The sequence below is a fragment of the Seriola dumerili genome, unplaced genomic scaffold, assembly GCF_002260705.1.
Source record: "Seriola dumerili isolate Sdu_G_001 unplaced genomic scaffold, Sdu_1.0 BDQW01000116.1, whole genome shotgun sequence".
Taxonomy (NCBI): Eukaryota; Metazoa; Chordata; class Actinopteri; order Carangiformes; family Carangidae; genus Seriola; species Seriola dumerili.
This window is the reverse complement of record NW_019174371.1, coordinates 1148170-1220258: the sequence shown is the minus strand read 5'-3', so window position 1 is coordinate 1220258 and position 72089 is coordinate 1148170. Positions and strand designations below refer to the sequence as shown.

Genomic DNA, 72089 nt, shown 5'->3' with positions numbered 1-72089 from the left:
CTTTATACCAACTCGTTAGGAGTTATGAGCTTGTTGTGTCATGTCTATGAACATTACACAGCGAAGGTTTGATTTGTCACTTGTTTTGTATTTGTTATCATCATGGGAGGAGATACCAACAGCTGTGTGATATAAACTCAGCGTCATATAGACGTGGCACAATAATCATCTCTATAGAAATTTATGAGGAAGGAGCAAGAAGAAAAATGGACAAATCAACAAAGATGTAGAGAAATAAAGACAACGAGCCTGAGAGATAAAGACAAGGGAAGTCCTGCAACGAATTAAAGTAGACTTGATCTTCAAAGCACACAAACACACACACACACACACACACACACTCCTAGGAGGATCCATGACGCCCCTGGCAGATATTACTTGCAGTGATGCCGACAAAAAGAGGAAGTCCAGGATCATTATTATCGTTGACTGTTATTGATACTGAAATCACATGAGTCTCTTAATTAATACTTTCTGAATTTAACCACAGGCCTTTAATGTTTCAGTGTGCCTTCACTGTTCAAAACAACATTAATTATTAACTGATCATGTCTCTGTAACAACCAGAGGAAATGCTAATTAAGGCAGCATATGTTCAATTTAAAATCATTTAGCATCATCATTTCATTCATCAGTCTTTACGTGTCTAAACAAGCTGTTACGTTTATTAATAGGTGACTTATTTCGGTTGCTATGACGACAACAGTCTGAAGGAAACGTGACCAGTTGTTTCTCAAACTGCAAAATAAAATTGAGGAGTAGTTCCTGATTCTGATCACATGATGTCAGGTAGACAGGTAGCTAGCAGTTAGCTCAGTAGCCGTTGAGCGTAAATGACCAACAGAAGGTGGAACAGTAGTTCATCCTGTCAGTCAGAGGCTAACAGAGGCTAACAGAAGCTAACAGAGGCTAACAGAAGCTAACAGAGGCTAACAGAGGCTACAGAAGCTAACAGAGGCTGCAGGTCAGATATCAGAACTTTTAAAGCTTGTTACATTTTCATATTTGACAACAAGGGGGAAACTGTAAAAACTAGAATGAAAAATCTCATATTTTTAACAGAAAACATGATTTCTAAGAGCGAACGTTGTGGACGTTAGTAAGACTGGCTGGTTTGTCAATAAGAACTCCTGACAGGAAGTTGACAACGAGCAGCAGCATCATTTTATTCTTTTAAAGAAACAAGTCAGACTTATTAGCTTGTTTAAAATATCGTTCACCTTCTCAGTACGAGTAAAAAAAAAAACTATTTTCAGGCAAAAGAAATTAGACTTTTGGAACCAAACACAAAGTTTATGGGAAATGTGAAGAAACACTGTGTGTATAAACTGAGTCATCTTCAAAACACTTACACTTGATTTGAGTAATTTTGTTTTGGCTTCCTGTAGCACGTTTTTCATTTGCAGCATGTTGTATCCGTTTCGTATTTTCGAATGTGTTTTTGAATCTGCAGCTCGTTTCCCTAATTGGAAGTGTTTTGGACCGCTGCAGCGCGTTGGCCCTTGTTGGCCACCGTTTATTTTGGAAAATGGATGCAGCCTCCTCTCGTCAGACGGAGTAAAACTGCAGCGACCGCCCTCTCACACAAAGACAGAAAAAACTCTTTCTTGATCATGTCTGATTATTGCAGGCACTGGTTTCACACCGACACTACAGCTGACTTCCTCCTTCGTTCTGCCACACTCAACTCTGCGCCTGACCCCGTTCACTGGACTGAACATTTGGCAGCTGCATTCAGAAACTTGAGGGACAGATTCGACTTTCTTTCGGGACGGTTCGGCCATGAGACCGATTTTTCTACACGCCCGGAAGCCCTCTCAACTCTGACCTCCTCCTCCAGAGAAGAGAGCTTCCCTGCAGGGATCAACATCACATTCAAGAAACCATCACTCTGTATTCACGTCTCTGCAAAGACGCTCGTGGGGACGTACCGCTCTTGGTGTCCTTTCCATCCAGCAAGGGTCGATAGTCGCTCTTGGAGACCGTCTCTCCCACCTTGTCATCATAGCTCTCTTTCTCCAATGAGGATATTAAGTCCTTCTTCAGCAGGGCCTCAGCAGGGGCCCCACCTGGGACTCCACCTCCGCCTCCACCCAGAGCATCTCTCAGGCTCAGGTCCATAGTCCTGTTACTGCAGAGAGAAAGGAGAGACGGTGTGAGTACATTCATTATTCTTTGCTAGTTGCTGTTTTCTTCCTCTGCTTCACAGGCTCCCTGACATTTTCTCCAACATAAAACTGTACCTTCTTCCCTCCAGTGAACACAACATTCACGTGCGTGTGACTGACCACTTCACACCTTTTACAAGCCTGTCGGTTCAGGTGAGCAGTGGTGTGACATCCCATCTCACGCAAATTTTCAGACCACTTGAAGGTGCGGCCCGGTAATAAGTTATACTGTGTAATATGTTTTCTGCCCTCTGTATCTCTGTGTTCAATGTCTCACTCTTTCCCTTCAGTTCAGTGAGACATCCCAATACTTACAGCAATAATACTGACGTAAACACAAGTGCTTGTACTGTATTTTCTGTGATGATATAATATTATATATGATATTATATTATATAATGATAAAAAGTCATTTACATAATCATATTGGGTTTACAATTTACATTTGTTAAACGTTGTACTGTCAATGTAACTTAAAGAAATTGTTTAACTTTTCTGGCAACACATTTTATTTATTTATTTTCTTCACCACAGTTGGATGAGAAGATTGACATCACTCCCATGTCTGTGTGTTGCTGTAATCTGGAGGCGATTAGCCTAGCTTAGCATAAAGACTGGAAGCTCTCACCAAATGCCTCCGATGCCTGTTAGCTAAAGCAAGTGCAGCTTCAGTGCAAACACAATGTTCCATATGTTGTTCGGCAAAGACATAAGCATTTATTTTTCTTTTCTTATAGCAACACCCGTCAACACAACAGAAGGATGAGATAGCATCACGCCCCTTCAATGCTACCAGCTTCCTAAAAGCAATGATAGGTCGGCCTATCACAAGTGCTAATGGCAGCAAATCAACAGTCTCCATGGAAACAGGAGAATTTGGCCACTGTTAAATCTCTATCATTGCTGTAAATTTCTTTTTTTTTTTCTTTAACTAAGGAAACATTTTAAGAGATTCTGCACAATACCCTTAAGTAACTCCCTCAGCTAAGGAGAAATGAAACCTTAGTGTCATAGTTAAGTATGAGGAGTAGGTGTTTTGTGCAACCAGCCGCAGATATTTATCATGGGGCTGCTCTATAAACCTTATTTTACTAAGAAGAAAATCTATGTTCTTTTTCAAATGCTGCATGATGAACTGCAGATATAGATGAGATTTAAAAAAGCCATCAAATATCAATCAAAAAACCTGGATCCATTAGATTTGTAGTTTTTTTGTTTTAGTTTTTTTTATTTTTGCATTTCCTTAGTTGTTACTGTTGTTGTTTTTTTCATTATTTTGGTAGCAAAGACCAGGACATTTTATAATGTAAAATGGTGGACAAACAGTGTAATGGTGACATGGTGGCATTTCTGCAATGCCATGTCTTGTTATTTATTGACCAACATATATGTATTATATATAATATCTGCAATAATCTAAGATATATCTGCCTGGCCTATTAATCGGTAGCCTATAGTATAACAAAGCATTTGTTGTTGTAAGCATGCAGGAGCTAGCACACAGAATGTGATGCATTTTGCATTTAACCAGAGGAAGAACTGAGCACAGAAATCAAAGCCACAAAGCTCTGATACGAGAGAGAGTCGCACCAAATAAATCTGCTTCATCTTGACAGATTTTTAATCAGTTTGTGTTCAACTTGTAAAGTGCTTCAGTCACAGTTACACTTGATTACTCCCGCTGAAAGCCATGAACATACAGCATAGACGGTGTCCCCAACACGAAGACAGAATGACCCCTGAACAAACTTTTCTTTCTTTCTGTCCTCGGTTTCTGTTTATCCCTCCATCCACCCTCCCAGCAAACAAGCTGTCATTGTCTTGCCACTGTACCAAACACACACACACACACACGCACACACACACAAAGACAGACACACACACGTACACACAAAGACAGACATACACACACACGCACACACACACATACAATGCACTCAATAATTTAATCTTTTCAATAAAAAATGAACCAATCCTGAACAGGAGCTTCCTAACCTCCATTACCCTCTTAGCCTATTATTCTGAATATTTATCGCTCCACTGGAGAGGTTTCATAAGCTGCAGTGTTCAGCAGCCTGGACCTGCTGCTGTTTGTTTTCTCTCTCCCATTCTGCCAGCAATTACTCACTATAACATCTTCTTTGCCGTTTTCATTTCCAGTGTATATTATCTGTGCATCCTTGGCAAGTGATTTCTATTTTTACCTGTTGCTGAAAATTGTATGACCTTGAATTTAGATATTTGTGTATTCTGGCTTGATTTTAGCCCATTATTAAGTTAGTGCATTGTATTATCTAAAAGCTGCACTAATAATTTTGTTTCATATTTAACGATGTTTAAAATCTAAAAGCCATAACAACTCAATATGGTGATCACATGTCCGTTAATGCAGCCTTAAAGCAGATATGACGAAGTTCTCAAACACAGCTTCTATCAATATGTGAAACTTTAAGTCTGAACTTCAATTATAAATAAATAAACCCACACCGTCACATTGTTTGTTAAAACTGTGGGAATCTGTCTATATTTCTGACTTCACGTGGACTCAGTTTCCCACAATCCTCCACTTATCAACTTCCTGCTTTAACTCGCTCTCTCAAGATATGCTCTCATACACAGCTGCTTCTTTCTCTCTCTCTCACACACACACAAATTGGCAGATTAATCCATAATGAAAATAATCAAAATGTAATTGAAGTTGAAGTGCAATATCCAAATCGCAGGAGTTGCAATTTTTTTTTAATGAAGGTAAAATGTGTCACATTGTTGTGCATTGTTAGCACCATAAGACGCCCCGGCCTACAGATGTGAGGGAACATGTTTGTTTGGTGCGAGACCAACAAAAATCACATTGTCATCATTTTTGAAAGTTTTCAGTGAAAGTAAAACAATCTTTCCAACTGAAATCGAGCTGCTGCAAGAAGAACTGGTGCAGCGCTTTCACACAGAACACAACGTTAACATGATAAGTTTATAATGTCAATGACGCACAGAAACATTATGATGTAAATGGTGGTTAGTAAAAGGCTGTGTGTCTATCTGTGTGTGTGTGTGTGTGTGTGTGTGTGTGTGTGTGTGTGTGTGTGTCAGAGAGAGAGAGATGACGATGATGAAGATGAGGGGTTGTTGGGCACGACAGCTGTTGCACTGAGGGATTAAAAACTATCTCTGTACCCACAATCCCCTGCTCCAACATCCACCACCTCTCCCTCTCTGAAACCAACCGTCTGCTACGTAATCGTCTCACCCTCCAAAACACAGAGCTCTCACGCAACCACACACACACACACACACACACACACACACACACACACACACACACACACACACACACACACACACACACACTGCTTTTTTTTGTGCAACTTTACTACACCATTAAAGTCTGTAGAAATAATGCTTGTAATACAATTAAGCTGATATTTGGAGCTATCAATTTTTTTATTTGTACCTGTAATAAAATGAGCAGAAAACTTCACATTTTTTTTAAATTAAAAAAACAAAAACAAACTTAACACAGTCCATATCCTCCCACCACACAACAGAAAACTCCACAGTATGATGCACGTTAGCTCTACAGCCGCAGGTCAGTGCAGTTCAGTGATGAGTCACAGCAAAATATCTGCTGTATGTCTGTGCTAATGATGCTACAGCAGTGATTGGAGAGGTCAGTGACCCCGGGAACCTGCTCCCTCCTGCATTCATCTCGGTTCAAAACCATAAATCTCTGCTTGGTTCCCACAACATATATAAAACTGGTTTCTAGCTTATTTTGTCAAATAATCATAAAACATCTTGCTTTATATTGTGACACTTTATATGTTCGTGTCAGACAGATTTTAGGAGGGCTGTATTATGTAAAGTGGCTGTGACTCTTTTTCAGCTCAGTATAATCATGATAAATTAATGTGCGAGCAGCCTGGTGGCCTGACAGACAGAGAAGCACATCACTACTTCAGTTTCTCAGCAGTTCTGACTTCACATGAAGAACGGAGAGTGGCTAACACTGCAGCTTTCAGTTACACTGTCCAGCCCAGGGAAGGGTTCACACACAGTTCAAGAACTAGACAGACACCAAGACAAGACAACAGAGAAACTCTTGTCATCCTGCAGAAATCACTGAAAACCAAAGAAAAAGGAGACAATCACAGTGTATCTCATGTGGTAATAAATTTGGCTTGAGTGACCAGTCATGCTATCGTGAATGAAAGATGGTCGACATGCAGCAAGAGATAATAATTTGGCACTAAATCAGGTGTATTTCCAGAAGCATAAGACTTAAACTGAAGCTCCATTTGGCCAATGAAAACCAGTTTAAAGGAGCTATTTGTAAGTTTTGCTATTGCCACGTAGCTAATGTTAGCATTAACACCTGTTTACTTACGAGTTTAGAAGATATGTTGCGAGTTCAGCATCAAATTTCATTCCTTTAGACGCTGAGCGCTGTTTCCAGCTACGCCAATATTAGCTCTTGTTTTGTTGTCTTGTTCTTTTCTTCTACTGAAGTTAGCATGCTAACCAGCGAGCTCCGACCCAGTCGGCCTGTCCAGTCACTTTCCGATAGCCTACGAGTCACTGTAGGGTCCAGTCCACCCCGAAGACGTAGTGCCACTCAGAGAGCAAATCATAACCTCTTGTAAATGCAATGATGACTGAAGCTCTTGGAAAGACTGGTAAGTAAACAGCTGTTAATGCTAACGTAGCAAAACTTACAAATGGCAGGTTTTGCTTGACAATGTTGTGACAGAGTAAGTCCAAACTTTATGTTTCCATATAGGCCAAATATTTAATAGTATTTAATAGACAAGAGGTTATACTACGCCCTCTAAGCAGTGCTTCGTCTTCAGGGTGGACTGGAGGCTAAAGTTAGTCGCTATGGGAAAGTGACCAGATCGGCTGCGGCTAGCTAGTTAGTGTGCTAACTTCAGTTGAAGAAAAGACTTGACAGAGACAAGCGTTAACATTGGTGTTTGTTTCCACCTCTGGAGACAGCTGTTGGTGATTAAAGGAATGAAGTTTGATGCTAAACTCACAACGTTTCTTCTAGACTGGTAAGCAAACAGCTGTTAATGCTAACGTTAGCTATTTAGCAATAGCAAAACTTACAAATAGCTTCTTTAAAAGGCAAGCAATGAGACAGTTACAGACAAAGGCTGTAAACCAGAAAGTAGGTCTATAAACTGTGATGGATGTTTACAACAGATAATTTGGGTAATATCTTTCAATATTGTTTTTTTATTTCCTCTTTTAAATAAGATCATCTGACTTCTCATGTTTCTCAACCCATTAGCTTGTTGATAACTTCACTGTTATCATAACAAATAGAATCAATGCTTACTCCAGCTCTAAAGGAACACGTCACCATTTTTGGAAACCATTCTTCTTGGCTGTCTTACCCTCACTCAGATGGGAAGATCAATATTAATTTCATCATTATGTTTGGATAGAAGACTATTGCTGAGTTACTCGAAACTTCCCAAAACGACAGACTGTCCTGACAACGTGTTAGTGGACATCTAAGGCCGGCAGATGCAGAGGATAAATGAGTAGCCTAATTTAGTTAGGAACTAACAATCTAGACAGAGGAAATGTGTCTGCTAGTCCATTAGCGAGTTCAGAGATGTTGACTGTGAAAGTGATCGTCAAATCTGTTTCAATTATACGAGTTCCCTCTTTGTTTTCATGTTAATAAACACTCTCTATACAACAAAGACATGATTCTGACGGCAGGGATTCAGCGCGATGAGACGATGTGAGTGGTTTATATGATGGTGGTGACATGAGAAAACAATCCTCCTCATGTGTTGAAACACTGAAGGGGAAACACACAGCACAGGCCGGAGCCATGTTTTCCATTTTTCACATTTATTGCATCTAACGTGTTAACAAAATCCTGTCATGGCTGCCCGGCCAGTTGTCATGGTGACTCAGCAGTTCCTTGCGCCGACACACACACACACACACACACACACACACACACACACGCACAGTGTCTCTGATGAGCAGCAGTTTAGATTACTGCTGACAGCTCATACAGCACACACATACATGCACATACACACTTACACATAGCATCAAACCAGAGACGCACCGATCTGGTTTCGTCTCTCCCGATACAGATTGCGATACTTAAAGCCGGGCAGACACTGTATGGATTAGGCCACATTTTAGCCCCAAATTATTTGTGCCCACTAATTTTAGAACGGGGCTCAACCTCTGCCAGATTAGTTCCTGTTTAAAAGGGGGTCATGACGCATTAATTGCGCCTGATTGATTGCCTGAAAGATCAGCGACCTGGCAGTCTGACGATCAGATGGATTTCTGGTGGCATGTCAGAAATTCTAGTCGGCTGTCTGCAGCCTGATTTCCCTCATGGCTGCAGTCAAAAGATCTGGTATAAACTGCAGAGAGCTGGCCTTGATATTACTGGGTTTTACATGTTGTGGTTAAAACCGTAGGCTTGACTGTGCTGTCATATAAAAATGAACTTCAGACCATCTTCGGCCATATTTTACCACATTTTCTTTCTTTTTCCTTTTGTCAGTGTTGTTGAGGATGTGATCGTCTGGGTTGAATTAACTTTATTGTCAACAGAAAAAACCAACCAGGGGTCCATGGTCAGTGTAACGCTCATGAGTTTGATTTTCCATATAAAAAAAAATATTTAAAAAAATACAGATTTGGAGAATTGAATTGAATTTTATAAAATATGAATATTTTATAAATTTATTTATTTATCAGCTCTATATATGGTTAAAATCTTGTTTGTTTGTTTTTTTTACAGTTTTCGTCTCTCTTTTTCCCCCCTATATGTTTCCTGTGTTGCTCCTTGCAAATCTATATGTTTTGTGATCCTGCAGCCTGGCTGTGCAGCTGTCCCCCGCAGATCCTCTTATCTGAGCTCAGGACATCAGCACTCCTCTGCAACAAACACTCAGTGCTACATCTGTCTTTATAAGTACGTTTCAATAAAGGTTTGTCCATCAGCTCCTCTCACTGTGTTTCAGGATGTTGTATACAGTGACAAACAGTGAGTCAGTTTGTAGAGACTTACAGGAAAATGACATCAGCGTGTTGTCCCTGGTTTGTATGAATGTAACTGTGTCAAGTGACTTGTATAGAGTTGCATTGAGAGGAGGTAAGGATGGATGGATGGGCCAACAAAATACAGCACTTTCGGACGGGAGATCGCTATTTGTTTCCTGTGTAAAACCGCAAATCCCTCCAATCGTCTTATCCAAGACCCTCCACTCTCTCTAGTCCTCAGCTCTCCTAGTACTGTATGTTTTAATGTGACATGTAGAAATGAGTGATTATCTCAACTGGATAGATTAGGAGTTTAATCTAATTTAATTAGAGTTTAATTCTAAAAAAAAAAATCACTGAAGATTGATCATTTAGCCCACAGTTGAAGACTTTTCTCTGCATTTTTTCTCTCTATCTGCTCCATTAATGTTAAGTATTTATAAAAAATGTGCATGTACATCTTTCTATCTACCCTTCTTATTTCAGGGATAGTGACTGAAATATCAGAAATCTACTACATCAAGTAGATCCTCTCCTCTTGTTTCTGTGCCCCTAGTGGCAGTATCAAGAAAGACAATGTGGCAGCAATGCGTGCAATAAAAGGCCATAAAACAATATTTAAAATGCATTAAAGAAAGTTGACAGAATGGGATAATTTGTACTCCCGCCCCCCTCACACTACTGTAATGTCTGATGTCAGGTCAGATCTGAAACTCAGCCTCTGCGATCAGCAGGACAGAAGAGACCTTTGCGTGTCTCAAACCACAAACACACACTGATGGAAGCTCTCAGCACAAGGACGATGAAGATGAGGAAGACACGCGGCCATCCTCCCGCGCTCTACTGTACCATATGATGTCAGCTTTCATCTGAATCTCAGCCTCAGCAGCACTCTCAGCAGGGGGGAGTGACTTTTGGTGTCCACTCAATGCATCTCCACTATACAGCCCGGTCGACCAAGAGGTTGATTTTAATGTAATTGTTGGTATTTGTTGGTTAAACTGCTTCTTATAAGAGAACGGCTTGTTCTCCAGTGGGTTGTGAGAATCAAAGAGTAAAGACTGTGATTTTGGTTTTCTGTACACTTCCAAGTTGAGGCTCGGACTACTTCCTCTGAAATTCTCCCAAGTGAACTTCAAGTAAATCGTCTTTGTTTAGCACTTGGACACGTGATTGGCTGGCACAGTGGCGCAGTGGTCGGCACCGTCGCCTCACAGCAACAATGTTCAGGGTTTGTCAGCCAGAGCCTTTGTGTGGAGTTTGGCGTGAATGGTTGTTAGTCTCTATATGTTATAAACTTGTACCTTTAACCCAGCCTCACACAATGTCAGCTGGGATCGGCTTCCGCCCCCTGCCACCCTAAAAAAGGATAAGTGGTAGGGCTAATTAATGAATGAATTAATTTATGAATGGATGAATGAATACTCGTAACACTGACTATGCATGACGACCTCATACAACCCCACGTCAAATAACCCAAACTATCCCTGTAAGCACCTGGGAACACCAACCACTCATGTCCCAGATGGTTCACTCAAAGTGTGTTTCTGGGTAATGTGCCTATTTGCCTATTCATTATTGGTAAAGCCCAAATCTGAAACACTGCGGCCGTACAGACAGCTTATTATGTTTAAATTCAGTCAGGGAGGAGGTTCTTGTTACTGCCAGGGTCTGTCTTACAAAGCAATACGAGAGCCTTAATGGCCACCATGGCAAAGCTGGTGAAACAGCTACAGGAGGAACAGGTTGAAGTCCGACTGGTGTAACATCCTCATCAATTTGCTGGTTACTTATATGAACAAAAATACTGAAAACAAATGTATTTAGGAAGTGATATAGATAATAGCTGGGTATAATAGTTCATAGAATGATGTTGTTTCAGGATAATGCCCCTTTGAATATGCAGAATAATTTTTTCAGTGACGATTTATTTTATCAGACATAATGAATGTTTGATTTCAGGCCCTTAAATCCCACTGTGGCAATAAAATTGGCTTCTAAAAAGCATCTCATATCTTACATAATTCTCTAAGGTCATCAATAATGAATCAAAATATTACTATTGCACATTAAGTGCACTGATAGTCTTTTGAAGAGAGTTCTCGAGAGTCACTGGTGCAACAGCTTCGATCCCTATACTCTCATCAGCACAGTGTGAAGCCGACGTCACAGCCTTCACACACTTAAAAGACAATATTGAATCAATGGAACGTTTAATCCTCCGCTGTGTCTTCACGACCAGGGGTGAGACTATTACCTCGGTAATAGTTTGCCTCTTGTTTTTGTCTCCAGCGTCTGAAGCATCATTGCTTATTTCCAACGCTCACATGCTGAAATTTTCAAATCAAAATACAGGAAGTGGCAGCTGAATCCCACATCATCCAATGGAGTTAGATCTTGTTGTTTGAGGTAAAAAGACACTCGTGCTCCACGTCTGAGAAAAACATTTGATGTGTAAGTTATCAAAATGGATCCATGTATCTTAAAATGTTAAAGTTTTTAAAGATTTTTAAAGATACGTTAAATAAAGCAGAACAAGCTGAAAACACAGCGTGGCTTTTACGCATCCAGCACACACACAGAGCAACATTTGTGTTTCCTGTGACCTGATGAATTTAAGTCCAACATTCATCTTTTTTAGATCTGTTTTGGTCTCCACCAACTCCAACATCTGGCTCTATACTCCACCTTAGTTAGATCTTTGAAAGGATGGTGTGGTGTTAAGCCAAAGTCATGCAATTCCAACGTTGAATACCCAAAAGTTAAAATATAGTACACACACACACCAGAAAATTAGATGCATATCAGTGCTTCCAGTTCCCTCGTCCTGAAGTCTCTGGGATTTTTGACTGAGTTTTTGGTTAAGATGGCTGAATTTTCACGTTTAATTCTACGACATAAAATACGTCAGTAAATACCCCAGTCGCAATTTCTTTAAGCTTTTACGTCTGTCAAATAAAGGCTGGTTGCTAACAAGCGTCTAAATGATACTGGAGGTTGCCAGGGACATTAAACATCAAACATGAAAACCAACATACTCTCCAGTCCACCTTTACAGCCTCGTTGTGTTTATACAAACTGTTACTAACTTTGTGGGAGGAGAAGTCGGAAGTTTAGTGGTGGTGACGTTGAAGTCATGTGACTATGGTGTAGTTGGTTTATTGCCTAATATTAGCTTTTTACTTCTGCTAATTGTATTTAGACTTCAAAAAATCATACAGCAAGAGCCAATGTTTATTTAAAATGGTTTGGGTGGTTGCTGTTACAGTGGATGAGGGTATTGCACATGAGAATTCAAGTAGCGCTTTTCTAAAATTCACTATGGAAGCATTTCCTCCATGCTCTGATGAAGGCCACGGGGCCAAAATGTTACCATGGCCGCAATAAAGTGGTAAAATTGAGATTAGTCACCTTTATCCTGAAGCTCTGTGTGTGTGTGCTACCTTTTTACCTTTGGGTATTAAACGTTGGAAATACCCCACGATGTTTGCTAACTTTTGTCCGTCGATGTTTGGTGCAGGGCAGGTAGCATGTAGTGGGTCCACCAGGGTTGTGGTTTTTTGCAGCGGCTTGAGATGAGGTTGCCATAAACCATGAGACAGAACAGTAACAGTAGATCGCTGGACGGGGAAACCAAAACAATAAGCTAAAACAGGCTAAAAGTCTCTGCAGAGGCGAAGGAACTGCAGAGTTGGGTGATAATTCTCTGTGGCTTCATCACCACAAGCGGCCATTTACACATTACTCATAGACATTTGATTAAATATCTGTTCCACTCAAGGGGAAATTTATTCTACTTTATCAAACATTAGAAAGGGAATGCAAACATTTGACATACTACCTCAAATGAGGAGTCTGCGATGTGTGTTGAACTTACTACGTGATTACAGCATCTTTTCATTTATTCTTTTATTTCAGTATTAATCATTTCTATTCATAATAAGTTTTTGTCTGTAGGAAAATGAGCCACTTTCTGTGAAAACTGAAGCAGTCTAAAAGCTGCTTTCCTCCCATTCAGGTCAGATGTAAGATGTTTTCAAATACTACACACAGGGTTTTCATCATCACTCTTAGGCGTGACATCTTAATTCACTACCTCAGTTCAAACGGTGCCAATCATACAATTAGCACATTCACTTTACTTCGCATTTCCCGTAGAAGTACCTGATCATCACCGACATTGTTGTGCTTAGTGAATGTCTGGCCAGCCGGGTGACTACCTTGACCGTCTCATTGGTTGCCTGGGTAGATAACTGCCTCTGAATGGCTCACTGCCCGGCAGAGCGACTGAAAACGTTAACCATATCTGGTTGGATGACTGCTAGCCTGACTTCCTGCCTACTTGGCTGGTAATCTGGGAGGGATTGCATGTAATCCCACCAATCCCTATAAAGCAGAAATGATGTCGGCATCATCATCATCATCACAACGAGCATGCTTTAGAACATCTCTCATAATCCATATAGCTCCCTGCTTGTAGTCCTTGGCATCACACAGTCTGTCTCTTTTTCTATGTGATCACACCATCTCTGGTTCCTAATGCCTTGTGATATGGATATTCTAGTGTATCTGCTCCCACTGTCCAGGCCATTGGCCATCTCAGTCCATTTCATACTCGGTTTGCTTGACACAGCTCTACAATAGCAGCCTTTGCTCAATTCACATTTTGTCGGTTTACACGGCACTTTAGGAAACATTAGCATGCTAACTTTTTCAAATGTTAGCATGCAAATTTTCCATTCCAGAGATATCGCATATGGTTTTGATGATTCCAGTCTAATAAATCTGAAGTTTATCATTTGGTGCACATTATAATATTTACACAAAAACTTGAAGTGTGTAGTTGTAGTGTGTGTTGGTTGTAAAATTAAGTCTATTCTACTTTTGCATTTTCAAGTCTCTCTGCATATGAAAAGCTGCTAAATGCACTTATGTAAATTCTTTGTTCCCAAGTGTCTCTTCATTCATTTATTACTGCATCACTCTCTTTCTTGGTATATCTTCTTCTTTTATTTTCCTTTTTCTTTCTTTCTTTCCCTCTCTATATATTATATTTTATTACTGGCTGCCTGTGTCTCTGACAAGCCTGTCCATCACTCATCTGTCACTACACAAAAACATTTCATTTAAAATACATGCTGCTAGAGAGAGAAGGCTGCTGTAGTTTACAGCTAACACAAAAGGTTGTAATTAGACACTGGGAACTGTTAATTACCGGGCCATTATTATCATGTGGTTTCATAAACGATTCAAAAAATAACTCAGACAGTTAACAGAAAACTGCATTAACCAAGCATTTTCTTCACTTTTCTTTATCATCTAAAGATATCAGAGGATTCAGAGATGTCAGAAGTCGTGTTCATTTTGTTAACGAAAGGACAAAAGATATTTTATCACCCTCTTTTCTCATGACAAAGACAAAGACGCTGACGACACAAAACTGACGTCTGACCTGTGACTAAACTTCCATACAATATCGTTGATGAGAAAAGAGGGAACTATAAATCTGAAATAAAAAATTATAACAAAATCTCTCTATATTGTCACTGACGAAAAAATAAAAGACAAAACTACAGTGTTTTTTTTCAAACAAAGACATAATTCAAATGTTAGTAGCCAAGGATTTGAACCAACAACCCTACAGTTAATAGCTAATCTGCTGTTCAAGCTGCTAACGCCTCCCAGAAAAATAACAACATACTAACCTATGATATATAACACTTACATGTGTAGTATTAAATAATTAATATTAATTAATATTTTGAAGTAATAAAACTATCTATCACCAAATATGTCATGTGAAATTTTAATTTCCAACCATCACATACTGATTACGCCTCGTTTTTGCCTTCTCGTTATATCAAAAGATAAATACTTCAAACCCAAGAGGATCTTTTGATTTTACACGATGTGACATATGAGTGACAGTGAAAAAGCAGCAGGTAGGCAGAGCCGGAACGGCAGCAAATGTCAAACAACCACGAAAAAAACACAAACATAGAGTGTCAGAGAAGATGACCGTGACCTCTTCAACCCTGCAGGATGCAACAGTGCCCACCGACTCAAAACATCGCAACATTATGTTATATATTCTCCTCGAGACGCCCCGAACTTTCCCAATATACTGAACCCATCAGGTTTAATTTTAAAGAAATATGTATTCGATGTAGCACAAAGAGAATGTGTCCACTTTATGTAATGGTGCGGCCATGTGTCTTGGCTGAAAATCTCTCTGTGTTGCATCATGCAGCGTCGGTCAGGTGTTTGGGACGAGCAGATACGACAATGTTTACTCAAAGTTTAGCGCTAGTTCTACTTTAAGGGAAATTTAAAGGGGGAAATTAAAATGTCCGTCCTCCGATAGTATTCCTACAGCATGTCTGTCGATTCATTGATGAATCTACAGCTCATTAATTACCCTCGAACACTACACACATCCAATTTCACATGTGAAATAGACTGAAGACTGGAACTGCCAGAGAGAGAAAGACATGAGCATTGATAGAACAATGTGTACTAATCCACAGAGACAGAGGATGCAGTGTGTGTGTGTGTGTGTGTGGCTGTGTGTATATGTGTGTGTAGAGTGGACTGGTAGGGGGGTGGGGTATTATTGTATAATGGTATACTTAGTTCCTATAGAAGATAACAGACTCTTCGTAAAACTGGTGTATAGGCTCTTTAACATGAGGGAAAAAACCTTTATATAACAAGGCCTTAGCTGTGGAGCTGCACCTGTCTGCCTTCAATATAATATACTCCTATTGTACAGTACACAGGCCTGCTACAGAGACATCACTAAAAATCATAGGTCACTGTAGTCTCATATAGGAATATGAAGCTTAAAGATGCTAAGTTTAAAAGGCCATTGGATGCAACGAGGAGCACGGTGAGTTCATGCAGGAATATTATAGGGATATTTGTGGGATACTGGAGCCTGGTGATTCCTCAGCAGGAGAGGTGTAGCCTACCATCCCGACTGCGGCACCACCATAACAAAGAGACACGAATCCACGGACCTCTGCATGAGACAAGAGAGATCCCAGCTCACACGCCCACCACTACCCTCTATCCCTGTGATGGGAAACACCGTGCACAACAACGCCTCAACTGCCCGTCCACCATCATGGAAGGAGCTAAATACAAGGCCCGTATCCATGCAGCACTGGAGCTAATATAATTCAATCAATATAACATGAATTTCATCATTCATTTATAAGCGCCAGGAGATGATGGCGCAGCGCGAGGATACAGTAAACAACGATAATCACGCGATGACACGTCATAAATCAGATATAAATTGTAAAATGAGACACTCTACTCACCGTTTCGACGTGTCCCGTTTCTCTCGCTGAGTGTGTATACCTATATATATATATAGGTGTGTGTGTGTGGTGTGTGTGTGTGTGATAGTCAAGAGTGTGTGATGCTGAAAATTTCTCCACCTTTCCTTGCTTGCAAAGCAGACTGATGCCAGCACTCAGACACAAGGTCCCGCCCCCTTAAGAAGCGGCTCAGCCAATCAGAGGCCGGAGTAAAAAAAAAAGATTCTGAATCTGCAGGCAGGCAGCTGGACTGGTGATGCCTTCAAGTGCTGCCGTAAACCTGAACGTTGCACTTGATTTACTTTTGGATTTGTAAAACCCATTTTAAAAAAATCCAAGGATTAACAAGGTAAAATCAGGACGTGTATCTCCAACATGGACCCAAGATTTAACAAGAAATGGTGTACAAAAATAAAAATAACAAAGTTTGAAACCCAAATGACTTCAATGCAAGCTAACACAAAACTAAATATCAAAATGACAAAACAAACATGATTAAATTTTCATTGATAACCTACCACCCTGCACCATAGATAACTATTTCAGCATCAAACTTCATTCCTTTACTCACCAAGAGCTGTCTACAGCTGTGGAAACCAAAGCCAATGTTATCTCCCGTCTCTTGTATGTATTTGTATTTGCACAATGTGTACAATGACCGCATTTATAGTTACCATGAATTTCCTGACAGACTAAACTGGTTTTCTTAATGTGTTCTGTGTAATTAGACTTAAGTAATAACTTGTCAATACCTGTATTTTGCCAATTTTATAGCAAAAATTATTGGCTCTTACATTTTCATATCATTATATTTTCAGTTTCCTATATTTTTATTTATTTATGGGTGATATGGGTTGTATTCTTACTTACTATGTATATCAATTTCAATTGTACATACTAAATTATATGTACATTATAAATTTAGAAATGTAAATGTCTGTGTCTGTAATTGACCACAGGCTATTGAGAGCCACAATAATCTTTAAAAGTATAGAGCTGTCGCTGATCATGTGATGACCAAGCCATAGGAAGATGCCGGGCGAAATGTGCAGTTCGTTTTTCATATTTGTAATCATGTATGACATCTTAGACACCGCTTGTATGTGCTGGAATTTCTACTGTATGAATCTTTCTGCTCCAGATCAGCAGCCTGGCAGATGAACAACCATACAGCTGTGCACGGGATTATCATCATGTTCATGAACTAGGTTAGATTCAACTTAATTGTCGTGGCACACAGAAAGAATCAGTGCAATGAAATGCAGTTTAGCATCTAACCAGATAATGCAAAGAGTACCAAGGTGCATATCCAATAGTTTTTATACAGTATAAAGACAAATTAATGAACAGAATGACCACTTTTTTAAAAGCACCAAACAAAAACACAAACAACATGATACAATCAAAGTACCATAAATTCTGGGATACAGGACCTTAAATCACCATTTTGTTCTAACAAGTTTCCCTCAGTTCACCTGCCTTGTTGACTTTTTGGTTATTGACTGCGCATGCGTGGCGTTTTGTACGCCACCTAGCCAGAAGCTCTATCGCGACTTGACAGTTTTTTAGTTTTAAGTTATATATTTTTTTTTTCTTTACACTTTTTGTGGTCTGGTCTTTTTACACACGAGTAAAACTTTTTAGCCATGAAAAGTCTGGATTTTTTATTTTTTTAGTCGACCCTTGTCAGGTGCTAGCTTAATTTGTTTTTAGCCTGTAACTTCCGGCTACACCGATTCCTTCACTGCGGATTTTAACAAAGACTAATCCTCTTTTTCTGTGGGACTTAAAACAATATCCAACTTTCCTTAACTGTGGATTTTTAAGCGTTTTTTTGACCCATAACTGACACTGCGACTGCCACAGACTATCCTTAGCCTGGTAGCCTGAGTGTTGACCTGACAAACTGTGGCTATGTGTGGGAGTTGTCTGCCTACTCACGGTTATCCGATGATATTCGCCGGTTAAGGTGAGGAGATGAGGAAGAAGGAAGAGCTCTAATTGCATCCCCTTGTCTTCCATCCCCACCGCTAAGGATAAGGACATGTCATGCTCCTGTCCCAGGTGAAGAGCGGGGGTCGGCAAAACAAAAACTCTGAGACCATCCAGTTTGAGAATAAATTTCCGCGCCATCTTCTGGAGTGCGGGGCTCGCCCTCTGTGACCCTCCCGCGGCCCGCCTCCAGCCTCGTCTGCCCCGCCAGGGCAGTCTACCCAGGGAAAACATGCCGCTGTTGCACGTCGCTCCTGCCCGGTGGCCAAGCATCTTTCCCCCAATGGTGCGCAGTCCAAGTCCTCTAACGAGGCAGCTGTCCAGGGATGTTGGGTCATCCATGGTCCGACAAGTGCATATCAACAAGTGCCTCACCTCCTGCCACCGCAGGTGCAGTGCAGGTAGGCTTCATTGAATTTAAGATACAGCAGTCAGAGAAGCTTAAAAAAGATTTCACCTGCCTCATCGACAGTATTCTGAACTCTGACAGACAGTGCATTATCTCAGGTCCATTTCCCTCAATGTGACGTTCTCCTGGTTATGACAACTGCACATCTGGCTGAGGGACTACAGCTGTAACGGAGGGATCCCCTGTGTGGACAGTTTCACCATCTCTTACAAGAGATCAGACCTCTTCAAGCAAGATCACCTGCATCCCAATCAGGTAGGCTCCTGTCTTTTGTCTTTTAACATTGAACACGAACATTGAATATCTGTTTTCCTGTAAAGCATTTACCACATGACGGTTTATGCATAGTTTGGGTCTTAGGCACTCCCCAATTACCACTATAGGTCCAACTGGAACAAGGTCAACCTCCCTCTATCCTCCCCACCACCTGTAACTATCTCAATGTCTGTATCTTCGTCAAATCCTGTTTTTAGTCCTTCAAGTTTTAAATATAGGAAAGGTTTAGGTTTAATTTATTTAGATATTAGAAACATCACTCGGCATAAAAACCTTTGATGTTCTCTTTTAACTGGTATTTGTATGTACTCCACATGATTGTAAATTATTTTTACCCTCAATAATCTTCAAGTTTAAATAATATATACTTTATGATTATAATAATTTCCTGTGTACCACCTTGTGTTGAAGATGGTGTTTGACGGGAAGATGTGTCCCAGTATTGGAGATTCTGCAGATGCATTTTCTCAACTATTAAACTCTGTTGTACCTCTTCCATTAGTTAGATTGTTGCTTCATTGTGAATTGAGGCATTAAAATGAATAACAGACCGGCTGGTTAGCTGACTGACTGAATGGCTGTCTAAGGTGCTGTCTGATAGAGCTAGCTAGCCAGATGATGGACTGGCTGTTGGAAAGGCAGAGGTTTCTATAGGATTATCTGGGATTATGGCTCCCATTTGATTTGGTGGGTTTGTTTATAATCTCTCAAATATCACATACTGTGTACAGCACACAAGCCCCAAAAACACAGTAAACAAACACACACTGCAAAATGATAGATGTCTTTTTTTTTCATATACAGAGGAGTCCAAATATTTTCGATCGTCTCGCACCACTTTCCAATTCAAGGAAATGGGAAAGTGATTTTTGAACGTTCATCTACTCGATGCAGCAGCTGTTTATTTTATTATCTAAATAAATCCATACAGAAACAACTGACTCCAATCTTATTTGATCAGTGCTTATTTCACCATTCTTCACACATCCTGAACCACCACACATGCAGCAGCTTTGATTGATTTATTTTCATTTATTTGATGCTGCATTTACATAAATGTTATAAATTAAACCAATCAGTAACACTGGGGGTGATGCTATGCTACTGTGCTATCGCCGATGTTCTCATTCTCAGCTGTGTGTCAGAATTACTTATCTTCGCAAAAATGCACTTTTCAGACCTCCAGCAGGTCATTCAGTACATTGATTAAATAATAATTAATCTACCTATGTAAATTTGACAAGCAACAACATTTCACAAGAAACACAAGGAAAGCGAAGCAAGAGAACCACAATGCAGTTCGGCTACGCGTATTTAAAAGCTGGCTTCAAATATAAAAGATGGCACCAACCCTAAACTGCAACCGCGAGCTTCAAACCAGCTCCAATACAAACTGATGGCTGACATCACACCGTCCATTTTTATATACAGCTCCATTATGTTCACCAGCTAGTCGCTTACTCTGTCTGTCGGCTGTTTAGCGCAAAGCAGCTCATGTGCGCTGGGTTCATCAGAACTGCTTTTTCTGAAAACAACTGTCTGCAGCTGGAAACAAGTTTTATGAGAGCAGGGAACTGAATTATCTGTGGGTTCATCCGTCACAGCAACCACTTTATATTAGTATTTGATCTATTGTTAGTATAAAATATTGGTTAATGCGGCTTTAATACTGTAATGCGTCTATCTATAAAGAGCTTTGGTCAGATGATTTTCAGTTCATGTGGTCAAAAATATTGAAGAATACTTCTTGTTATAAAGTATTGATTAGTTATAATAAATCTAACGTGACTTCCAGCTAAGTGAAGTGGTGAAATGAAAGTAAGCAGCTGTTGAGTCGAGTGTTGAGTTGAGTCTCTTTTCTGTGGACGTCTGCAGCAGCAGCTCTTGATGACTCAGACCAGAGGGCGTGGCTGTGAGTTTGTTCTCTTCATCAGGTTCATGCAGGGGAGGAGTCTGCTTCACTGCCTGTCCTCTCCTCCATCTATCCTTCCATCACTCGTCTTCTGTTCTCTCCATCCCTCCCTTCTTCCCCTGACACTGTTATATAATATTGTGCCTGCCTGCATCATCTCTCTCTCTCTCTCTCTCTCTCTACATCTCTATCATCAGCATCTCTGTTCCTGCCTTATTCAAACCGTCTACCCTCTTTCCTCTTTCTGTTTCGATGCATCATCCTTCCCTCTCATTCTTTTACATCCTTTTCATCATTGTGCCCCTGTGTCTCCAGAAATCCCCCCTCTGAGAGTTAGTCTTCCTAACTCCAGTTTAGTTGTAATATTTTTGTTCACTTTTTCCAGCTTAACTTTGATTTTGAGAATCAGTTAGCCACTGAATCATGACAGAAGTTATCCCAGGACACTTTTTATACAGAGCAAGTCTAGACTGTCCTCTTCATTATTTAAAGGGACCCAACAATTCCCATCATGAGCAAACACATGGTGACAGTGGCGAGGAAAAACTTCCTTTTAAGGGGCAGAAACCTCGAGCAGAAGCAGGTTCAGGTGGTTGGGTTGACAGACAAAGACAGAGGGAAACGTCACCGGTTGGTTTTGAATGAGGATTTCTGGATGAAAGTTCGTACTTTGTTGGTGGTGATAGTTTGGTTTGTGCGTCTTCCAAGGACGTGGGGCGTTTTGGTGACATGATGTCTACAAAGTATGTAACATGTTGGCATCGACAAAATTAATTTATGTGTGCTGTGCAGTTCAGGAAACAGAGGACAGAGTCGCCTGAAATGCTTGAGGTCTGGACTGACACTGATAACTGACGATCTGCTCTCGCCTCCTCCCAGTCTAGCAGTGCGTGAGCCTCCAGATAGTCCCCGCCCTTTCAGCCAATCAAATGCTAGCATGCCTAAATCGGTCACCTTGGAGACGAACGAGTTCACTCAAATGCAAACCTACGCCCTTGACGTCGTCATTGTTGCAGTTGTATTTGGTTTGAGAGAAGTATTGATTATGAGATTTATGAATATTTTTTAATGTCCAATGAGAAGCACAGTGGTAACAGATAGCAGGGCTGTATTGTTCTTTATTAAAAGGTTCACGAGTGATTCGGCTGCTGCACATTCATTGGAGCGGTAGATGTCGCTAGTGAGTTCTGTTGAGAGAAGCTTCGAGTAATGAGCCTTTTGATGAACCAATGAGCTGAAAACCGTCACTGCTTCAGGACACTTCCCATCATTAGTAACGAAGCATATTGTTTAATTTGTCATGTTACTGTGGCTTGCACTCTTATAGCCTATGTTACACTTGAGCGGCGGTCAGTCAGTCGTCCCCCGCCCCCCATCGGTCCATCGGTCCTCCATGTCCGCCACTAGATCGTGACAAGGCGGCATCACCTCCTACAGTCATGGCTCCCTCACTCCACTGTTGTATTTTCAAATATACAGGGAGAGGGGCTGATGACCTAAATAAAGAGTGAACCCCCCTGCAGAGATGAGGCTTAGCTGAAGGACTGACACACTAATACACTGGATATACCGTGACATACCACTGGTTCAACAGTCAAACCATTAACACACTTTCACACACGCTCGTCAAACAGGCAGCAGCAAACACACACAACGACACATCCCCGTCTCCTTCGTTCACTAATTGCAATCATAATAGAAAAGTTATTTGTGCTGTTTTTGTGAACCTGTGCCAACAGCTATCATGAAATTAAAATATCTAATTTCTGTTTAGCAGTGGATGATTGAAGACAGAGCTGAAGGGGTTGGGGGTGGGGAGGGACGGGGCTGCGAGAAAGGAGATTTGGAAGAGTTTAAGGTTGAAGGAGGATTTGGGGCAAGGCTGCACAGGGGGTGTCTGGGTTAGATGGATAGGAAGATGGGGATGTGCGGACATGAGAGTAGCAAGGCGTGGGTGAGGAAGGGTGAGGCAGGTGGTGCTGTACCTGACTTTTGAATATCTATCCTCTGGTGTCTGACATGCCTGACTTCTCTTTGTCTGTCTAAAGTACTAAAGGTCGTATCTGATGTTCTGGAGGCTGATTGGTTGTTTAGCATTCCCCCCTGAGGACATTTCAGGACAGACAAATTTCAAACTTGTCCTCCACATCAATGAGATAAGCATTGAGTGTGCTGTCTGAATGTGTGTCTTCATGCTACCACATTAACTTTAGGAACAGAATTATTTTCAAGAGCTTCACAAACGTGACTGTGAAGCCGCTCAACACACCCTTTAGTGTAGAGGTGGTACATGTTTGTTTTAATGTGAGTTGAAACTGCCCCCCCACCCCCCTCCAGGAAACACAAATTGTCAGTAAGACAAGTGAAGTTTCATGGCACTCGTAGCATAGAGATACAGCACCATCTAGTGGAAAAATGTTTTGTTGCAACTTCAACACACTTTGAATCTGTTATTTATCTCCTTTAGTTTTTAAATGACCTGGTAACACTTTACTTTAAGCAGTCTTTAACAGAATATACACTTAATAAATGGTTCATAACTCACTTTAAGGTAGTTATGCACAGATATAAGGACATGTGTAAGTGTTTATTCATTTACAGTATTATAGTTACACTGATATCTGCTTTCAGTTACATTATAATATGTTATAATCCACGTATTAAATGTTTTTATCCTGCCTTTAAAAGCTAAATAAGTGGAATTAAAGTAAAGTGTTAATAATGGTTTGCATATCGTGGTGAAATTGCAATAAAATCCATGTTGCATTTAGTGTGGGTCACAGTCACTCTGCATAAAGTAATGTATATACATACATATATTTAAAGCTTATTGCTGGTGCAAAGGCGGGACAGAAGACATATCAGTATCGGTGCTTTACAAAGTAACTGGCGATCTTAAGTATTTGTACCAGAACTATATGTACCAGCAAAAAAACAACTGCGCTCCCATAGAAACACTCACATTTTCCTAAAGTTCCCAATAAAAGATCAACATATAAGTTTCAGTTTTTAAGATTGAGTCTTCATCCTTAGTAAAACAATCTAAGAAAGACCAGCCATTCAGGAAACTCCAGTCTAGTGGTCTTTGGCAGTTTGACTCCCTGCAGTGACAGATGAGATCCTACAATAACACTGGTGTACTGACATTTTCCTGAGCCGGAGCTACTAGTTCAAAACCAATGTGTCAGAACAGTTTTTGTTAGACTTTCCCTTCTATTAGTGATGAAAGTGATTTGGATCATGTTCAGCTCTGCAGTGACTGACTGCAGGAGGATCTAGAGTTGCTCTTCTCTCGCAGCCACTGACCTGTGTGTGTGTGTGTGTGTGTGTGTGTGTGTGCGTGTGTGTGATGAAAGTGAAAATTAAGATTAAGAGCGTTCGCCCTACTTTCAAACAAAAAACAACATTTTGTCCAATAAATCATTCCCAACAAACTACCTTTTTTTTTTAAACATTTTGGTAAAATGACATGAGACAAGACTTCTGATTGTGTTAGCTGCATAAATTGTATGTTTCTTTGGGACTAAAGTTATGGAGAATTGAGGGCGTGGCCCCGTTGAGTGACCGGTTGGTGAGCGTATGCCTGCCACAAACCAGCATGCACCGAAGTCTCAGCTCCACACACGCCCCCTTCTCTTTGATTTTTGGGATTAGCTGGGAGTTAGGGGCGGAGTCAGACACTGCCAAGATGGTGACAGTGGAGCAGCTCACTCTGAGCTTCAAAACCGCTCTTCAGAAACCTGTGGGTGACATCACAGAGGCTATGTCCATCTTTATTTACAATCTATGGGTAGGAAAGAAAAAAATAATAATTCACTCATTTATTTTGTTGTTATTTTTTCTTCTCTGGGCCACAAACAGTACATTTATAGTCTCTTATTGACACGTGAGTCGACAAAGGGCCCCTACCAGACACTACTTTTTTTGTAAGAGGTTGTTAACATGTTGTTTTAGGTCAAATCCTCATCTACAAAGTAACTCCAGCTGTTACATAAGTGTAGTTGAGTAAAAAGTACAATATTCCGAGTCATGGTACCTTTAATTGATCAGTACTTGAGTACAGTAAGTGTACTTAGTTACTTTCCACCACTGCTTAGAGACAAAAGCATCAGTCGGGCTGTAAAATGAGTATTAATGGAAAACAAAGGACCGTTAAGGTTCCTGCAAACACACAGGACTCACTGCCTCACACATTCCTTCGCTCACAGCATCTTTCTCTTGCTTTCTTTCATCAGCCCATTCATTCTGGTTTCCTCTCTCACTCCATGTTTGTATGAGTAAGCCTCTGGGTGATGTGCGGCTCATTGTTGAATGAGTTGTAGCTCTCTGCTTTTCAACATCTCTCCACTCTCTTCATCGCTTTATGCAAGACAACACACACAAACACACACAGACAGACAGAGAGACAGATGGACATTAGAGTGACAAATGTAAAATTTCCTCCTAGACATGACGGAGGGGAAACGTGTGAGTGTGCCCGCCATTGTCTGACCAACAACACTGTACACTCACACGCACTTTAGACAGAGAACATTAAAACTGACTTCAAAGAGACTCCGCGACTTGGTGCAAGAAAAACACAGGAGCACAGGAAATGATGTTTCTGCTTTTATGTATGTGACGGTTGATAAAGAAGTTGTGTGTGAGAGTAACTGTGTCTGGAAGGAAACATTGTGTTCACGAAGAATGAAAATCACTTGACCAACATCTTAAAACACAACATATGTACATAACGTAGGTTATTATGCCGTTAATGCTAACAAAGTATATAGTAGAGAGTGTTACGTAATATGTCACCGGTCCAGAGTGCATGTTTCCTGTTCATGTGAGCTTTATTTAAGATATCAGTCTTTTATATCTGTACAAGGAAAATATATAAATTGTGTTTATATAGGTTTATATCATATTTCATGTCTCTGTTTACATCATTTGCACCATTTCTCGTCTTCATCATAAGAAATCTTTCCATCTCTCACCCTCTCTGCCCAAGCACCGCAATCCTCTACAGCTTGAGTTTCATTTACAAACAGAAAAAACATTCAAGTTTGATTATACATAGAGACACGTGAGCATAAGAGGCATTAGGAAGAGTTTGCAGCTTTTTTTTAAAGTTCAAAAATGTTATTTCTCACAATATTAAAGGAACAGTTCCACATTTTTGGGAAATACAGTTATTTGCTTTCTTGTCGAGAGTTAGCTGACAGTAGGTGATTGGCTCTCATGTCTGATAAATATCAAGCTGCAGCCAGCTGCTGGTTAGCTTAGCTTAGCATAAAGACTGGAAACGGAGGGAAACAGCCAGCCTAGCTCTGTCTAAAGGTAAGAGAAACAACTCTAAAGACACGTCACTGTGAGCTTGTCAGACAGTCAGGGATGACTCACTGCACATGCTCAAGAATGATGCGGCTCACAAAGACTGTAAAACCATGTCGGAGTACAGTATGTTATTTTTACACTACAGCTTTGTGCAGATTAAAAAAAATGAAATTCTGTATAACATGTTTAGATTAACGCTGTAAGCTTTGAACAGACATCCTGGCTGCAGCTTTATGTTTAGTTTACACACATGAGAGCAGTGTCAATCTTCAACTCAGGACCTGGACCTTAAGGAGAGTTCAGACTAAAGAATGGAAATAACATTTCGGAGGAGGTATGATATATAACAAGTGAAAGATAGGAATGGATTTTGTGTTTCTCACACAAACGCAGGGAAGCACAGATTTGTGGTTTGACGTCTGTAATGTTGGTCAACTGATTGAATCCGCAAAAAAAAAACACTTCAAAACGCGAATTTGTGCAAATGAAATGAGCCGAATATTTTCTTCACGTTCAGAATGAAAACATGTTTTATTTGTGTTCTTGTTGTCAGCATCTGATCACTGCAGCTCTGCAGCTCAGCTCACTGACTTCAGTTTGTTTCAACAAAGGGTTCTGACCACACACACACACACACACACACACACACACACACACACACACACGCACACACTCTACAGACTACACAGGTCTGTAATGATTTCATCATGTAGCAGGATATCCTACCACCACTATATAAACACTCCAGAGGGTCCACAGGTCTCTCCTTACTTCCCCGCTCTCCCTCTCCTCTCTCTCTCTCCATGTATCCCTTTCTCCACCATTCAACCTTATATCCTGTAACCTCTGAACCCGGGGCTTGTTGAGTTGTTTCAATTCCAGACGTGACAGCGGGATCGTTTCTGTCTGGCACCTTTTAAAAATTCAAAGATTCACTCCATCGAGGAAAGCGATACACTCCCTTTTCAACCTGATCTTATTGATTTATGCCTTTATGTGCAGTGGACAGCTTCCATGCAATAAATACTAGTGAGTGAGAAAACCATTAACCCATTATTCATGCAAAAGATTCATTTTCTCACCCAGAGAGAAAACCTTACTACGTGATGTTTGGAGCAAGTTGTACCCATGTTGCTTCCTTCACAGTTTCCACGTATCTACACTCACCTAGCACTTAATTAGGAACACTTGTTTACCTGCTTGTTCATGCAATTATCCAATCAGCTAATCGTGTGGCAGCAGTGCAGTGTGTGAAATCCTGCAGATACAGGTTAACGTTCACATCAGATGTCAAAATGGGTAAATAATGTGACGTAGGGTCAGAACGTTTACCTGGTAGACACATCACCTACTGTTTTTAAAAGAAAATTAAAAGAAGCATGAATAAGCCCTCAGATGGGAATCAGGGTAAACTAATAGTGATTTGGTTTATGTATTTTTATGTCTTTGTGTCTTTAGCTGATAGCTTCATTTAAATATCTGCAACCCCTCCACTGTATGTATTGTTTTTTCTTTCTTTCTTTCTTTCTTTCTTTCTTCCCTCTTTTCTCATTTTGTAAGATGTAATTACATTGAGGTGAGGTTTAACATAAGCCTTTTCTGGGTTTCTTACTTCACCTGCACAATTTCTCTCTTTAAAAAAAAACCCCCATAAAAACCATACTATACTATAGTACTATACAATGCAATATATTTATAATGTTTTATCTGCGCAAAAAAATAAAATCCAAAAATCATCAAAAGACTGAATCTATGGACCCAAGTCAGATACATATCGGGTTGGGTCCATGGATTCAGTCTTTTGATAATTTGTGATTTTTGGATTTTATTTCTCTGCACGCATAAAAGTCCAGGCTGGTGGTGGAGGTGACGATAAATCTGCAGAAATGATGTGATGCAGTCGTGTCAGGGTCACTCAGCGATTCTGAGTGGAAGATCTTAAGTCATTAACAACAGTCGGAGCAGGTGTGTGTGTGTGTGTGTGTGTAGGATCACAGACTTGTTGCATGTCTGGATCAGATAGGATTGTGTACAGTTGGTTTGTGTTGGCCAACAGTGTGAATAAATTACAGAGCGTTCCTATTCCCTCTGTAGAATTGTCTTCCACTCTGCCAGACTGACAGGGCCTCACACACTTCCTGTGTGTGTGCGTGTGTGTCCCATTGGGCCAAACACCTTGAGACAGAGACAGGATATTGATGTCAGTCTCATTTACAAGGAAATAGATTGACATAATTAATTATACTCTATTTTTGTTTTTGTGTCTAAGTTTTGTGACAGTTTATAATCTATGATTTAAGAGATAAAACTTTGGCTTCTCAGTTAAAACAACTTAAATAACATTGTGAATAAATTTGCGGAATGTAATTCAAAATTACATTTATTACAGGAAGAGTGAAAAGGTCAGAGGTCGCAGGGACCCCAAATACTCAGAATAACTGCTGGTGGTACTGTTGCTACTTTTTTTCAATCCTTTTAGCTGATTAAAATATCACAGTAATTATTCAGTGTCTTATAGTGAAAGTCGTTGCCAGTTTATGAGAACATTTATTTAGACATGCCTTGAGAAAGTCCAAAAACAGCTAGTCTCCCTGCTAACAACATTTACATGTATATTGGATGATTGTATAGTGCAACGTTTATGCTCAGAGACTAGTCTAATGATGTCTAATGATACCCTAATTTATCCATCATTGGTACTTTGTGCGATTCTCCTCCATCCTACCAGAACTTTGTTAACACAATATCAAACATGGCAGAAAATATCAGAAGAGACGAGCTAGTAACAACATTTTCCCTAGAAAACATGATCCAGCCGGAACGTGACAGAAATGTACAGAAATATAATTTATGACGTGTACAGCAGAGTGATGTTGCCTATAAGGGGATATATTACTATCACATATATACATCCTGTGGATATATGGAGATATATATTTATAACATATATGAAATACCAATAGTAAATTTTGTACAGATATACATATATACTAAAAAAATAATAATAATGAATTTTTACATGGTAACCTACATAACTTATTGTAACCATGTTAACAATATATGTTCAAGTTAAAACAGTATACACCTAAAAAAAAAATCTATATGCTTATATATGTTTTTCTAATAAATTTCTAATTCATTTTAAACGTACATACTCTGGGAAAGTGTCTCAGACTCTTGGACTCTATGTGTGTGTATGTGTGTGTGTGTGTGTGTGTGTGTGTGTGTGTGTGTAAAACATACAGTATATGTCAATATATGAAAATGTTCTAATAGTTTTCTTTCTAATTTTAACATGTGTTTTTATTTTATATATACATATATTTCATATATGGAAATTCAATATATGTACATATATTATGGGGAAATGGGAATTCCTGTTCCCCCCCCCGAGGCAACTTGAAAGCAGCACCAAAAACATGATTTGTCCTTGTGGAATTGCGCAGCTGCAGACTTCTCAAGCAGGTCGAGGTATGAACAAAGTGATTTATGGTGAATCGATATTTGAGTAATATAGAGACAAGCTTCATATAATTTTATTGTTTTTTTGACACACAACAGTTGAGACTGTATCGGTGCCCAGGCAGAACCTACTGGTCTTTTGTTTGTGTACCACCCAACCAAACGACCAGACGTTTACCTCCATTACCTCGTTATGTTTACCTCCACAGTCTGCCCAGAATAACCTGTCACTCAGCAGCCACTATTCATCCATTTCCTCCAATAGCGTGACTCCGCTGTACGAGGGGGGCGGGAACTGGGATTAAAACAGGATAGAATGAGGAAAACAAGATGTGACAGAGAGGAGGGTTTCACAAAAGACAGGAAACGCAGAGACATGTCAAAGAGACCAGGAGACGGAGATGGAGAGAGAGATAGAAGGAGGAGGGCCGAGAGGGAGAGAGTAAAGTAAAGCGAAGTGGTAAAAGGGGGTAAGGAGAGAAGTGAATGACACCGTAAAAAAATAGAGGGAGAATATCAGAGAAGGGGAAGGAAACTGGAAGGATAGAGCGAGATTAACAACGGAAGAAAGTACAGATGGGGGAATAAAGACAGAAATAAAAGAGACAGAAAAAGCCCAAATTATCCCCACTTCAGCTTTGAAGTCCACTTTTAGATCCAAAGTGGTTTGTTGGGAGTATGATATAATTTGATAAACAGTGGCGGCCTGCTGTGCGTGCCGCTGCAGATGAAGTGATGAAAGTTTAACATAATAATGTAAGTGACTCAGAGTATTTGGTTTTTAACAGACTGACAGACGCGGCTTTGATCTCAATCTTTGATTGTTAGCATCCAGAGCTGAAGACAAACAGAGCAATATTACATTCATCTCATTATATAAAAAAAAATTTAAGTAAATAAAACTAAAATACATATAATAATAGCTTCGAGATCGGAACAATTCCAGTATTAGCAATTTTCTACTTTATAAATTTGTATTTTTTTAAGTACCAGCGGTGAAGCGCTATTTGTTTAAGTACTGGAGCTTATTTAGAAGATTATGTAACCTCTGTTTCTATGGTGACAAGTTTACATAGATCAGTCAACTATGATCACATGATCAAATGTTAGACTGACTTTATGAACAGTTCAGAGGAGAAGCTGCAGTGCAAGCAGAGGTCAAGCTAAGCTAACACGCTAGGCTATGAGAACGTAGCTAAGCTAGCTGTCATTTCCAACAGCACAAGCTGTCCAAGTGTAAGAGACCGACTTTGTCATGTTTCTGTGCAGATAAAGAAACTGTCAGAAGAGTGAATGAGGAATGAAAGGATGTTTTCTGTCTTTTCTTCTTTACTAATTAACCATTTAATTTACTTTGCACCTCAGAGGCTACCAACAGCTACCGGAAAACAATCTATAAAGTCAAGCAACCACTAAAGAGGGCAGAGGTTTTCATCTCCATCTGCTAAGGTAAAACATGAGCTGCAGATGAAAGCTCCAGCTAGTAAGTGGACCTTGAATTTAATTACTGTTACAAAGAAGGAACTATTACCCTCAAATGATCAAACTTTTCTTTATTCCTCTCTTTCTTTTCTGTAGATCTTTGATGTTGTTTTATTATGGAATACGTGAGAGGTTTATAGAGACTTTTAAGCACATACAGATATACAGTATTTAACCTGTGTCAGAAGGTTGGGACTCACTTATCTAGAGAGCCATATTTAAAGGACTAAGGCCAAGCAGTAGATACCTGATTCAGAAAAGTATAAATTAAGGTACATTTATAGCCAAATGACAAGGTAAAATACATCCTACACACATTTCTAATACCCAGATGGAGACAACATAAGCAAAGATTGTTTGACATGCTGGTCAACACAGACATTTAGAGGAATTTTTGCCCTTAGCCCTCAGATTTATTTATTTATTGCAACATACTGTATGTGTGTGTGTGTGTGTGTATGTGCGCCAGTACAGGAATACAGGAATGGCATGAAAGTGGTCTGTCAACACCAACAACAGGCTTTCAGTGAGTTTGGAAATTGTGTTTTAGCTGTGTTAGTCAACCAACTGACAGACAGAGCTTTGAAGCTTCAGCACTCAGCGCCGCAGTGAGGACTCAAGACTTTTTTTTGGAAAGAGAGTTGACAAAAACTCTCTGGCGTGGAGTTTAACTCGAACAAAAGAGTGTTTTGTCTGATGATGTTTGGAACATAAAAAATAAAAAAAAAACTCAGAAAAAATTGAGACCCCTTCACTTTTTTCACATTTTGTTATGCTGCAGCCTTATGCTTAAATTGTTTCAGGATTGTGTCGAAGCACAGATCTGAGGAAGGCTACAAAAACATTTCTGCTGCATTGAAGCTTCCCCAAGAGCACAGTGGCCAGAATTTGGCGCCCAGGCCAAACTGAGTAATGAAGGGAGAAAGGTCTCGGTAAGAGAGGTGATCAAGAACCCGATGCTCACTGGCTGAGCCCCAGAGATCCTGTGTGGAGACGGGAGAAACTTCCAGAAGGACAACCATCACTACATCTGCAAATGTAGTTGGGTAAGAAGTACAATTATTTATGTAGTGGAGTAGAATTATAGAGTAGAATAAAATGGAAATGTACGTGAGTAAATTGCCCATAGGTGAATGTAAGTGTGAGTATGTCCTGTGCCAGCCCCACGATAGACCGGCGACGTCTCCGTGGGTCGACGGCCTGCTCCGCCTCTTGCTCCTCAATGTCAGCTGGGATAGGCCGCAACCTCCAGGCAACCGTGCACCCTGCACTAGTTCTACTCCATCTTCTGTGACGTCTGGCATCACGTCTTCTTCTGATCTTTCATATATTCATATTAATATTGATCCTGATCCTACACTGATGTCTATGCTATACTCTCGTCCTTTGTAACATGCTAATCAGTAAATAGCTTATATAAGAAATGAACAGTGACTCTTAAAATGAATTGCAATGAATAATGTATTTACAGTATACACACGCTGTTGGTAAGGAAGGTGGTCTTCCTCTCTCATCCTCAGACACTGCACACACAGTCCCATCCAAACACACACACAAACTGATGCGTGTATGGTGACAGACATACCCTGACACTTTGAAACAGTGAGATAAGCCGTGGCGTATCACGGCCAAACCAAAAGCAACTCCTGCTTTCCACCACAAACAACTGTGTGTTTTTAGGATGCTGAGATTGTTTTTGCCTGAGGAGGGAAACCAAGCCCACTAACAAACACCGCCACTGCTCACGAACCCTGACGCCACAAAGATAAACGTTAACCACTGCGCAGTTCTCAAGGTAGAAAGATGCACTTTTTATATTATTTGATGAGATATTACCACCAATAATCGCATCAGTGTCGTATTATTATTACATGTTGGAGGCTTAAAAATATATATATTCTTATTCCATCTGATCAGTGCTGGCCTCGTCTAATCCTGTTGTCTTGTGACTGATTGTTTGAGCAGTGCTCACACTAACAGGTTGACAGCTAAATTACTCAGTCGTTCTCATAAAGGAGCAGGTGTCCGCAGTGAGCTCTCAGACCGTCTTAACTCCTGGACATTTTTAAACAAATGGGAATTAAGGCAGACGCACAATTTCCCCAGTCTCCTGCAGTTGTGCCAGACAAAGTAAAACACTTTTAGACCATAATAGGAGGTTGATTTATAATTTTAGCATCCGTGTATCTATTAGCCGTAGCACTGTTAGCACAAACAGGATTATAAACCAGAAACTGCACTGTGACAACTGTCTGAAGGGAACAATAAGTCTAAACAAAAGGCAAAGTGTACTTTTAGCTTCAGTTCTTGGTTCTTGGCAGCTGCCTCCGCCCCACCCCTCCTGTTCATGTGAATGGATCCGCAGATGCTGTCTGTAAGGAGAATTGTCCTAAATCCTCAAACACTGTGAAGAGCCTGGATTAGGAGGAAGTGGAGTGGAGATGTCTGCCACACGCTCGGCTTGATTAACCTGCTCTGGGGCCTGTGGACAAACATTTTTGGGCTCATGAACCAACAAGTAAAAGTAAAATTGCTCCCATTCACTGGTTCCAGCTTTACAAATGAGAGTAATTGCAGATTGCAAGTTTTTGTTTTGTTGGTTTGTTTTAGTTTTTTTATGATTGTAAACTCCTTGGGATTTAGACTGATGGACAGACAATAAGTCATTTATTTATGTTATATTGGGCTTTGGGAAATTGCAATGGGCTTTTTTTTTTTTTTTAATATATGCAAACTTCAGTTGTCCACATGTCTCAGGTACAGGTGTGCTGTACCTGTATCCTCAGCATCACAATTTATTAATCGTCTTAATGTTTCTGTCAGAGGAAATAACAAAGGTCGAGAGAGACCGAAACGTTAGGATGATTAATAAATTGTGATGCTGAGCTAGAGCTGTGTGCTGGATATTCTTTTTCTACAAGATTATTATATGCAACAATTAATTGTTAACAATTGAAAATAATTGCTGATTAATTTATAGTTGATAATTAAGGTTTTAAAACAAACCTCTACAGGACCAGGGCCACAAATGAAAGATTCATATTGTTGTCATTGCCTAAACAAATTTTGCAGTCAACAGATGTTGACAAGCAAACGTTTTTTTCTTGGCAACGTTGCTATAGCAACCGCAGTCGTTACATCAGGAGCAAAGGAGGAAATCAGGTGACGTTGGGAGGAGGAGGGTGGGGTGGATGGATGGGTGGGTCCACAAAACACAGGACTTTCACATTAGAAAGCTGATGTTTGGTTCCCATGAGAAACTGCTAATCAACGTTATTTCTTTTATCCCCGATCGTTCCACAACTTAACTGTGTGTTTGTTATCGTAACCATGACGACGAAGGTCATCTACCCTGAAAGAAGTACTCACTTAAACTTAACCAAGTACTTTTTTGTGCCTAAACCAAACTGTGACCCTTCCACAATCTTAACTGTGTATTTATTATTGTCACCATGACGACACAGGTGGGGTACACCAGGTTTACGCAGAGTGAATAGAAGAAAAACTGGGTAATTAGCATTGAAAATGATGAAAGTGCTGCACAAAAGACACAAGAGCAGAAAAGTCAGACTTCACATTCAGTTAATCAGGGCTGATATGAACACAGGATTCTTTCCTGCTGTGACAATGATAACTGCTGTGCCACCCTCAGCACAGAAAGGCTGCATACGTCCTAAACGACATTCTAGACATTTATGTCAAGCAAAAAAAACAAAGCATGTACTGCATCCTTAACTCCTTCAGAGTTACAGTACACAGAGAAATTTGCTGATTAAAAGCCCTGCAAAATAGAAATGCATATTTTGTGAGCTTATCTTACATCTTGCATCTTAAAAATTGTAATGTTTTACCCAGTGGAGATAATGTGAGATTTGACAACCCACTTACTGTTAACTATAGTAGCTAGATGTTTAATTTAAAAATAGCAATTAAATAAATAATATTAATTACAAATCAAGTCTTGTAAGGTCAGGATTTGTTTTGCAGCTCAATTTATAAATTAGATCATTTTTATGCTGTTCATTCTTTCAGTTTTAAGATGAGTTTTTAAAGCCTGTTAAACACTTTTCTCTTAGAGGATAAATACACTCTGTGCCACACAAGATATTCAGTTTCACATAAAGACCCAGTTTGGACGGCTGGGGAGCTGAGGTATTAGATTGCAGACATATAAGACCCAGAGGAATTCTTGACCCAGTCTCTTTGCTTGCCATTCACAAAGTGGTTTTCATTCACGCCTTTGGTTGGCCATCATGTTCACTTAAAGTTTGACACAGCACTCTCTCTTTTCTGAAGAGGGGAGATCTGCCAGACCCTCTGCATCCAGAGGAAAACGGTTCCTCAAAGCAGAAAGTCTTAAATCATGGGCATTATGTAAAATGTACAATACATTACAGGAATTCAACGAAGGAACAGTTGAAATATCTACTCCTGCACACTGTCAGCATTTCCTTCATCAGACATTAACTTTACCAACATAAGTGTTGACAGTGTGTGGAAAAACAGATCTTTTGTGCACGTCAAAAAAACAGATTTTCACTCCGTCTCAGGTCATTTAATCCATGAAACTGTGTTGTCCAAATTTACTCCAGGTATGAGGAATTACATCAACAGGTTTCGCTGCTGGTGGGTTGCCCCCGAAGGTGCTGCTGGTCAGACGGTGTGGATGTCTAAACAAATAGAAATCATTCCCCAAAGACCTGCGCTGTGTTCATAATGTCCCCCATGGCAACACAGGGAAATACATAAGAAATACTGATGATGTAGTAAAAGTGAATCTAACAGCCTCTCACAGGAAAAGCACTTTGGAAAGTTGAGTTTTTAAGATTTGTGCTGCAGTCATAGTAGGTGGAGGATATAATAATATTTACACAAATATAAACACAGTTTTTTTTTCAATAATCTAAATGCTGTACTGATTTGAATAATTAGCTCTATCCATTAATATCTATATGCTATATTTGTCCCAGAAAGAAAAACGGAAGCTCTGATCCTCACAATACAAGTCCAAAGTGCTGAGTGATGCTGCAGCGGGCGGGTCCAGGCCGTGAGAGTGGGAGGTGCACGCGGGGCTGCTTAAATGGAAAGGTCGCGGCTCTTAAGAAGTGGCGAGTGAACAAGTCTTCAGAGGAGCAAGAGGCGAGGCTGGAGCGGTGGACAGGCCGGAGTACAGTGGACTAATAACGGGGTGAATTCGAGAGAGCTCCCGCTCTGCTGCTGTGGAATACAAACATCTGGCTGAGGAGGAATGACCTGGAGGAGGCTGCAGATGCTCCGTGAACATGTTTAACTCTGTTTCCAGCAGCTTGGTGAGTACACGAATAGCACGACTTTAAAAAAGAGTTACAACTTCAACAATAGTTCACTAAAATCCGTTGGTTTCATTGATGAATTTATTTAAGAAGGAGACATACTCTAGATTAATTTTACAGTTTTGGAAAACCCCTTTATTTCATTCTCATTTTATTGCACAATAATCTTATTCGTTTAGATGGACCTGCGCAAAACACAGGTTTACTTTCATATAATCATTACACTATTACTATCAGGCTACTGTTTTATCTGTCTTACATTTAGGAAATCAGACCTCTTCTAATATAATCAGTTTTACTACAATTACATTACTACATTATTTTAAGCTGCTAAAAAGAGGTGAAAGTCTTAAGTGTTAAGTTCTGCTGTTAATATTGCCGCATATATTAGCCTATATAAGCCACAATTACTATTATTGTAGCCTACTTAGAAAGCAGTCTATTTTTTTCAATTTCATTTATTTGGAGGTCATATTACAAAAGCTTATACAAGTAATATCAGGAACACAGGGACAATGCTTACAGGATTTATTTTATTCTCTCTTTTTATTTTATTTTATTGAGAGATGAATAGCTACAAACAGCGTGGAAGGCTGTACCTGCATAAATATTCATCATCCACAGATGTCATTGTCTGCCATAAAAATCACCTTTTCATGTGGACTAGTTTCTCTCGGGAAATATATCACGAGAAAAGTGTCAAGGATGAAGCAATTTGAAATTTGATTTTATTTAAATACGTGCTTTTATTGTTTATTGTTATTTTTTTTTCGATTTTAGTTCATTACTACACAAAAATAGCCCCATCATTTATATTAAGGCCTCTGCATATTTCTACAGTGTTGGAACAGCAACAATAAATGGTCAAATTCAGGACCACAGTTTTTCTTAATGTAGCAAAACATACCTGGAGGCTTCACTGAAATAAATAGTGGTGATCATGTAATTATTAGTAATCATGTGCACCTGCGCGGCTGTGAACACAATTAGTCATAATCACGTTCACCTGTGAGCACGTGCCCCGGACTCTCCAGTCTCCTGACGCCCCCCACGTAGGATTTGCTAATTGAACACCGGGAGAAAATGTTATTATTATTATTATTTTTAATCGTGTAAAAATAATACAAAATACAGTTAGCCGATATTAGGTTTCCCCGAGGTGACATGTATTTAGGAATGGGCTGATCTCTGTGGTTGTCATGGAGATGAAAGGGACATTACTCCTACTTGGTCATAGTTGTGTCGTACCTGACTCCTGAGCATGTCGGACGGAGAGAGGCGACTTCCGGAGGCTGTTGTCACTGAGCTACAAGGAGGAAATATTTATATCGACACAGTAGGTGTTTTCATATCAAATTAACTACTTTTTTTTCTGTACACGGTCGTGAGGTAAAGTGTGGAGAGTTTAGTCTTTGAATTGTAGCTTGCGGGACTGTTTGCTCGCTTCAAAGTGCCGCCAAATAAATCAAAAGAACGCGTTTATAGCAAAGTCTTCCCAGTCTAATATCAACATGGTGAACTAGTTTGAAAACAATTTTATTTATTTAAAAAAAAATCGTTGCTTTGCTTTTCATTCACCTGACCCCAAAACTACGTTTTACATTTTGTGATATAAGCGTTTTAAGACATAAAAATAAAAGTCTGCAAAAGTTTTGTAAGCTGTTGTTACATGGTGTTTTTTTTTGTTTGTTTGTTTTTTCCCCTCCCTCTGACAGGTTTCCTCCGGGCCTGATGATATTTTCGAGGAGGACTCCTATTCTCCGTCCTCCCTCTCCTCGTCGTCGTCCTCCTCCGTCCACACTGTGCCCTCCCTGCAGGCGCAAACCCTGTGCACCTCCTGCGGCCTGGAGATACTGGACCGATACCTGCTCAAGGTCAGACTGATACTGATGTCGCTGCAAACACAGCGAAAAACAGGTCCTCTTTAGTCGCAGCTAATTATGAGAAAACAAAGTCCCTAAAGGACCATTAATGTTTCCAGCTTTTGTTGTCCTGACTCAGGTGTCAACTGTCTTTATTTGTTATCGATTTATTTAGATATAGACACGTTTCAACTGGTTCCTAACTTGGGGGGGAATATAGGCGAATTATTCCACCTTGATTTAAGATTTTTTTATTTCTACTTAAATGAAAATAAAAGTAATGTAATTTAAGATAAATGTAGGTTTGGGACGTTAGGTTGTTAAATGAAATTTTAAATCTGCACTGGAGTAATTTTTGGTTATTGTTGGACAATGATAAGACTGCACAGATTTTTATTTTTTTCCCCTCAGATGGAAAATGTTTTTATCTCTGGTTGCAAACCAAATACCCTTCAGATTAATCGTGGTATAAATCACTCATGAGAACATTATGTTGAATAAATAAATGCATTGCAGTAATATTCATTCAGTTATAAGGATGGTATTAAATATACTAAGGCTACTAAGGTTTTTGTTCAAATTAAATCTCTTTACTGCCTCAGGTGAACAACTTGTGCTGGCATGTGCGCTGCCTCTCATGCAGTGTGTGTAAGACATCACTGGGGCGACACGTGACCTGCTACATCAAAGATAAACAGGTGTTCTGCAAACTCGACTACTTCAGGTAAATTTTTATCCCCATAGACCGTCCTTTACAAAAATAAATAAAATCTACCTTTTCATATCAGTTTTCTTGTTTTATAACAGTGGTCTGGAGGAATTTTGTTTGTTGTTTCCTGAACTAAACTTTACATAAGACCCAATTAAGGAGAATAATGGTGATATGGTGCCACATGGTCCATCTGAAAATATGCATTTCATGTGATCTGATGTTTGAGTACGAGGAAAAAAAAAAAAATACAACGCAAAAGTTGGCATAGCTAATTTGAATTCCTACAACACATAATTTGCTGATAGGGGAATCTGTTAATTGAATGCAGGATTACTACTCCTCCCCACACCTCACCTCTCCTCCTGTTTCTCATGTTTCTTCAGGAGGTATGGGACCCGCTGTGCTCGCTGTGGCCGCAACATCCACTCTAGTGACTGGGTGAGAAGGGCTCGAGGCAGCACCTTCCACCTGGCCTGTTTCTCCTGCACCTCCTGTAAGCGCCAGCTGTCCACCGGGGAGGAGTGTGGACTGCTGGAGAACAGGGTCTTCTGCCGGCCACACTATGATATTATGATGGAGAATATCAAACGCACTAAGGAAAATGGTGAGTGTATGGATGGGGATGGATAACAAAGGGTCAGGTTGAGTGGAAACAAAGTCAGTAAATTAGTCGTGAAACATTACACTATAGTAAGAATTCGTTTTCTTTTTGTAGTGAGACAGTCAAATCTCTGATCTGGAACAGGGCCCATATTTTAAAATGTCAGACAGTCCTTGTAACGTGTCCTGTGTCTTGTATTAAAGAGCAACCCAAAGTAGAGGACGAGGCGACGGACAAAGATGACTCTGGCTCCATGCCTAGACCTGCTAAGAGGGCCAGGACCAGCTTCACTGTAGACCAGTTACAGGTATTACCACCTACTGTGTGTGTTGGTGTTTCCCTGTGTGTGGGTGTCACTGCTGCTGTGATTATACGGCCATTTTCCCTTTCCCGCCTGCCACCTGCATGAGAGATAAAGTGATAGGACAAATTACCTATAATCTTTTCCCTGAGGAAATGCTCAGCACTACTGTTGAGCTAGTATGTGTGTTTCCTACTAAAGTAATAGTTGAACTACATGTGTACATCTCATTTCAATATATTTCATCAAGCTAAAGACCCAGGTAAATTTGAAAGAGTTAGTAGAGTCCAAAACTGAGTTAAAATGAGAGTGAATGTGAATGTTAATGTTGCTCTATGAGTGCTGAATGTGTTAGCCATAACAAATGTATACCTGGTGATATTTAGTCAGCTTGTTTTGTTTTTCCGCCCTCTAGTGGTGGTGGCAGATAATGCACTGTATTTGAAACCAGAGTGAGCACTTCAGGTGCCGTGATCTCTTCTAAACTTTTACACAATCAAGCTTTGACTAAAATGTCAATCAAATAATCATGTTCCCCTCTGTCATTTCTACACCTGCAGGTAATGCAAACTCAGTTTGCTAAAGATAACAACCCAGATGCTCAGACTCTCCAGAGACTGGCAGAGAGGACTGGTCTGAGCCGCAGGGTCATTCAGGTGAAGCAACTGTTACTACTTCTAGGAGAGAAGCTCTGGTTTTTTCAAAAATCATGATTGACTTGGGCAGTCAGGATAAATTCTCTCAACAGAGAAAAAATGATAGCTTTCTATGGTGCAGCTGTATTATTCCAAGTAAAGTCCTGTCCTGTAGTCCTGTGTATAGGATTAGCCACTTATATTTTGCCTGTCAGTGCACTGAAAATAGAAATGTTCTTAGTCATTTGAGATCTGCCTAAAAGGACACTTACATGACTGGCATCTCTACTCTCCTGATTGTATAGTGAATATAAATGAACAAACAGCTGCATTATTTGCAAGAACTTGAACATTTGAAGCAATTTCTATGACCATGATTCTCAGAAATGGTCAAATGTTTGTAAATTTGAGTAACTGTAATGTGTTCACATGCATCATAATGAACTGAGAGAATTCTGATTTCCCTGACTATGGGGAAACGTTTCATGCGCAAATCTTTGCTTAGTTTCATATTTCTGTGTCTGAAAAGGAGAAGTGACGTGTTGTTTAAGCATCAGGTGACACATCAGCACCTGAAAGTAGAGAATATCACGTTAATGTCCGGCCATCAATTCGTTCTACCTCCTGCAGGTTTGGTTTCAGAACTGCCGTGCTCGTCAAAAGAAACACATCAGCCCAAATTCTGTTTCCTCCACCATGATGACACCACCTTTAATGGAGGATCTGCATTACACAACCTTTATGGCCCCAGACACACCACTCCTCACTACACTGACCTATATGGACGGTAAGAAACACATTCACATCTCACTATGCTGACAATCAAAACGATTAAATACAGAGCGTTTGTATGGCTGCCACATAAAATCAATGCTAGGCCCAAACCTGAGGGAATCACATTTTCACTACAATAAATAAATCAGTGTTTATTGAAATCCAAACCTGGCAGTTTGTGGTAGAGCATGTTGCAGTTGTTACAGTAGCTATATGTACATGTATAATACTACATAATAATTTTAATTGATTTGATTTTAATGATCTTTGTGGTTTATTTATAAGCTTTCTTTTTCTTTTTTTCTTTCCCAGTCCAAACTCCAGACCCACTTTTGCTTCAGCCACTCATATCCCATTCACTGACACAGCTGCCAGTCAGCCATGCCTGAGGCCTGAGCCACAGCCCAACTCTGACAACTGAGGAGGATGATGAAGAGCAAATCGTTACTATATAATTTAAAAAAAAAAAAAAAAAAGGCTCCCGCAAGATTTGATGAGTTTAATTCATTAACTGTCAAGCAAATGAAGAGTAATCAAACAATTTAATTTTCACTGCCTAATATGTGAGCGGACACTTTAAAAAATAAATGTGTGACTGAAGTCACTGAATTAATTTAATTCACACGTACAGGGATTCACAGTTGAAAATGTCAAGTATAATATTGATGAAATTAATATGTATGTCATGAATTTCTTTAATTTATTTGGAAAGTATAAGATGAGACACTTTGTTGGAAAATTATGTAAAAGTTTTTTTTTTGTTTTTTTTGATGTAACTGAGTAAATGTCAGTTCTGTCAGAATTAGACGGTTTCTGTGTGTGAAGACTACTAGAAGATTCAGGATTGGGTTATACTGTGTATTAAAGCCACTGGAGATGGTACATTCTTGGATAAAAATCTCCTGTTCCTTTCTGTCTCATTGACAAGAGAAATATGTACAATGCATTATTAATATATTAAACTCCAAATATGGCTGTCCTCCTGTATTCTCCTCTAAGACTTTAGATTAAACACATCCACAGGTAAAATTTTATTCATGTAGCTCAACAACCCAAATAACAGATTTGCCTAAAGGGGCTTTACAATCTGTGCAACATACAAAATTATTCAGACCCCTTCCATTTTTTTTCACATTTTTGTTATGTTGCAAGGTTATGCCAAAATTTAAAAAATCCTTTTCACCTCAAGAATCTACACTCACTACACTGTAATGACAAAGTGAAAACAGAATTTTTTGCAGAAGTATTAAACATGAAAAACTGAAATATCACATCAACATAAATATTCAGACTCTTTGCTATGACGCTTGATCTTTAGCTCAGGTTCCTCCATGTATCTTGATCATCTTTGAAATGTTTCTACACATTGACCAGAGTCCACCTGACATTTTCTATGTGCTGGTCAGAACTCGCCTGCTTTTGTTGCTGGCTGCTCCAAAGCCTCAAATAATGTCACTTCCTCTTTGTGATGTTGGTTAAAAGCAACAAAACATGTTAGTTTGACAGGGTGGTAAATCAAAATGAGGGACACACAAGAATCATCAATTTTTTACAAAAAAGTATGTTTTACACCAAGCCAAATATCTTGTAAGTGAAAACCTACCTAGCAATAAACTTTATTTTCTGACTGCCTTTGTGATGTCGTCATCATCATCCCTTCCTCATGCTGCTATAGCCTGCCAAGGACCCATGTGTCCTGCAGTATGCCCTTGCCTTCATAAATTTGCAAGTGCATGGAGGTTACAAGTAGAATTCAGATCCTATTTTCACACATGAATTTAAATTCTACTTGTAACCTCAGTGTCACACACTTGCAGGAATTTTGAGCACCAAGTTTTACAGTTTTGTGATTTGCATGTGTACACAGATGTTGACAGAAGCTCTGAATCTTCCAGTGTCTTTGTGTTGCCTCACCACTAATGTGTTTGTTTTAATCTCTTCTACAAATTCTTCACATGTATCATTTGTTCAGATTTATTCATAGTCTTGTTTTTATTACAGTATATGCTAAATGAGGTTTAAGTGCATGATTGATACATCTTTTATGTTCTGTCCTTAGACTGCCTCAAACATTTCAGTCAAAAGAGGAGCTGCTTGACATGTCCTTATTTTTCCTTTTGTGTTTTCATAGGGATGGCAGAATCCACCTCGGGCCAGAACCACACCTTCCGGAAACGGTAAGTCATGCGCATGACTCCACCCCATATGTGTATATAGGGTCAAAATGACTGAGCTTGTAAATTGATAATAAATAATTCCAATGTTTGTAGTTGTAAATCAACAAAATCTCTACAAAAATGAATTAAAACTATTGTTAATGTCTGTTAAAAGAAGTTTGTGTAATTGCATTTCCACACAGATCATTGTCTAACGTTTAAGATGAGTTAAAATGATATTCTGTTTATTACATTTAAGTTGTCGTCATATCGAATGCATCAGAAAACAATGTGGATGTGATCATTAATATATTTGGCTTTAATATTACAATTAAAATACTTGTTTGGAAACTTGCTGTGTCTGATTTGTTGTTAAGGAACTTATTGTGAACTGTTGTTGGCTGTATCTATACCTGTATCTAGGCTCAAAATAGGGTCAAAATGATTTTGAGCTTGTAAAGTGATGTTCACAAATAATTCCAATGTTTGTAGTTTTAAATCAACCTTAGTAAACCTGTAAGATAAATGTGCTTCAGAAATTCAAGTTTGCGTATGTGAAACAGTTGCGCTTGTGTCAAAGAGATTAGTATTTGTTTAAAGTCTGAATCAAAACTGAACAAACGATCAGTGTTGAGGTTGAACAAAGACACTGTAAAAGAAGAAATGGATTTGTCAACATCTGTGTCATGATACAGAGCAGAAATTTGTAAAACTCTGGTTAAAAGTTCCCACAGTGTGTGACACTGAAGTGACAAGGATGAAAATTTGTATTTGTCAGTGTCTCACACTGGGAATGTTGCACACTGAGTTTTACAGTTTTCTGCTCTTTAACTCTGTACACAGACATCCACAAAAGTATTTCTTCTTTCCCTGTCTGTTTAACCTCACCACTGATCCTTTGTTCAGTTTTGATTCAAACGTTTTAACAAATACACATCTCTTTGCCACAAGCACAATTGTTTCCAGATACACAAACTTGAACTTCTCATGCAGATTTATTTTACAAGTTTACAAAGTTTGATTTAAAACTACAAATATTGGAATAATTTGTAAACATTACTTTATAAGCTCAAAATGATTTTGAGCTTATAAATTTGAACCTGGGGGGGCTAAGTCGGGGGCTGCTAGCTCTGCTTGCTGGGTGCAAGGCCAGCACAATAGCTAGCCGCTATTCCCGTTAGCATTTAAAAAATATTTATATATTTCTGGTGAATAAAACTAGGAAGATGATTGCAAATTAAAAAAGGGAAGGGGGCTAGCTTGCTAGCATTAGCACTTAGCAGTAGCATTAGCTGCTAACATTAGCTTTTTTTGGTGAAAAAACTAGGATATACAGAAGGTGACAAGATGATTACAAATTAACAAGTGGGGGGGCTAGCTAGCATTGGCATTAGCATTTTCTTTTCCTTTATTGCTGGAAAAAATGGACAAACAAGACATTGTGAAGTACAATAGACAAGTGACAAAGTGTGTGTGTATATACTGTATATATATATATAGTGATATTTTGTGTGTGAAAGTTGATTGTGTACAATAGCAATGACAATAATAGTAATAATAATTGCAGGTATTAATGACATTGATAACAATTATAATGCTAACAATGATATATCATAATAATTGTAATAAATGATAATGTTGATAGTGGCAGCAATGTATGTGTGCACGTTTATAGAGCCTACCCCCATTAGCAGGTAGCGTGCTGGCATTGTTCATTGATGAATGAATTTAACAATTTATAAGATTGCAGAATAATACAATGTAAAAAACAGGGACACAGGTCAGATCCACCCCTCATTCCTCCCCAGCTCCACCTTCTCATCCAAATATGGTTTCTTCTAGCTCCAAAAAACCAAGATGGTGACGTCCATTAAGCCAAACTCGAGGCTTCAAAACGGTAGGTCACAAACTAATGGGCAGTTTGCCACTTGATTATAACATATTCCTTACTATTACCACCTGTAAGAGATGAGTTGGCTGTTCCAGTGACTGTACAGGACAAATGAAGGTGACTGCCAACTGAGTATAGGCTACATGTAGAAAATACAAATTATGCTGTAAACGGCAAATGGACTGAATGATTACAATAAACTCAATGGTAAATATATTACACCAGAAATAACAATATTAATGGCTATTTCCCTCGTACAGTACTAATAGAACTCAATTCATTTGCCGCGTCAGTCAGAGAGGGTGAGAGGGAATGACACCAAGTTGAAGTTAAAAATGTAAATAATGTTACACTAAACTTCATCTAAGATTCGGGGCTTTTTGGAAAGAGCCCCACAAGCCGCCCCCCTGCTTTTGATTTTAGGCAGGTAAATAAACATACTGGGTTTTTTTATACTGGCATGTCATGCGTATCAAATCACGCGTGCATATTTATCTACTTATATTATTTGAATATCCTGCCATTCTTGGTGTAAATATAAACTGTGGAAATGACCTTGGTATTGTTTGAATTATTTTATTAATTGTGGATTTGTGCAAATTTGGCATTTTTATATTCTCGTCTGTGGTCTGCACAATGTATTATGCGATGACGTAATCATATGCCTTTTATTTTGAAAACACTCTGTCCGGATATGGCGTTTGGCATTTGGCATGCGCATGTTATCGAGGAAGAAAAGCACCAGTGTTTAACCGACGGCATAAAAGTGTAAACATTAGCAGCCTGGGCTACTTCTGTGTGTCGGTAGGATGGAAATATAAGGTAAACACCGTCTTGACCATGTCTACTTTTTGTCAGATAGTTGTCACTGCTAACAATATCAGCACATGACGTTTCGGAAAGCGCTGACGTTAACTTAGTTAATGTTAGCATTACAGTTTATGATATCCAGCCCGTGGTTTCTGACCTGATGCTGTGAGACAGATTGACTTTCAAGCGGCCACAGTTAGCCTGGACATTTTGGCTAACAAATGAATGCCCTAGTTATGTTGCTAACTCTCGTTTTCTTTGGTTGAATGGATTCGCTTTAACGTTATGCGTTTGTTTTGTGATCGGAATCGCCAGTGGATTCCTTGCCACGGGGCTAGCGATAGCACATAGCGTTCCCAGGCATTTAATATTAGCTAGCTTGTTGATTTTTTCAAGTCTGTACAAATACATTTAGCCTCGCAACTACGCGTTCCGTCTATGTAGCTAAAGCATTTCTGCTACAACCGCATTGAAAACAAATTTTTGTCCCTCTATCGGGAAATGTGATTAGCTAACTGATTAGCAGACTGCGTATCCGGATCTGGCTATCTACTGAAATAGCTAACCACAAGCAGTTTACCTATCTAAGCCACTTGTTAGTCACGCGAAGAATGTAGCTGGCTTGAAACGAATAACTCACAAGGTGCGACTAAGTATAAACATTATATAATGTGATGTGACTGACACTGAGGATATTTAGACACAAAGCTGGTGTTCACATTAAATGAACATGTAAGCCGCAGTCTAGCTGATCCCGTGCAACAGTGTCCGCTCTGCCTTCTTGGTCTCCCACTAATTAATCCTGATCTGTGACATGGTTAATAATGTGTAATGTTATCTGAATGTTATCTGAAAACTGAGGACTTGGGAATCAGCAGTCAGAGTTCAGCAGCTAGTTGAGGACAAACTGCTTTCAGTGTCAAATGAGAAAATTATTTAAGTATTAGTTTCTGTGGGGATGATGTAGCGGAAGGGTTTTACATAATATGAGGGGTCATGTTATCCAAACTTAACAGTTGAGTGTTACTAGGAAATGCACAGAGTCAACAGTGTATTAGTATCTGTAAAATGTATGGCAGGCCAATACAACTGCCTTCTTATACATACTACCTTGCTTGTAGTGAATATTGTTTTTGATTGTTTATTGTTTTGTAACAGAGAAGTACAGGTCTGTGGTCATTTTTGAGGCTGTAGTTAGTAATGGTGTTGTGGTGGTACACAATATCCACCCCCATTTACAAAATGACCACAGAGTTTATTAAACACCTGTTTGACACTGTCAAAACTGTAAAATCCGTACACTATAAACTTTATGAAGGCAGGGTTTATTGCAGTAGATTATACAGCCGTGTCTGAAAAAAAATAGAGAAACTGGTGACTCAGTGTAAGCAAACAGATCAATCTGACATCTTTGTGAGAAATAGCTACAGATCAAATTCAGTAGGTAGCAGGACAGGATACTATAATATCTTCACAAGAAGATATTATAGTTTCTTGTCAGCAGGCTGAATGTTTTTCAAAAGGAATCATAAGGTATCATTAGAAACTTTAAGGACCAAATGGTAATTTGTGAAAAGGCTCTCTGGTAAACACTGCTGCATTGATAGGCAATTTCTAAACTGGCTATACAGAGAGTCTGATTTTGTTTTGTCGGCTTTGTAGGTTAACCTCAAGGTGTTGGACCAAACATTGTTCTTCAGTGCATGGAAGCAAAGCCAATGCGCAGGTAGGTGTGGTTTTCAAGTATGGAGGAATGTGTGCTCCTTCCTTCCTCCCTTATGTCACCACAACCACAAATATCCACTATAGTAATGAAATTTGTTCAGAGGAAGTCAGAAGAAAATATTAAAAGATCTTGTGTGAACCCCGCATGACTCGGTGACTCTCGTCACCCAAAAAAGTTTGTGTGTGAGTCAGACAACTCCCTGCTATACAGTTTCCCCTTGATCCTCTTGAAGACCAGTCATTGGGGGTATAAAGAATTCCCCACACCTCCCAACTCCCAGAGGACTGGGTGGATCTGACCACAGCTCTATTGCTTCACTTTGGCTTTTAATTTAAGCCTGTGGTCAATGTCAGTCCTCTGACAGGTTGATGTTTTGATGGAGAGTTAGGTAAACGAACAATGTTGAGCAGGAAATCCAAACAGTTCTTTTTATAGTGTGACAAACACGGGCTCGGTTAAAAAATAAAACTCGTGCCCTCACATTGATGGGAACCACCAAACCCAGGTCCACAACTCAAAAATAAAAACTGCACTGAATGGATTACCAGATGTACTTTTAGGGAAAATGGACAAGTTACTGGAGAAAAGAGATGGATGTTGTGATTTGTTGGAAAATTCTAAGATCATTTCGAAAGTTAATCATTTATTTACCTTCTTCTTTCTTGTATATTTAAAACAGTGTGATTTTCACTTTAATCCAGTATGGGTCTGGCAGGCTCCCTACTGTGAGATGAATATGTAACATTCTGGGTTTACTGCCTTAAAGGACCCGTGTGTAGGGTTAATGTGCATCTATTGGCAGAAATTAATTATAATATTCAGAATTATGTTTTCATTAGTGTATAATGAACACTTCCTATCTACATAGGAAGCGGGACTTTTGCGCTACGATGTTACCTGTAGGCCACCATAAGTTCTCCTACGCGCTTGGAAAGAGAGGGGTGAGGGAAGGGTCATCAGTTGGTTGCAATCTGCAACCTCACCACTAGATGCCACTAAATCCTACACATTGGTCCTAAGAGATAGCCCCACACACTGAGAGTGACCCACAGGATGTTGGTGTGTGAAACAGGACGACAACATGTGATAACACACAAACCTCCTTTTTAGATGATCCAAAAACTAGTAAATGAGACTCCAAGACTATTTCCCTCAAAATCTGCATGCACTGTGACTGAGATCCCGGAAAACATATTTGATATAAATAGCAGTATTTGACATTTTAATATTATTAAGGGTTGATGTTCGAAATAATATATCTGACGTTTATAAAATAATGTTCTGATAACTTGAATTCCCACTGTGCTAGACCTGCCATAGTTGATATCATGTAACAGCATAATTTACAGTGGTTTTGAGAGAGCTGCGTGCAAATTTTCTATCTGGTATAGTTGAGTAAAGGACCGTCTGTTAATAGAGGTATAGCCTTAAGGTTCACATCAAGATGAGGGTAAGCTTCCCTGCTCTCTGCCACTTCAACCCAAAATTAGAACTGCTTTGGACATGCTTTGTGATGCTCTTAGGCCAAGCTCTAATGCTTCCTCTCTTATGCTTTCATCTCATACTTCAGGCCCTGAACACTGTTCTCCATATCAGCCCACATGGCTGCCTCTTCTCCTGAACCGATGAAGGAGTGAAACAGCAAAGACTTGCACCTTTTTAAAGCCTGAGCCGTGTCGGTCCAGAACATTTATTTGCAAGTTTTCATTTTTAAACAACACAATACTAATGTTTTAACTTGGGAAGAGTTTAGAAATCAATATTTCACCCACAGCTTTCATTCTGGGCGTGCTTGACATTGCTATCGATCACAGTCCAGATTTTTTCAGAGGGGTTCAGGTGTGGAAATAGGGCTTGCCATGACAGGGTCTTGATCTGGTGGTCCTCCATCCACAGCTTGATTGACCTGGCTGTGAAACATGGAGCACTGTCCTGCTGGAAAAACCAATCCTCAGAGTTGGGGAACATTGTCAGAGCAGGAGGAAGCACGTTTTTCTTCCAGGATAATCTTGTACCTGCCTTGATTCATGTGTCCTTCAAAGTCAAGTCTGCTCGACCTTGTTCTGATATACTGTATATATTTGAATATAGCACATGTTTTTTTGGGGGGGGGGGTTTTTTCTATTTACAACAAAGTCAGGCTTGTCAAAAATACCAGTTTGGATTTGGCTAACAAATTAACCATTTGTATTTTCCAGTTGTAAAATCCAGTTTGGGAGACAGTTTTCTTTTGTTTAGCTGAACTTAAAGACAACAACAAACAAAACATCCCTTTCTCCTTTCATGTCTCTCCTCACATGCTTTTTGTTGCCACTGCGTTAAGAGTAAACACGAATGCTAACAGCACCAACTCACCTGACTACACAAAAAGAGTATATATTTACTCACTTTATTGTTGCCCATCTGGTTAATGTTAAGGGCCACCAGCGCACGCCAAGACGCCACTGGAATGGACATCACCAGCCGCTGTACTCTGGGGGACCCCAACAAACTCCCTGAAGGGGTCCCCCAGCCTGCACGCATGCCCTACGTCTCAGACAAACACCCACGACAGACCCTGGAGGTGATCAACCTGTTGAGAAAACACCGGGAGCTCTGTGACGTGGTGCTGGTGGTGGGTGCCAAGAAGATTTACGCTCATCGTGTCATCCTGTCCGCCTGCAGCCCCTACTTCAGGTACCCAGAGACACATTGTATTCGTTAGTTAAAGATAAATATATCTGGAAATTAACCCACTGGCCAATGAATTAACATCAAAGTGCAAGGTGGACTGACTGTAAGGATATTGTGTGTCTGCACAGGGCCATGTTTACTGGAGAGCTGGCAGAAAGCAGGCAGACTGAGGTCGTTATCCGAGACATCGATGAGAGAGCCATGGAGCTGCTCATTGACTTTGCCTACACCTCACAGGTAACAGCAGTACCACAGAACAGTGCTTTATTGATATTTGGCATCAGAGACTGATGATGTGTGATTTGTGCCAATGCTATTTGTATTTGAACAAATACTAACGAGAGGGAGCTTTTTTTTCAAATCTGCTTTAAGTCAGTGAAAGAAAGATGAAAAGTTTGAATTTATTTAAGCATATCTTTATTTATTGCTCAGGGCTGCAAGCGGGGTTAATGGGGCTTCCAAATATTTTTGTAGTGTAAATGTCTGTTTTTAACCTTTTTAAACGACATGGACAAATTATAGATTGTTTGAAAGATCCGAGTCTCCTGATTCTGTCTTTGCTTTTTTTCATGCCAATAAAGGCAAAGCTCAAAAATTTTGATTCCTGCCATCTTTGTGTTCCTTTAACTTTGGTTCAGACGTTTTGGTTGTAAAATGTAAAGAGTTACCTTTCAAAGGAGATACGTATTGTGTCATTATTCCTGTTAAATAAAATAAAATCATAATCATCAGTCACTGATACAGCCAGTTGTTTTAGTAGAATTTAGATTTTTTTTTCTCTGTAGTCGAGTTAGGTGTAACAAGTGATTTCAGGTTAAGTAAATAAATGTGATCGATACAGTCTAACTGCTGGGTTTCTTATCAGAAAACATACAGTATCTCGAAAAAGAACTTTTCAGATAACAAGGTACATTAATTGAAAAGTTCATTTAGGAGAAGGATACAGCAACATATCCCTCCAGGTCACCTGTGTGTCAGTGTGAGGAGGCCATCAAGAGGCCTGTGGGGACAGTGAGAAGCTGCTGCAGTGTTGCCCTTTGTTTAAACTGTTGGTGTAACGTAAACTATATGTGACGAATGTTGTGTCCTGCCCTCCCTGCTCCCAGGTGACTGTAGAGGAGGGGAACGTTCAGACGCTGCTCCCTGCAGCCTGCCTCCTCCAGCTGGCTGAGATCCAGGAGGCCTGCTGTGAGTTTCTGAAAAGGCAGCTGGATCCATCCAATTGTCTGGGCATCAGGGCCTTCGCTGACACGCACTCCTGCCGCGAGCTGCTCCGCATTGCAGACAAGTTCACCCAGCACAATTTTCAGGAGGTAAGAATGTAGATATATGAGAAGAACTGTACACGGTCCCTTCAATTTCTAAAAAAGCCACATGTAGCACTGTGCTACAGAGATGACGCAGGTAAGTTTAGAAATGCTCCGTAATGAGAACACGATACAGGTTTTTATTTTACAGCTAGGAGTCAGATCTTTACTTTTTATGCTTTTTGTAAAAAACGTGTAAGAAACTTAAACTTACAGCATGTGTAATCAAACGTGTCGGTGTTTATACACTATGTTTTGTCATCATTGCACAGTTGACTTTTTCCAGGCCTCAGGATGTGCGCACACAGTAACTTATATGGTTGTTGGTGTGTTTCTGTGTGTTTGACAGTATAGTTACACTGAGGCTTGTAAACATGGAAAAAGTCCAGACAGTGTATTGACTCATGATTATAAACATCACTTGGAGGCATGTGACTTTTGAAGCTTGTGCTAACACAGCACAGAAGAGGGAAGCATCACATTTCGAAGAGGTTCAGAGCCTCACAGTGTGTTGCTTTTCAAAATAAATGTAAGCCGGATTTTTTAACAAGAAAAAGTGACGACACACTCCTCTCTGTTTCAGTTCTACTTTGTATTTTTGTACAAACATTTTCCCATGTGCAGCTAGTTATAGTTTTAGCTGGACTGCAACAGCAGGGGCCAGTCCTGTAAATGTATATGTCTGTTGCCGACTGACTGAAGTTCTCTTAAACAACTTTAAAAAAAAAAAAAAAGCAACTAGCGACAAATCTAGCAACGTTTTGGACAAACCTTAGCTACTTTCCTACTTTACTAGTTTCCAGTACTGTCCTGCAAATGGCTTGGAGGTGACTGCTGGTTACCATGTAGTCTTAATGGGCTGCGTTTCAGTCTCTAGTTCATACTTGTTCCATTGTCTGACAACAGCAATAGAAAAACAGGTCGACGAGAACAGCTTTATTGTGAAGCGGTCAGAAGTCTGACTGTTTATTAGATCTAGGCCATAGTCAAAATCAAAAAAAATAATGAATACAATCTTTGTGAAACCAGCCAGCTGAAATAATAAATTCAGTCAAAGTTCCTCTCAGTCTGGCTGGAACATGGGCAACTTTCTGGGATGTCTCACAAGTCAAACAGCTGTTGGCACCATTTTACAACTATTATCATCGAGACAAACGGCTACATCTGGAGGACAGTTTCAATCATGACACTCTCTGTTCTGGTTTTACAAAATCGATTGTTGATTATTAATGTTGGTGACAGGCAGCAGACATATTGACTAAATTGACTGGTAGAACTTAAAACGTAGAACTAATGACATTAACAACAACTGTGTTTCAGTCAGTCCTACAACTGAGCCGTCATTCAAAATAACAGCAAACTATATAAGATGCAACCATTATTGATGTTTTTAATTACACCTGTGTATTTCCTGCCACTACTTGTCAAGATGTCCGCCATTAGAAAAGTCTCTTGTGAATCATCAGTCAGTTGTGTGCAGTGCATCCCTGACATGTATGTACATTTTAAACATTTGGGAGTTGTGTGAAAATTTGCATTTAAGTCAAAAGATTCAAAGAGAAATATCATTCACAGTGACACAGGTTCTGCTTTCTTTACTTATCACCACATGGTTTGTAGTAGTTGGTTTTCAGGTGTCAGGGGAATAAATGCTGTGTCATAAGTGCAGCACTGGATGGTTATGAATTTGATTTACTGATTTTATCTGTAGAGAATTTGAATGTACTGTTTCTCTCTTTGTGGCAGAGCTGCTCACGAACTCTTTTACTCTGCTGTTGTAGGTGATGGAAAGTGAGGAGTTCATGCTGCTGCCTGCAAATCAGCTGATCGACATCATTTCCAGCGATGAGCTCAACGTGCGGAGCGAGGAGCAGGTTTTTAATGCTGTGATGGCGTGGGTGAAATACAGCATCCAGGAGCGCAGACCACAACTACCGCAGGTTTGTTGTTGAAGAACACATCCTAACACGACCGTTACAGCTACCACAGCAAGTACGGTAATCAGTGTACAAGCCGTGCTTTAACTCTGAACATTATTACTGCTGTAGCTAAAGGACACTTCTGCTCCACAGGTCCTGCAGCACGTTCGTCTGCCGCTGCTCAGTCCTAAATTTCTCGTGGGCACTGTGGGTTCAGATCCTCTCATCAAGAGTGACGAGGAGTGCAGGTTGGTGCCGTTTGTGCACATGAAAGTTGTCAAACATTAAAAATCTTTTTTGGGGGAAACTGATGATTGTGCAGATATATATCCCCGAATTTTCTGGTTTCCTAAACTTTAATCCTTTAAATTTAAAGGAATGGTCTAGTTGGAAAAATACCTTAGAGGAGGAAGGAAGAGACATCAGCCTTTATTTTACATTCATTTTACATGCTGATACAGTGATAATATGTAACTTAATTTATGATTGACATCATATATATCGTATACTTGTTTTTCTGCTGTTTCAGAGACCTGGTTGATGAGGCTAAGAATTACCTGCTGCTGCCACAGGAGCGGCCGCTGATGCAGGGCCCCAGAACGAGGCCGAGGAAACCCATCCGCTGTGGGGAGGTACTTTTCGCAGGTTGGTACCATCAGTCACTGAAATGAATACCCAAAAATATTCATCATTTTCACTATGTATACACTGCTGCCGGTGCGAGGGAAAAGTGTAAAAAGTGAGTCATGTTTCGTTGTCCTGTAGTTGGCGGCTGGTGCAGCGGAGATGCCATTTCCAGCGTGGAGCGTTATGACCCTCAGACCAACGAGTGGCGGATGGTCGCGTCGATGAGTAAACGGCGGTGTGGAGTCGGCGTCAGTGTCCTGGATGACTTGCTGTATGCGGTGGGAGGTCACGATGGCTCATCGTATCTCAACTCGGTGGAGAGGTATGGCCTGATCACTGGAGTTTTTACTTCCGTCTTCACTCCCTCCGTTCTTTATTACTCACATTTCTAAAAAGTAAAATGTTAACTTTTTCTCTGTTGCATTTTCCTGTTGTCCAGATATGATCCTAAGACCAACCAGTGGAGCAGTGATGTGGCTCCCACGAGCACTTGTCGCACCAGTGTGGGCGTGGCTGTTCTCGGTGGTTATCTGTATGCTGTAGGAGGACAGGATGGAGTTTCCTGTCTCAACATTGTGGAAAGGTATCAGTCAGCTGATGACTTGGCTCAGCTTTAATTCTTTCATCAGTTTCAACGTTGAAACATGAGACTGATTTCTTCACTTGCGTTTGGGCTCTACATGTTTAGCTTCACCATTCAACTCACCAGACTTGCACCAACGTTACATACAGATATAATACTTGTAATAATTATGTGTTAACTCCTTTATTTATGACTTCAAATGTGAAAATAGTTCTGTGTAATCAGACATCATCCTTCCTGTCCTTCAGATATGATCCTAAGGAAAACAAATGGACTCGCGTGGCCTCCATGAGCACCAGGCGACTGGGGGTAGCTGTGGCTGTGCTGGGGGGATTTCTGTACGCTGTGGGAGGGTCTGATGGGACGTCACCATTAAATACAGGTATGGAACTCATTTACGAGAAAAATACAATAACGAACACTCAGTTGTAACAATAATGATGGCGAGGAATGAGAAGGAAGCTGTTGGCATGTTTCAACAAGGAGATGTCACGTTTCTCTTTTCCTTAGTGGAACGCTACAACCCCCAAGAGAACCGCTGGCACACTGTATCTCCGATGGGGACCAGGAGGAAGCACCTGGGCTGTGCGGTCTACCAGGACATGATTTACTCTGTTGGAGGGAGAGACGACACCACAGAGCTGAGCAGTGCAGAGCGATACAACCCCCGGACCAACCAGTGGTCTCCTGTAGTGGCCATGACTTCCAGACGGAGCGGGGTGAGTGTGTGCTGGGAGTTTGTGGTGTTGTGATGTAATCCATAGTTTATGAATGAATTGAATTCAGTCGGTTAAATGTGTTGGTTCAGTTGCCATTGATCCTGGGAAATTCTTTAACCTGTGTTTGAGGCTGAAGTGTAGTTGTACCTGCAGGTGGGCTTGGCTGTGGTGAACGGTCAGCTCATGGCAGTAGGAGGCTTTGATGGGACGACGTATCTCAAAACTATAGAAGTCTATGACCCCGATGCCAACACATGGAGGTATGTGGCACTATAGAAATAGTACCAGTAAATCTGGATAGAAAGCAAATATTTAAATATAAACATTATTCTAGTCATAATAAATTAATTACACACTTAGAATAATATGTGATTTATTGTAAAAGTTTGCAGTTTATATGATGCCTGTCGGCATTTTTCCCATATTGCATCAGTTGCAATTAGCTGGTCTGTAAAAATCCAACAAAAAACTAAACAAAAAGAAACAGACAAAGTAAGTCTGTAGTTAGACGACATATTGAAAGTGTGGGAAACGGTGACACTTCCTGTATCACAAAGCACTTCTACACAAACATGAATAGTTTAGTTTATGAATAGTCTGAAAAACGAACATTAAGCGTTAGGGCGAATAGATTTGGCAGCAGAATCAATTTCTAGAAACAACTCCCACATTCGTCTGAATAACCTGCATAACCTCAACGGTTTTGTAAGAAGTACTTTGTATTTCTTTCAAAAATAAAAATACATTCACAGATTATCTATAGATTATCCAAAGTAACAGCTACACCCTTTTACAGACATTTAGTTGGTGAATTTTTTGCTTAGACTGTAATGTCAAGATAAATCCTAAAGCATATTGATACTGCATCATTATTGATCGCTATGAATGGACAAATATTGGATATATTGCTGCAAAAAAACATCACTGCAGCCTCATTAGCATCATTAAAAATCATAAACCCGTGTTTGCAATAAAAGAGTACATACACACATTTAGAAGTAAACTGTTGCATCAAAAATATTCAGAAAGTTACAGGAAAAGCCACGACAAAGCAACTCTTTATCTAGATTAAGTGATATTAATTAATTAATCTTTTTAACAAGTGCAGCTCTATCTGTCTGTCCGTCAACAGTCAGTCTCCACAGTCTCACTCTTACTCCTCTTCTTCTTCTGTTCTGCCATTTGACTTTCGCCCTCTTTTCCAGGTTGTACGGGGGGATGAACTACCGCCGGCTAGGTGGAGGGGTGGGTGTCATTAAAATGACTCATTGTGAATCCCACATATGGTAACACCAACCCCCCACCCATCCACTCATACACTCACTTCTCATCACGTTGCAATGGTATGCCTCTTTTCACCAACTCTTGTGCCTCCAAAAAGAGATGCTGTCCAGTCACACGAGGATGAGAAAAAACGTGGAGGGAGGGAGGGGGGAGAGGGGGGGGAGTGAGGCTGACGGAGGAACAAACTTTTGAACTCTAGTTGACCCCCGACCCCACTCTGAGGTGATCAGCTCTGGTTGTCTTCGATTGACCGTGGTCACCGTGACGTGCACTGAGAGTCAACCGAGAGCCATGAAGCTTCCAGTTAGAAGAGGACGCTCCTTCTCCTGTGACCTCTCCAGGTTTCATCCTGCGGGCTTCTCGCTCTGGGACATTTGAATGAAATGGAACTAAACTTGATTGAGTTTGCTGTTGGGGAGGATTATTTTACGTTTCTGCGGTTTAAGAATTTCAAAAGCATCGGGTCACTGGACGAGGGCTTTCTCGGTCTTTCCAACTGTGAGAGCCTCCATCACCTTCCCCTGTCTTAAAAATGCCACCCCCCCCCTCCCCCAAATTCTGGCTAGTGATGACTGCCCTGAATGAGTTAAGAAACAGAAGGCAGAGCGGAAAACCTTCTGTTTATTGTGTGAGGTCGATTTTGTTTCCTGGAGACACAACATTGCATACCGACTGCTCTCTCATTCTGTCTCCACTTGGCTTTAGGCTTAGAAGCATACATCTCAACTATGGCTGCTGTGTCTCTGGGCCTCATGTGTAGCATTAATTAGTAGAAAACTGTCAGGTAGTTTCCTTTTTTGCATTTACGCTGTCAGTTGGATACCCAGAGATTTCATCTCTTGTTGCCACAAGGGGGGGTGATTCTCAGCGGGAGGATATGTACGAGGAGGTCACTGCTACTCAGAACACTGTCACCGAATGGGACTGCTGCACTTTCCGGGAGGCTGCTGTAGCTGCTCGTTATCTTCAATGTTTAAAGATTTCAGTTCAGACGGTCAAAGCGTAGTTCAAGGAATTCACCATGTAGCCTGTTCGTCACCATAACCCTTCAGTGGAAAGAACTCGGACACCAAAGTCATCCAAACGCGGCGCTGGTTTGTTGTCGGCTCTGAATCCTGAATGCCTCTGTTTTCTTAAAACGAATCTGATCGTCTTCATACAAGCACACACACACAAGTGTTTGTACCTGTTCTACATGGCAACACTTTGACGCCACCTGTCATTACCTCCACCTGGCTGCATCACACTGTTTTTTGTGTTGTGTGATGTAGGGGGGGGGGGGAAGAGCCTACTTTCACAAGTCCACACACCGGGCCAATCACTGTGAAGTGGTTGATCGTGTCAAGATTGTCTGTTTCAGAAAGTTAGAAAAACACTGTCCCCTGGATTCTGCCATTGGAAAAGGGGATCGGAGACCATGTCGGACGATCTGACAAACGCTTGGTGCGTTTGATCGTATGTCCCCAGTCTGACCTCAGAAGTGGAAAAAGTGTGAACTTCTAGGAGCTTGAAAGGAAAACGCTGGTGATATTTGTATTTTTGTTGTCAACAAAGTCCATGAAAAAGACCAAAACCAACAACTTACTAACTTTAACCTAAGTCAACTGATTCATCTTGAAGACCTTAATTTTCCAAAACGAGCGAGTATCACTCAAACAGGAGGAAATTGTGTATTTTTTGGGGACCGCTCTCACCTGCAGATTAATCCACACATGAGTATTTGTTGTAGCAGGACTGTGTGTATGGCTGACTACATTGTGTGTGTGTGTTCGTGGTAATGGAGGAATATGTAAATCAGTGCAACAGTGTGGCTCATTGCTGTGTTTTTAAGAGTTTTTGGACACCAGTGAAGCTCTGACACATCTGAATAACATCCATCAGGTTTTGGCGTCACACACAATTTTTGCGTATTAATTGTTGGTTTTTGGACTTTTCATGGAATTTGTCGACAGGAGGAAAAATACACAATAAAACCCGACAGATCTTTGTAGTAATTTAAAAAGAACCCCTAATGCTATCAGTTTAGTTCTGGAGATAAGAAGATTGAATATAATACAAACACGCTGCTTTAAAACACCTGTCACCATACAAAAGGAGACCGTTTGTTTACAGCCTAGGACATCAAATCACTCAGTTGTTGATGTGTTTGCATTGAATATTGATCTACTGTGGACACAGATGTAGGATAGAGGTGTCAAGAAACGAGTTCAGTCACATCAAAAAAATGATATCATCTTGTAAATATTTCACAAGTTCAGTTCAGAAATGTTGATAGAGACTGTTGGACTCATGATTCAGTAGTTTTTCAGTATTTAAAATGTGAAGATTTCAGTTTTCTTATCAAACACAGTTCATGTGATCGGATTCATTTTACATGCTTCACACTTGCAACATCAAAATCTCCTGTAACAACAAACCCAAAACGGTAGAGAGAGAAACAAGTGGCCTATCAACCAATGCAGCAAAGCATATTTATCCCAGTTTGTCTTAATGAATTAATCATATTAACTTAATTCTTAACTGTATATGCATTGATTAATAAATTAAGAGCTACTTCTGTGGGAGTAAGCGATGTGATATTTGTTTTAGTTCCCACACCCACAGGGGTTAGAGACACGGGGCCTCCTTGTTCTGCAGCCACAGTTTCCCATGTTGTTGTTTTCTAATGTCCTCATATGCGGCACTATGTAATGTCGCCACCTGCTGGAGGACAGTTGTAGTGCAGTACTGGTATGGATAATGAAGAGATCCTCTGCAGTTTTCTTAGTGGTCCCTGGTTGCGTAACTGATCTCAGCTCAGTGTGAAACAGACACAGTTTGAGGAGACAGTGGTTTTGGTTAATCTCATAATTTATTGCACTGTGATTGGAAATGTATTTTAGATTGTATCTTTTTTTTTTCTTAAATGTATTTTATATGGGTGTTCCAATTTCCAGATATGGGGGGGGGGGCGTCTAAAATGATCATAGATCAACTTGGGAATCGGACATGTCAGGCCTCACACTGATGATGGAGTTTTTTCATAGATGCAACACTACATGTTTTGACTTTGTGTCACACAGTTTATCACAGTTCTGCACTTTAAATTGTGTGTTGAACAAATGCATTGAGTTAGAAAGCAGGACCTCACCTGAATACTGGTGTTAATGTTCAATAACGTGGCAAATCTAGATTTAGCTGGTTTTAATTCAAGTCACAGGATCACTGCTAGGCTCATAATGTATTTGCTGTATGCAAATGTTCATGTTGAATATGTTTATGCTTTGGGATATTTTGCTGTTACATATGTTGATGTTCACATGTAGAATCTGATCATTTCATGCAATTTTTTTTTTTTGTTAAACTCAAACATTGATGCAACATGTTACATAATGATTGTGATAAATGTCCATCAAATAGAGGAAATATAGTTACCCCTTTGTTGAACAAAAAATGATGCAGTCTTTCCAGCTCCCAAAATCTCCCAAGTATATGTTGCTATTTTTCACTGCCACAGAAATATGAGGAGATCCCACTCAGTTACGAGTGTTATTGCAATACATGTTATTGCTTTGGTTCCAGGCGCCGGGTTAGTGTCTGTATTTTTTACACAATGTCAACTGGGCAAAGAAAACACCTTGTTTCCAACTTCCTGACTGCATTTTTCAGAGAATACAATTTCCTGCTTTCATTTTCTTGTGCTATTTTTTCCTCAGCGTCTTCAACTCTAGTCTTAATTTTCTTACAACTCTGGTTATTTGTTGTGTTGACTGGATCGTTTTAGACCAAAGCAGTACAACTGTATTTGGCTCTCAAACTGAGTGAGTTTCCCCTTTTAATCATGTGAGCTGCTAACGATGCATCGTGACTGTGATGAACCGAAATCGACGACTTCAGTCAGTAGCCTATATTTAAATATCTTGTTTTGAGTCGCCTCTGTGCAGTCTGTCCAACACATGACCCAAACATGGTTGTGATCTCTGGTGTTTTTTTGTTTTTGTGAATCAAAGCAGCCATCTCTCAGCTGCGATCACTGCAGCAGCTCTGGACCATGTTCACTATGACAAGGATTAAACTTTTCCCCTGGAAAACAATCTGTCTGTTTCTTCATGAGAGCTAATACTGTTGTCATGAACAAATAAGAGTTACAGTTTAGTTTCTCAAATGATTTCAGTTTTGTTATAGAAAATGAATCGTGTTTGCAGGATACACACATTGACATTTGCAGGAGACTTTTACATATTCTCAATAGCATTCCGACAAGGCCTGTTATCATCATCATAGAAATTTGCTTTATATCGAGAGTTAAATTATACAACCACATTACATGAATATGTTCATGACAGACAGCAGACACCGTCAAACATCCACACAGAATATGAAAGAGAAGGTAACTATGCACACAAGTCTCTGCCACTTCTCTCTGCTTCTCTTTCAGCACCATTTTTTTTACTTTCCTCCATCTCTTTATCCTTTTACTGTCTTTAAATTTACCCCGAGCCAGTGGCTGCACACGATTCTTCACTGAACAATCTCCTGCACACTGCATCTGTCCCGGCAGACATACCCTCACTCTTAAAATATACACTCAACCATGAAAACTTTGCTCTGGGCAAACAATTTGAAATGCACTGCTATAGGTTTGTGGCTCAGCTGGAGCTGGCTTCTGCTGCAGTATAAATGCTGTATGTACACTAAGTGTGTTTTACTGGGGTTTTTGCAGCCTCTCGTTATTGTCTTGTGTTTGACCAGCTCCTCCTGAGTTCAGTAGAGATAATACTGCAGCCTTATGCTAAAATTAACTATTGCACTATAGACATCTCTAATGTGACTTTTTGCATTAATGTAACACGCCTGTTTTTTTCAGGTAAGAGCAGGATTTTCACGCATGCTGATAAGATTGAGGAATGTGCCTCATTTACAGGATTTGATGAAGTTTGAGACTAAAAGATATTATTTAAAAGATATTCACAGATTCAAGCTTGTTGTGTTCAATAGGTCATAACAGGAACGTTGTCGAGACACAAACAACGCCTCACTCCTACCGTAGTAAAGTAGACAACAAGCTACAAGCTAATTTTCATTAAAACAAACCGTGCTCTGAGCTGGAGAAATAACACTGGTCTCTCTGTGCAGCCGGCTGTGAGTCGAGTGATCAGGAACAAAGTGCAACTCCGAAAACAGATACTACAAAAAATATTGAATAAATTCTCTTATACTCTGTAGTCACACATCAATAATGTCCTGTTGGTTTTACTACAAGACTTAGTTTGTAAAAATGTGATTTTACATCATTTTGATATCACAAGTAACAGTTGATTTAAGGTGATAATGATTTATATGTTGTAATATATAACAATAAACAATAAATAAATAATAATCAATGAACAATTCTGTTGTTTGCCGGTGAGATCATGTGCTTTGGTTTCGCACTTTTTTCTCTTCAAGAACATGATGAAGGTCACTGAGTGAGTGAGTGAGTGAGTGAGTGTTGATTATCATAATGAGATGCTGATTATGGAGTGGGCTCTCCTCAGGGTTTAGAGACAGCCGGCTGCAAACTGGTCTGGGTTACTGCTGATGATGGGGTGGAAAAAAAAGTTAGTCCCTCTGAGGTCTCCAGGTGTAGAGTGAAAAAATAACAGGGAACTACTGAAAACTAAAAAGGCGGTGAACATGGTTAAAAAGCCAATCACAACATCCTCAAGACAAAGAACTCATTGACGGAGACTGAGCACTTGAGACATACTCTCACAGGTGTGTTATTGAAGGGCTGACAACCACAATATTGCAGCACTTCACCTTGAGGCTCTTCATGAGCCGTCCACCTTGAAATACCGTCTGAGGCAACCGGCAGAAATAAACCCAGCACAGACGTCAAAGAACCAAACGGCACATTTCAGGCAATCTGTTGTAAAAGATTAACCATATTGATGTTTGTGAGCAGACCTTGCTGAAGGTGTGCAGTAACACTCAGCTCATTTTACCTCTCATTTCACTAGACTTCTGGAAAATAAGTGGGTATGATAGCCTCGTTATAAACATAATACTAATCCTAGTCCTGGTTGGAGTGACTGTAAAAGAGCTTCGTGCCGAGGCTAGAAGGGCTTTGGGCAGAAAAAACATGGACCCTTATTTGAATATAAAAAAAAATGTGCAAATACAAATTTTAAACATGTTCTGTCTTAATGATTTCTGGAGAAACATCAGAGTTATGAATAATTGTAAAACAGTATTACCTTCGAATATTGATGGAGTAAGTGCCTCAGATGAAATTTCTGGCAAAAACATTATCATATCTCGCCCATTTCCACTCGTTGGCCTCCTCTCTGTCGTCTTTCCAGGGGACAGGAAGTTCCTGCAGGACCACTTGCTTTGTAATTCATATGTAGTGGGCAATAAAAAGTCATAGTCCTTAAAGGGGTTGACTGTCCCCAGACTTCTAGAGCCACCATGAGGTTATCATTTTAGCAAAACATCTCCAGAACATTTGAGTGATAACACATACCCTAATTCTTAATCCAGCAGTGTCATCAAGTCACATTTTTAATCTGCCTTGTGCTTTGATTTATTACCAAATACCTGAAAAACTTTGTGTTTCGTGCTATCTAACATACTGTATGTTAGCATGCTAATATGCAAAACCAAGACAGTGAACATGAGAAACATTATACCTGCTACACATCAGCATGTTAGCATTGTCACTGTGAAGAGTCACTGTTAGCATGCCTATGTTAGTGTTTAACTCAAACAGCTGCTGTGCCTAAATACAGCCTCACAGAGCTGCTAGCATGGTCTGCTAGCATGGTCTGCTAACAGTCTTATTGAAGTTTAGATCAGAAAACCAAAATATAAGCACTGAAACCTTCCCGCGCTGTGAATCATAGTCTTAAGAATCTGGGGACCCATTTCAAGAGCTAATGTGGGGCCCTATCCCTCCATAAAAAAAGGCCACAATTCAAGTTGGTTTGCATCAATAATGGTTTATTGGTATATCAGACAATCATGGACGACTCAACACAGAAATAATCCAAAACTGATTTAAAAACAATTTAAATAATTCCCTCAAATTAAATCAACAACAAGAGCAATACCACAGTTTAAAAGTGAACTGTTCTTTCAGCACCACGGACAGCTCACTACAGGCAGAGGGGGAGCGAGTCCACATGCAGTGAGATAAGTAGTTTGTTTTAAATGTATTTCTACTAAAAATGTGTGAAAAGACTTAGTGTTGATTCAGTCTGGGGTAGTGCTGTTTAGATCTTCTTCCTCTCATGCTTGAGAATGCTCTAATAAGTTCATCTCTGTCCAGCGATCTCGTCACCACATGCTCAATTAAAACCCGAGCAAGAGCTGACAGACACTCCTGGAGACATGGTTGACCTCAGATGCATTTTCATGAGCTTTAGGCATGAGAAACTTCTGTGCACTCGCTACAGTCTCAGGTGCTGTCACATTGAGCAGTGTTGAGGTTGGGATGCAGTTACTGTAAATATAGCTGAGAATCTGTGACTTTCACTTCCTTTCTTCCTTAAAGTGATTGTCATTCTATAGTGCTTGTTCATCAATATCACCGTCTGTTTGACTCGAAGGGTTCTGTTTTCTGTTGTTCTTCTGATTAGCAGCATCTTCTGTCTCACTAGCCCCAGTTGGTTGGCTGGCATGCTGTGATGGTGGTGCGGGTGCAGTCGTCAGCAGGCTTTTCTTTTTTTATTTACCACAGACAGAGGTCAGTTTTGGGGACACTATTTGGATGTTTTCTTTTGTTGTCTAAGATTTTCTGTTTTCCAGCACCACTGGGATAGATGGGTTTCATTTTCCTCTCAGAAGTAAGGGTCTCTGATAGCTGCTGCATCAGACAGGTCCATTTCAGTGACTGCTCAGACGCATAGACTGTAAAGATTTCAGCCGAGCACCCACTTTCAGAGGTACATCTTTGAATGAAGAAACCACAGTTGGCCAGTTGTCATGGCCACTATATATACTATATATATATATATATATATATATATATAATATATTAAAGTGGGTGAATTATTCAATTCTTGTATATCAGTCGAGGGCCCTTTGGAGGGAAAGGCGACACATAGCTAAGGCTGCCAATGCTGTGAATAGCAGATGACGTATCAATACATTCTGTTTTCCACAACAAAGTTCAATCATGTCTTTTTAAAAAGACTTTACTCTGCATCCTCGACTCTACTTATTTTCCACTGTGAAGTAGGATATGGAAGCACACTCATTTTAACTAATGCAATCACCCTGTCCATGGTAAACAAATGATAAAGATCCTCAGTGGGACATACACACACACACACACACACACACACACACACACACACACACACACACACACACACACACACACACACACACACACACACACACACACACACACTTTTAATCAGATGTCTCTCAGCAGGACATCTACTTTGTGTGTGACATGGTTTTTTTTAGAGGTTTTTTCTTTTAGGCCTGTGGTTTTCGTTTGGTAATTTAGTTCTGTATATTTCAGCCGTCATGACTTATGTCAGTTACACCTGCCAAGTGCATGTTAGAGCTGATTATTTAAAGCCTGTGCTCATGAAATTTTTTTTTTTTTGTTGTGTTTGGTATCAGCTCAGTAGATGTGGGATGACAGGATAATCATGGAAAATGAAGACTTTGAAAAACCAAACAAAACATAGCCGAGCACAACTGATAGATTGTCTGGTCTATGAGGATTTTTGCTCCTGTCGCCAAGTAACCTTGACAACACTTAACTTTTTTTTCACCAGCTGTACCGATACTTAGATTTAAAGGTGTAATCCTCAGGCTCTCTATCTGTGTTTCATTACTTTCACTACAAGTGCGCAATGAATCTTGGGATAGGTTGAGCCGCTAAGGCCCACCCGTTGGATCCTTCACTGCCCAGGAAAAAAGGCCGCATTTCTCGCACCATTTTGTTACAGTCGGTCTTCAGGTGCGGCCTCCGAAGGATGCAGACCCTGAACTGGGACATGGCTTATGTCATGGCTCTGGCTGTGTTTCGTTTTTTCTCCCTTACTTTGTGTTTCCTTGCTCTACCTTGTGTCTCCTCCTCCCCTGTTTGTGTGGGTGTGTGTGTGTGTGTGTGTGTGTGCGTGTGTGTTTGTGTGTGTGTGTGTATGTTGTAGGCGTGTCTACCTCTCCCAGCTCCTGGCATTTCCTGCACACCTGACGGCAATCTGTTCATCTTCTACTGCTCAAGTACTCCGGCTCACCCCTCGCTCCTCTCAGATTGTTCAGCCTGCTTCAGTGGTGGCGGCTCTAGTATTTCCTTGAGTAATCTCTTGTGTTTTCCCTCGTTCTCCTTCTTAACCTGGTTTTCTCGTGATCCCTCGAGACAAACTACATCCTCAGACCTCTGTCTTCAGCCTGATGCAATCTCACCTCCTCCAAAAACAGCCAACTCTTTTCCCAGTAAATACCTTACCAACACTCCAACTGAACCTGGTGTCTGCACCTGGGTCCAAACATTACCTGAACCGTCACTGTCAGGCGTGCACAAACTCTACTCTATCTCTGCTCACTTCGTACCACTTTCATGTCAGGGGAAGATTTGAAAAAGGAAAATTACCCACAGTACATCCCTGGTCTTTTCACATAAATCATTCAACAGCAGGACTAAAAGCACTCGTTGTCACTCATCATACAGCTCAGAGGAAATTTATGGTCAGCCCGTGTGATTTATGGTTATTCACCTGCTGATGTGTCAGAGGAGCAGCGGAGTGAAAAAGCATCCTCTTAAACTGAGAGGATGTTTCATGTTACAGATCATGACTGAAATACACATCTCGAGGACATATTCCTTTCACTTGTTTCCACAGTAATAATCATCATCCCATCATAGACTTTGATCTTCAAGCTGAAAATCACCTGTACCTTGTCCTTGAGTGCTGTTATAATATGCATCCCTTAATGGCCACAATGTACCTTCCTTTAGTGGCTACTTCCAGCACGATGATGCCCCAAGTCACAAAGTAAGCGAGCATTTCAGTGGCTTCTCCGGTCAGTAGATCTGAATCTAACAGAACACCTTTGGGATGTGGGAGAATGGGAGATTGTTTCCAACATCTTGTGGAATCCATGCCACAAAGAACTGAATACTTGGTGAGTGTAAACAACTCAAGGAGTATATTGAAAATATTTTTGTCCTCAGTTATATGGCAGGGCTACAGTACTACTTGAGTCAATCTCAAGACCTTTCCCCCCACTATCTCAAAGTGTATTTCTATACACATTGCATTGGAGTGGTTTTTATGCCTGGCTGAGGTGGAAAAGTTTGTGTATCCATTAAAAACAAAATGCTGCAAAGTCCAATGAAATCCAAACATAGCAAATAAATAGAAGAAAAATGACTCATATTTAATGGTGTCAGTCTTGTTGTGCTCTTTTCCTCTACTTCCTCTGTTGTTTAATGGCACCACCAGCTGTTAATCTGCATTCAGCTCATATTCACATCACAGTAGTGAATGGAAATGTGCATTAACCCACATTTTCTCTTTCTGATTGTCAGTCAGCCCTCAGTCCTCTATCATCATCCGCCACTTTAATGAATGGTGTGCAACGAGGGTCAGTTCCTTTTCCAGTATTGTTCTCTGCCCTTGGCCACGAGTCGTCGCTTTGATAACTCTTCACAGATGACACACCGATCTATCTCTCTTTTAGTAGCAATAACTAACTCTATGAAGCTTGAAAAGTGAAATCAAATCAATTTATTATTCATTTATATATGAGAATTCACAATTTTTCCTAAATTTGGCTGCACAGTCTGTAGAGGATACAACACGCTCAATCCTTAGACCCTTTGATCAAATAAGGAAACATGCTGCAAATTATATCAAAGCCACCCCAACTACTGTAGATATTGAAGGAAGAATCAATTTCCCACTGCCTAATATATCAATCATTATTATTTATGTAATCCTATCTTTGGTTATAGGAGACATTATTTATTAAACATTTTTGCAGAGGCCCTTTTTTTTCTTTTCAAGCAGAGGTTTTCATTTCTGTGTGTTCAGTAATTTCGCACCGTGGATCCAAAACAAGCTGCATCCATTTCTTTTACTACATGAGCACTACTCCCACATTTCTGTCAGAGAACACACTGAGGGGTGAGGAGACTTGACGTGTGAATACACATCAGGGGGGAGGAGTGACGCCTCAACGTGTAATCAGCATCCCGTCTCTTTGAGCTGCCGATAATACTGACTGACAGGACTATAAATGCCAGGATACATGTGAAATACATACGTATTTATATAACAGCACATGTCATACTACTGCACTTCAGTTAGTTACAACCATGACCAAAGAAGAGAGCAGCTTGGCTTCCATGATACCAAAGATCACAGAGTGTGTTCATTTAACTATGTCACACTACTGAATGATGAAGTGTGGGGGAGACATTATAGTTTCAGCACTCCTCCGGTAAATTTTCCGCATTAAAATGTCTAAAAATGACCAGACGTATATGTGTTTCCATCAGTTTTCAAACCTAGATAAATGTGTAGCTCCAAATGCTGCACTAAATATCCTATTTACCTTTTTATGTCATTATGTTTTTAGGCCGTTTCAGGTTGTTCATCCGTCACATTCTCGTGAACGCTCAGTAACGCCTTGATGAAACTTTTTGAAAATTGTTACAAACGTTCATTTGTACTCAAGGATGAACAGATTAGATTTTGATGGTCAAAGGTCAAAGATCAAGGTCATTGTGACCTTACAAAACACATTTTTGGAAATAAATGTCTATAAAGATAAAATGAGGCGATGACATTTTAGTTCCAAATGGTCAAAGGTCAACTTCACCATCCTGTAATATGCCACAATAAACATAGACCAAGTTCTCTTTGTTTTGCCGGAGAGAATCACAGATTCTCCAGTGTAATGTGAAAAAAATGGCACACTCTGTCATCAGCAGAGGAATGGTAGGACAAGCCTTGCAAGTGTATGACAGAACCAAGCGTTCTTGTATAGACAGAGAAAACTAGATGACCCAGGAGTGAGCCTTGTGGAACTTTTAACCAAAATCATTAACCATGATGATCTTAAGTACCCTCTGATTTGTAGAAAGACCTCCAAACACAGTTCCCAGATGAAAAAGGTATTCTTATATCTTCTGTTTTTCAAAAAACAAACAAAAAAAAGATGTATATTTTGGTTAATAGTCTCCAGGATTGAACATGAATCAAAGATAAGACAACAAAGCACAAAGTTTTCTTTCCATCAGGACCTTCAGAAGCCTTCAGCACTGTCACTTCTCACGAGGGAATACATGGCATTTACAGCCACACTGAATCAGCCGCTCCCACTTCTGTTTACCAAGGATTACAGACACATTGTCAGCTGAACACGCAGCAACACGGTCTATTTTAAGATTATTGTCATTGAAAATTCCACTGATGTGTCTTGCAGTAGCCTCGCTTGTCTGGTTGTCATCTTTGTAAATGTGCAACAAGCTCTGTTTAATTCTCTCAGCTGGTGAAAAGCAAAAGGTAACTGGACCACATTTTCATTTCCTTTGTCACATGTGTCAGCTCTGATAGAAAATAACTAGACAGTTTGTAAATGTTTAAGTAGCACTTCCTGTGCCTTGTGGTCTAGAACACACTCAGTGATGCTGCCTACTTTAGTGCTGCCACAAGAGATTTTCTTTGCAAGTCAGGAGGTGGAAAGGATGTTCGGTAACGTCTTGTCTGCACTTTCCATGCATTGCAGAAACCAAGAGCGAAATTAAATGGTAAACTTGTCCTACTTCATAAGCAATATCTGGTGTTTCTGGAGGTGCGTCCATGGTGATATTCAGTAATAATTCATTTGGCTGTTTGGTTGTTTGAGTGACATTACACAGTTCCTCTTTACTGCCATTTCGGACAGTGTAAATTGCAAGCTAGAAGAGATTTTATAGAAATCCATATCTCAGATTTACCATTCATTAGCCACTTCATTAGACACCATCCATGTTTCAAAAACCTCACCATAGCTACAACTCTGACAGCCTGAGGCCTGAACTACGAAACAAGTTCAACATACCTAGGATAAGTTTTTGTTATCAGGCTGAAGTGCTGAAGTGCAATCTTTGTAGATTTTGTGTTGAATATTATCTTTTTTTTAAAGGGCAAATTTAAGCGGTCAAATAACCTTAAAAAAAAGGAACTTAAGAAGATACTTGTTCACGTGAAACACAAAAAGAGTTAACTGAATAGGAAAATAGCTAAAATAAATAGAGTAGTTCTCTGTTTTACATTGTCATTGACTCACAAGATAGGATCAACTGTCTTAATGCATCAATCATTTATCACTTTGAAGTGTCTTTATTTTTTGTAGTTTAAAAAATATGTCAATATAACATTTCAGTAATTTAACGTTTTTGCCACTTAATTTTTCACCACTTCTAGTGTTGTTCTCAGTGTCACCAGATGGTGGCAGCATTGCTCCACAGTACATTACCCTGCTCTTCTTGTTTTGCTGTGACCCTCATCTGGAAGAGGGTGATGTGACATTAAGGGAAGCAGTTAAAGGTTAAATACTTTTTCTCAAAGGTGCTCCACAGAGTCCCTCACTGTAAAATAAAATCCTCTGTTTCCTTATGCCATATGCTAATCTCCCAGCTCAGACGTGTGTAATTATTGTGTCAGTGGTGTTGAATGTAGAATGGTGTGAAGGGGAGTTGGGGTTAAAGCTATGGAGCACAGCACGACTCTGACTCCTCAGCATGATTCCTCTGGTGCACCTCAATAATCAAGTACACAGCACCTCTCTGTCTACAGATCTACAGTCAGTATGAATGAGTCAGCTTTAAAGGCTTGGAGTCACTAATACAGTCAGCCGCGGGGGAATATCGCCCACGTGTTTCATTTCAGACAGACAAACAATGAACTGCAATTCACAGGTTTTCACAGCAGGATGTTTGTCAAGATACACAATCATGTAACGTTGCACATGTTACACAACGCTGAAGATTTATTGTTTTCCCCTTTTTGCACAGTCAAAGGTTTCACAATATTTTTGCACCAACATCAACTAAAAATAAGGTTTTATGTTTACAAACAACAAATACATACAAATACATTTGTTGAGCCCTCCAATTATGTAAACAATACGCATGTAAACATGAAGTCATGTAGCATCACAAGCTATAACTTCCTAAAATTACAGTTTTTGGGTAGGCAAAACTCACAGAGCTACAATTCATTGGATGTATTCGTGTGACTTGGGACGACAAAGGAAGGAATTAATAGAATCATGGACAGCTCAGGTAAGTAATTTCAAAGTAACACAGGAAATTACTACACAGAATAGAGGGAGGAATCCACACAGAGGAGAAGCCTGTGGCAGGCGGGGATCAATGTGTCTGCCAACACATTTTCAAAACATCTATGATTGAGTCATGAACTGCCACATGAAAGAGTCACATTAGCATTTGACAACATACAGATGTTACTGATGTTGTTGATTTCTCACATTAGCGGCACGCACTGAGCAACATTTCCACGAGTGTCTGACAAGGCAGCAAATGTTTGCCCATGTGACCTTTTCAGATCAAGAGATGTGACATTTTCCTGTCATATGGTGCATCAGCTGTGGCGCGGTTTTAATTGAATATGAAAACACTCAGTTGGGGACATTTTGGTGTGTGAAATATGTCTTATGTGGGAAATTAAAAACTTCTGTTCTGTTTCTTAATCACTCCTCCATTTTTAAATTATTATTGTATTCAATATATTAACTACAGTATGGATAATATGATAAAATGTTAAAGGGGCTATGTGTAAGTTTTGCTATTGCTACATAGCAAATGTTAGCATCAACAGCTGTTAAATTACC

General features: G+C 40.0%; 3 protein-coding genes across 4 annotated transcripts in view; 2 read left to right on the top strand and 1 right to left on the bottom strand.

The window, feature by feature from the left end:
* Window positions 1–16580, bottom strand: part of LOC111223806 (microtubule-associated protein 4-like) — a 79318-nt gene extending 62738 nt beyond the window's left edge. The window contains exons 1-2 of the mRNA XM_022748083.1: window positions 16520–16580; window positions 1932–2131 (exon numbers count right to left, since the gene is read on the bottom strand). Coding sequence (XP_022603804.1) covers window positions 1932–2121 — 190 coding nt within the window. The 5' untranslated portion in view covers window positions 2122–2131; window positions 16520–16580. The remainder of the gene's footprint in view (window positions 1–1931; window positions 2132–16519) is intronic.
* Window positions 16581–36543: 19963 nt separating this feature from the next.
* Window positions 36544–41954, top strand: LOC111223840 (LIM/homeobox protein Lhx8-like). The gene is made up of 8 exons (XM_022748126.1): window positions 36544–36677; window positions 38396–38554; window positions 39145–39266; window positions 39638–39858; window positions 40059–40162; window positions 40717–40812; window positions 41422–41578; window positions 41878–41954. Exons 1-8 carry the CDS (start codon window positions 36651–36653, stop codon window positions 41952–41954), a joined length of 963 nt encoding a protein of 320 aa, XP_022603847.1. The 5' UTR covers window positions 36544–36650.
* Window positions 41955–46353: 4399 nt separating this feature from the next.
* On the top strand, window positions 46354–57379 carry klhl20 (kelch like family member 20). Of its 2 annotated transcripts, XM_022748077.1 has the most exons (14): window positions 46354–46434; window positions 48085–48148; window positions 50567–50824; window positions 50950–51058; window positions 51928–52134; window positions 53910–54068; window positions 54201–54295; window positions 54577–54692; window positions 54813–54996; window positions 55114–55257; window positions 55506–55639; window positions 55768–55976; window positions 56130–56236; window positions 57182–57379. In XM_022748077.1, exons 2-14 carry the CDS (start codon window positions 48126–48128, stop codon window positions 57264–57266), a joined length of 1830 nt encoding a protein of 609 aa, XP_022603798.1. In that variant the 5' UTR covers window positions 46354–46434; window positions 48085–48125; the 3' UTR covers window positions 57267–57379. The 2 variants fall into 2 exon arrangements, with proteins under 2 accessions (XP_022603798.1, XP_022603799.1); XM_022748078.1 differs by lacking the exon at window positions 48085–48148 and having other exon boundaries at window positions 46374–46434.
* The last annotated feature ends 14710 nt before the right edge of the window (window positions 57380–72089 follow it).

Excerpts from the sequence above, each read along its gene's own strand:
- LOC111223840 (XM_022748126.1), top strand. The coding sequence starts at position 36,651 with ATGTTTAACTCTGTTTCCAGCAGCTTG. Across the intron at positions 36,678-38,395 it reads ACTCTGTTTCCAGCAGCTTG|GTTTCCTCCGGGCCTGATGA; the intron begins GTGAGTACACGA and ends TCCCTCTGACAG. Across the intron at positions 39,267-39,637 it reads TGCAAACTCGACTACTTCAG|GAGGTATGGGACCCGCTGTG; the intron begins GTAAATTTTTAT and ends ATGTTTCTTCAG.
- klhl20 (XM_022748077.1), top strand. The coding sequence starts at position 48,126 with ATGGAAGCAAAGCCAATGCGCAG. Across the intron at positions 52,135-53,909 it reads CCCAGCACAATTTTCAGGAG|GTGATGGAAAGTGAGGAGTT; the intron begins GTAAGAATGTAG and ends CTGCTGTTGTAG. Across the intron at positions 54,997-55,113 it reads TATCTCAACTCGGTGGAGAG|ATATGATCCTAAGACCAACC; the intron begins GTATGGCCTGAT and ends CCTGTTGTCCAG.